Raw genomic sequence first — 52,086 nt, forward strand, 5'->3', positions numbered from 1 at the left:
TGAGGCAGACTAGCTTTCCTTAGCTTCTGTAAAAAATACAACCGTTGATTTGCTTTCTTGATAATCAAAGCAGTATTCAAATTCCATGAAAGGTCATTTGCCAGATTCACAACTTATAAATGTCTAAGTATCTAAGTATCTAACTATCTAACAACTATCTAACTATCTAACTAGCTCAACATCTCTTCCATTTATACATAATGGGGCAGGATGTTTCATCTTCTTTCTAACGTCAATTACAATCTCCTTGGTCTTTTCTACATTTAAAATGAGGTTGTTGTTCTGACACCAAAGCACCAATTGCTCTACCTCCTTCCTACATACAGTATCATTATTATTACTAATGAGACCTACTACTGCTGTGTCATCTGCAAACTTTACAATATGGTGTAACGCTTTCTTGGCCTATTCTGCCAATTAGGCGTTAAGGGTGACAAGCTAGGTAGTGAGCATGGGTTACATTACGAATCCTCACTCAAGGCAGAGCCTTCGCAAAATGGAAGCTTCCCCTTTAAACTGTAGTTGAACTACAACTCACAGGCATATAAGTGTAAAATAGAATAATGGACGCCAGGAGGTTCTTTAAAAAGGTAAAACAGGAGCACAGATTTATTATGCCAGAGGCAAATGACCACAGGTTTACTTACAAATATACGTAGGACACAGCAGGTGGAATCACTTTGGACAATACAAGGCTCACGGTCAGACAGAAGCGACTCCCAAAGGATATTGCATATAGGTGTACATCAATTCCCAGTTTAACCGACGTTGCACAGTGAGGGGATTGGGATCTATCAGGTAGGGTACAGGTAGTCCTTTGCTCACCTAGATGCCTATCAACTGAGTTCCCTGCTCTATAGGCAAACAGGCCTTGTGGGAAGCTACTCCCTACTACAATCCTCGTTGGAGCGACAACTGCTCTTTCTGCTACACCTCTCTGTCTTACTCTCCTAGAGAGACTATAACAGTATCTTACTATCTTAGCTGATCCTCGTTCACGGGGTTACCTGGTCCCCGACTTAAGCACCAAAGGTGTCAGGTCCCTGTGGGGTAAATGCTTTATGGGGCCTATGGTGATCCCAGGCTCAATGGAGATTCACCCAGCAGCAGCACCAGGAGCCAAAGAGGAAGAGGCCACTCCCTGCACAACACTATATAGCAGTTAGGCAGGGGAGTGTCATTACACTCTTTGTCCAATAGGTGAGGGGGTTACACTTTACCAGTTACAAGGGCTTGGCCCAATAACAAGGGAAAAGAGAACTACATACAAAAGGTAGGGATTAACTCTATAGGGATAGGATATCCTATAGGTCCCTACAATGGTTTGAACTATACTGGGCTACACAATCATGTGATAGTAACGTGAATAACACAGACTGAGCACACAGTCCTGAGGAGAGCCTGGGCTCAGTATTAGAACACGATCGGACTGGGCCAGCGGGACACCGGGAAAAAACCCGGAGGGCCCCAGCTCTTTTGGGCCCGGCTGGCCCAGACCTTCCATCCTCAATGTGCGCACACACACTGGCCGGCACAGGCTCTCTCCCTGCACTTCCACCTCACTTGCTGGACCCCGGGCGCGTCAGCCAAATGTATTCGCATGCGCGCACGTGTGGCAAAGGTGGTTTACCAGCAGATTACTTTGCGGCTGTCAGTCAGTCTGACGCTGTATAAGAATTTTTGAATTCTTACTTCTAAATGAAACATATTGTGGTCTATCTGTCAAGAAATCAAGAATCCAGTTACACAAGGAGTTTATACCCGGCAATCCCAGTTTTTCTATCAGCTTCTGTGGGACAACTGTATTAAGTGCTGAATTAAATGAACAACATCTTAACAAACTGTGTATAAAAACGAAGATGTTTTTGGATCAGCGCCTAAAGCAAACGGAGAGAGTAAAAAAAACAAAAAACAAAAACAGGAAATATGGTGAAGTATTTCTGATTCTTTCTGGCGCACCCGGTGTTCGGAAAGGCAAAGCAAGTTCTTATGTGGTTTTCCCTTTAAACCAGACTTTCTTCCGGTGCCATTTATTACTTGAGTTTAAGTGTTTTCCAGCAAACAACCTTCAGCAACTTTGGCTAAAATGCCTACTTACAAGATGGCAGTAGGATTATCATGTGTAGTGATGGGAATCAATGTTTTCCCTTTTTCCCCAAACGGTGCAGTGTCCTCCCCTGGTCAATATTCAGGCTCCGACACAAGGGTGTAAAAATATCATAGTATAACACTGTTTTATTAAAAAGTTTTTAATAAAGTTAAAAATTCTCACTCAAATTTGTTTCCATGAGTTAATAGTCATGTATAAGTGTAAGTCTTTGACATGTGTCACCGGATGTTTCGCAAAGGAGAAGGAGTTGCCGGCGTTTCTTTCCCCTCGTTTTGTTCTGCTCACAGTTTACTATCCTGACATAACTGTCCTTTTTGTCTGGATGAGAAAGAGACAAATGTTATGCAGCTCATATCACAAGTGCTTAGAAACGACAGTTAAACAAGGCAGTTCCATGGAACTAACTCCTATCTCTTCTCATTCCTACAGGTAATTCTGCTATATCCACATACTGCCATATCCATATACTGCAACTGTTTATTCTGGTAATTCTGCTATATCCCTACTTGTATTTGTTAACCCCAATAACTTTTGTCTGTCAGGCCTATTCTACTTTAGTTCTTTGATAAATATCTAAAGCACACATCTGTGTCCCCTCCTCCGTGAACAAGAGATATTTTTATAGCCCCAAACCTGGTTCTGGTGTCTGTAAAACTCTGCCCTTTGCTAGCTATTTAATTGATTAATTAGGCTCTAGTTTTCCCAATCAGCTACATATAAATTCAGACCCAGTATTGGGGATGACACTCGTGTCTGGGGGATGGCACGAGTGCTAAAGTTTCACAAGTGCTTAGAAATGACAGTTAAACAAGGCAGTTGGACAAGGCAAAAGGAACTGGATTCCCCTGCAATCAACAGTGAACCATCTGGGTGAAGAAGAAAACAGATTTGTTTGTACCTGCCAGTTTGTTACTTCTTACTCCAAACATACTTTATCCTGCATTTCTCCTCCTTTCACTCTCATGTTTCATAAAACATTTTTCACTCCCTCCTCCATCAAATCCCAGTTCTATACAAATCTCAGCCTCTCTCCTCTCCTTCCCTCTCCACACATGAAGTATATAAAGTTCTCTGTTTAGCTATTCCACAAAACTCCTCTTTTTCATACAAACCAAGGACTTATAAATCCCACTCTCACTTAGTCTTTCTTTCCTTTCTATTACTGGCAGCTGGGGACATTTCCCCAAACCCTGGCCCTTACCCCATCCCAGTTATATCACGGCCACAAGCTCCTTCTCTCTGGAGCAAATTCCAACAGTACAGAACACTTACTCCTATACCCAAAAACCCAGTTAATCTTTCCTGTGCTCTCTGGAATGTCAGCTCTGTCTGCAACAAACTCACCGCTATACACGACCATTTCATTGCCAATTCCTTTAACTACTCGCACTTACTGACACCTGTCTCTCTCCTACTGACACTGCCTCACCTGCTGCCCTGTCCTATGGGGGCCTACACCTTACTCATACTTACTCATACTTACTCATACTTACTCATACTTACTCATACTTACTCATACTTACTCATACTTACTCATACTTACTCATACTTACTCATACTCCCACACCTGCTAACAGACCTGGAGGTGGGGTGGGTTTGCTTCTCTCTCCCCAGTGTACTTTTAAAGTTCTTCCACCTGTTCCCTCTCTATCATTCTCCTCATTTGAGTCTCACTGCATTAGGCTCTTTTCTCCTGTTTCACTCTGCATTGCTCTTATATATCGACCACCAGGAGCAACTGCACAATTTCTGGACAACTTTGCTGCTTGGCTTCCTTACTTTCTTTCATCTAACATCCCATCCATCATATTAGGTGACTTTAATATACCCGTTAACAACATTAACAACTCTTCTGTCTCTAAACTTCTTTCACTAACCTCCTCCCTAGACTTATCTTTGTGCTCAGACTCCCCCTCTCACTCCAATGGTAATGCTCTGGATCTCATATTTACCAGACTCTGTTCAACCTCCAATTTTACTAACTCCCCATTTCCCCTCTCTGATCACAATATGGTCACATTTCAACTCTCACTAACTCCCTCCTCACCCCCTGCTATTCCCCAAACATGTACTTACCGTGACTTGCAAGCTGTAGTCTCATCTCTCTTCTTCCTTTGACTCTCTTCACTCTAATATCTCAGCCATCTCATGTCCTAATGTGGCTACTACTATAGTCCTCTCACCACTGCCCTAAATGAGCTGCTCCTATAAAAACTAAACGTTCTCGACCCAAACCACTTCAACCTTGACATACTGCTCATACAAAAGTGCTCCAAAGACATTCACGTGCACTTGAGCGTCGCTGGCGCAAATCCCGCTCAGAATCAGACTTTTGGAGCTACAAATCTGCCCTGCGCTCCTTTAACACCAGCCTCTTCCAAGCCAAACAAACTTACTTTACTTCACTCATTAACTCCCTTTCTAAAAAACCAGCACAACTTTTCTCCACCTTTAATCCTCTCCTTTCCCCTTCTCCACCCCCTCCATGCACATCTGTCTCTGCTCAAGATATTGCTGAGCACTTCAAAAACAAAATTGTCACTATCAGAAGGGACATTCCACTACTCAACCCCCCTAGACTTCCACCACCCTCCCTCCACACTCCCCAGTCTCTCCTGTGCTCCTTCACCCCTGTCACTGATGAGGAATCTCAAAGCTTCTGGCCTCTTCTCACCTTACCACCTGCCCGCTTGATCCAATTCTCTCAAAACTTCTCCGCAATACCAATCCTTGTCTAATCAAAGCCTTAACTCACCTATTTAATCTTTTCCTCTAAACTGGACTGTTTCCTTCTCAACTAAAACATGCTCTTGTCACCCCCCATCTGAAAAAACCCTCTCTTGATCCCTCCAATCTTGACAACCTCCGACCTATCTCTCTGCTACCTTTCATCTCTAAACTACTCGAACGCCTAGTCTACAACCAACTTACCTCATTCCTCTCTGACAATAACCTGCTGGACCCCCTACAATCTGGTTTTAAGCCACAACACTCCACGGAAACTGCCCTGACTCGACTGACTAATGACCTCTTAACCGCTAAAGCCAACAATCATTTCTCACTACTAATACTGCTTGATCTCTCAGCCGCATTTGACACTGTAGATCACCCTCTCCTCCTCCGGTCCCTCCAGTCGCTTGGCCTTCGTGACACAGCCCTGTCCTGGTTCTCTTCTTACATCACCAATTGTTCCTTCAGTGTCTCCTACAATGGAGTAGCATCTTCTCCCCTACCTCTTTCTGTTGCAGTTCCTCAAGGCTCTGTCCTGGGACCATTACTATTCTCCCTCTATACTTCCTCCCTTGGCAAATTAATAAATTCGTATGGTTTCCACTACCACCTCTATGCTGACGATACTCAGATCTCTCATCTCCTGATCTCAACCCAGAACTCCTAACTCGCGTCTCCTCCTGCCTGTCCGCTATCTCTACCTGGATGTCGCAACGCTACCTTAAATTAAACCTCTCTAAAACTGAAATGGTTCTCTTTCCTCCAACTAACACCAGTAGCATCCCCGAATTATCCATCATAGTTAACAGGCCCGGTGCCTTGGGGTTATCCTAGATTCTGCCCTGTCATTCACTCCTCATATCCAGTCACTTATTAAATCGTGTCACTTCCACCTAAGGAACATATCCAAAATACGATCATTTATCACCCAAGACGCTGCCAAAATTCTTATTCACTCTCTCATCATATCGCGTCTAGACTACTGTAACTCTCTTTTAATTGGCCTCCCTCTCCAGAGACTGTCAGCTCTCCAGTCCATAATGAACAGTGCTGCGAGGCTCATACACCTCAGCAACCGCTCCTCCTCTGCCTCGCCATTCTGTCAATCCCTGCACTGGCTTCCACTACTCTTCAGAATCAAATTCAAATTAATGACCCTGACATTCAAAGCACTTCATAACTCTGCCCCACCCTACATCTCTGAACTCATCTCTATATACTCACCCACTCGCTTACTACGCTCCTCTACTGACCTGCTACTCAACTCTTCTCTCATTACCTCCTCACATGCTCACATTCAAGACTTTGCAAGGGCTGCACCCCTCCTCTGGAACGCTCTTCCACGGTCTGTCCGACTTTCTCCCAACCTTTCTGCTTTCAAGAAATCTCTGAAAACGCACTTCTTTCGAGAAGCCTACCCTCACTCTGCTTAACTACCAAACGCAACACCACATACAATACCACATTTCTCACCCACTTAATTCCATCTTGCCCACTCCCACACCTTGTGTATTACTCCCTTCCCTTTAGACTGTATGCCTATGCATAGGGCCTTCCTCACCTTTTTGTACCTGTATTGATTGTGATGTTTGTTACTCCATATGTTCTATGTATGTAATTCATGTGATGTAGTTGTATAATCACATTTACTTTACAGTGCTACGCAATATGTTGGCGCTATATAAATACATGTTAATAATAATAATAATAATAATAATCCTCCATATTTCGATTTGGCCGATAGGTAAATTGTAAATCTTGAGAAAGTTGTGCCTTCGTGTGCTTCATTACTAATCTCTCAAAGCCCTTTGTGATACGAGGTGTAAGTGCTATTGGCCGATAGTCATTCAGACATGACACAACTGACTTTTTTAACACTGGGATAATTCTAGTTGTTATAAAACATGCCGGTACCACAGCTAGACCTAAAGATACATTAAAGATGTCAGTAAAGACCTCACTCAACTGTTCAGTACAGGTATGGAGCACCTTACCAGGTATATTATGTCCCTCAGCTGAAAGCTTTCTGGCAACTATCTGGTAAGATGCCGATGCTCCTCTGGGGCCTCTTTACTATTACAGTTTTAAGAGTTTCCTATCGATGAGTATTCTGTGCAGACACAGAGGTTATATTTGCATTTATTACACAGGGTGCTTACAGGATTGGCTGGAGGTTGCACTGCAGAATCAGTATAGTACCCCCTTCCTTCCTTACAATAAGTCTCCTCCTAACAAGCAGCCTGTCCCCAGGGCTCTGACTGGAGTAGTGGTGGGGGAATAAATGTGGTAGACACCAATTGTCACCAAATTTCCATGTATTGCTGCAAGCAAATTAATTTGCGAAACTAATTTGCCAGTGAAAAATCCACTGCGTCAAAAAAATTGGAGCAGGTCATAATTATATGGTACTTGTGTACCTGGCCGGCCGTAGCACACAACAGGCACGCACACAAAAACACGCCACACACATGCGCAAAAAAAATATACGCGCAAAAGGGACGACTACACACGCCGCCCAGAGTGGCGAGCGGGGACTGAACTAGGGGGTAGGAGAGGCAGAGAAGTCATGTGTCTGGTGCTCCCCCCATCTTTGCGCCCTATGCACGTGCCTACTCTGCCTACCCCTAGTTCTGGCGCTGCTTGTTTGATATAGGTTTTCTCTTAGAGATTCCATTCCCATCTGATGGTTTTAGTTTGGAGATCAGTTGCAGTTCAACTACATATACTGATTTTCGATGACTGTATGTTTCCCTTCTTTTATTGCTATGTTGAAGGGCACTTACTGAACAGATTTGAAGTCAGCTTGCTGACTTTTTACCAAGGTTCTTGTGGCTGCTGCCTTTTCCATGGCCCTTAGCTCATGTGTTTGCTGGCCTTTTACCAGGGTTCTTGACCTGTTGGCCTTTTTCCATGACCTTGGCTAAGGTGGCTGCTAGTTTTTTATAGTCCTTGGGGGCTTGTGGTTGCTGTTTTTCATGGGGCTACCAGCCTTTGCTGTCACCTATGGCACATTTGGCTGCTAGCTGTATGATGGCCTGTGATAGGGATGGCTACTGTTCCTTGCTGTGGCCCTTGATGGCATGTCTGTTTCCCTTGTGACATTCCTTGGCAGGACAACAGCCATTGGTTTTGTCTTGTCTACAATCCTCGCATGCATGGTTACACCAGCACTGGGCATGATTGGTTGTTCAACTGAAGAAGCTGCTCGGATGAGTAGTGAAACGTCTTCATTCTTTTATTTTTTTTGCTGGCCCCATTACCCTTCCATATTGAATAGAAAGGATATAAACAGAATATATTTGCTAAACTAGTGTCACGATCGTCGGCCGGAGCAGTTCCAGAAGCTTCGGGCGGCGTGTCCTCCTCTGCCGGCATCGCTCCCAAAATGGCGGCGCCCATGGCCACCACGTGGGTAGCGGCGCTGGCGCAATGGCGCCAGTGCGTCAACGTCGTCGTAAGGACACCAATGACATCACTATGGCGCCAAATTCAAATATAAAAACACTACCAAGACGCCAGAATGGCGCCCAAGTATAGGATTCATTACTGTGTGTTTCCTGGGTTTCCTGTGAACTACTTTTGGCTGTATCTTGTTCCTGATTGTTGCCTGACCCCTTGCCTGGACTTTGGATTTTGCTTGTTATCTGCCTGCCTTTGAACTCTTGCCTGGACTCTGACCTTTGATTAACCCTTTGGACACCGCGACTTTTGATCCCACAGTGGGCTTCCTCCTAGATCCTGACAACCTCCCTGGTGGGAGCATCCCGGCTCCCTGACAACTAGGAGCCAGACCAAAAGATGTCTCTCCTACATCCGCCTCTTTTTTAGAAACTGGAAAGATGGAAGTCCCTTGTACAATAGATTATTTTTTTTATCACTCTAGGTCTTAAGAAAAGGAGATGAATAAGAGATTTAGATGGTGCCACAGAGGGGGGTGATCCAACAACTCAAACAACCCCCAAAAGATGGAATTAAATTAGAATTAAATTAGAAAAGGGAGTAACGACAGCACAAATACTGTAACTGTCCAAGGGATTTAACCAGTGTTTAAAGTCAAGCCAACAAAATACAACAATTCGGGTCATACCCCTTTGGACACCTTAGAAAAGGAATTGGGCATTTTTTAGCTATCCAGGTTTAAATTAAATATTAATCACCTAAAATTTCTATATAACTGTTTAAATTATGCACCAGTGAATAGTAACATAGACACACACCCATCAAGTTCAACCTTAAGTCTATATATAACCTGCCTAACTGCCAGTTGATCCAGAGGAAGGCAAAAACCCCATCTGAAGCCTCTCCAAGTTGCCTCAGAGGGGGAAAAATTCCTTCCTGACTCCAAAATGGGACCAGTCCCTGGATCAACTTGTACTATGAGCTATCTCCCATATCCCTGTATTCCCTCACTTGCTAAACACCATCCTATCATGGCTGGGATAGACCTACAACTGATAATCTCTCACTTTATGTTATTTTCCTTCACAAACCTGTCGTTCAACTAGAGTCGTATACGTCTACTTAATGATTTACCCTGGGAAGATCATTTCATTTGGGCCACTGTCAATGCCCAATCATTATACATAAATATTCAACATAGTTTGATCATTAGGGAGGTTGAACATTATTTAAGTCATGATCCCTTTATGCCTAGAATACAATGTGCTTTTATTTTAGGCTGAATTCAGGATATACTTATAATTATTTTGATTTTCATAATTATTTATATTTACAAATGTGTGGAACAAAAATGGGGGCCAGGTTTGCACCCAGTTATGCCAATTTGTTCCTTGGTTACTGGCAACTTACTGACATCTGCCCCCTAATAAGTGAAGGGTGAACCTGGTCAGGCCCGGACTGACAATCGGTGGATTCGGGCAATTGCCCGACGGGCCGCTTTAAATTTCATTCAAGTGGGCCGCCCGCTCTCTCACTCCTAATCCTAATAAGAAACTGTGCTGCAGCGTCTCTGGCTGTTTCCGGAGCCATGCGACACGCCCCTTCTGCCTGCCTTTCAGCAGCGATATCAATATTCTCAGCTGCCGAGGAAATGAATAGGGAGCCATAGTAACGGCTGGAAAGCGGTGTTGGTAGCGACATCTAGAGGATGTGCAGGAGCATGGATGGGCCGTGCCGGCTCAGACCCACTGCACAGAACAGACGCTCCTCACCTCCCCTCCCCTGCACGATCGCATGAAGAAGATTGTGCGAAGTAAGTACAGTATGTGCGAGCAGCAGGGGTGGGGGAGGATTACAGAGGGGGCCCTGCAATGGAGGGGGGGCCTTGGGGGGATTACAGAGGGGGCCCTTGGGGGCCTAATGTGGCAGCCCTGGTGGGCCCTAAACCCCCCCAGTGCAGCCAGTGTTGGAGCTGGCTGCACTGAAGCCTGTCAGACTGTTTTTACTGAGAAAAGAAAGTATTGCCAATACCTGTATTTGATTTCAACGGGGTGCTCCCACTTTTATTCAAGGTGCTTCCAGACACTTAACAATGGATCAAACGTTTCGGGACCGCATGGCCCTTCCTCAGTGATGATCATCACTGAGGAAGGGCCATGCGGTCCCGAAACGTTTGATCCATTGTTAAGTGTCTGGAAGCACCTTGAATAAAAGTGGGAGCACCCCGTTGAAATCAAATACAGGTATTGGCAATACTTTCTTTTCTGAGATTTATACTGGCGTGTGGCTAGGCCAGGGCCATATATACCTGCATCCCCTGCTACGATTATTTCCTAAGACTGTTTTTACTGACCATGCAAAGTATTTAGCTGATGAGGAGATCCTCTAACCTCCTGCATTTACTTTTCAGTCTGTTTCATGTCAATGTAAATAATAGGGAAAATGCATAAAAATATATGAAGGCCAGTACACTCATGTATTATAAGGGATAATGTACCCCCTACTGTAAATGATAAGGATATTAGACGTCACTGAGGGGTTGTTCTGTGACCATATAAAGGCACAAGGTTGCAGGCTGAGTTATACAGGGAACTCTGAGTATCACTCATGTATTATAAGGGATAATGTACCCCCTACTGTAAATGATAAGGATATTAGGACTCACTGAGGGGTTGTTCTGTGACCATATAAAGACACAAGGCTGCAGGCTGAGTTATACAGGGAACTCTGAGTATCACTCATGTATTATAAGGGATAATGTACCCCCTACTGTAAATTATAAGGATATTAGAAGTCACTGAGGGGTTGTTCTGTGACCATATAAAGGCACAAGGCTGCAGGCTGAGTTATACAGGGAACTCTGAGTATCACTCATGTATTATAAGGGATAATGTACCCCCTACTGTAAATCATAAGGATATTAGAAGTCACTGAGGGGTTGTTCTGTGACCATATAAAGACATAAGGCTGCAGGCTGAGTTATACAAGAACTCTTGAGTATCACTCGTGTATTATAAGGGATAATGTACCCCCTACTGTAAATGATAAGGATATTAGAAGTCACTGAGGGGTTGTTCTGTGACCATATAAAGGCACAAGGCTGCAGGCTGAGTTATACAGGGAACTCTGAGTATCACTCATGTATTATAAGGGATAATGTACCCCCTACTGTAAATGATAAGGATATTAGACGTCACTGAGGGGTTGTTCTGTGACCATATAAAGACACAAGGCTGCAGGCTGAGTTATACAGGGAACTCTGAGTATCACTCATGTATTATAAGGGATAATGTACCCCCTACTGTAAATGATAAGGATATTAGAAGTCACTGAGGGGTTGTTCTGTGACCATATAAAGGCACAAGGCTGCAGGCTGAGTTATACAGGGAACTCTGAGTATCACTCATGTATTATAAGGGATAATGCACCCCCTACTGTAAATTATAAGGATATTCGAAGTCACTGAGGGGTTCCGTGGCCATATAAAGGCACAAGGCTGCAGAATCTTTAACTTATTTTACATTACATAACCTTGTTTAATATCCATCATAACATTATCTTTGAATGCTATTTATAATTTGGCATAAAAGTACTACTATGCCAAATTAGTATTACTTTTCTTGCCCCCATGTTCCTCTATGAGGGGGCTGCTATATTTGTGCAGCAGGAGTCTGTTAGCATTAGAGACTCTAACTGACAGGCTGGGAGATGGGACAGTCCGATTGGCAAAACAGTCAGGTTTAGGAACTTCAAGTAATAATTAATTACAAAAGAAGAACTATCAGCAAAAAACGATCAACTTGACCTATATGTAATTTTTATTGTAGATTAATATTTTGAAATGAAAATTTTTAATGTCAGTATCACTTTAAATGAGAAAGGCAGCTCTTTATGCACATACTTTTTTGCAGTTTTACCCTAATATATAAGTGGATGAGTACAAGACCATTGAGTGTTTACAAGTGGGCTGCTTTTTGCTCCCAGTCCGGCCCTGAACCTGGTCCTATATAAACGCTGCATTGATGACATTATCATTAACTGGAAGGGTACTTTGAGTATATGGTATCGCATTTAAATCAATGGTGGACAGTAAAAAAAAAAAATACAAATATAAATAAAATAGACACAAGAACTTAGATAGAAATCAATAATTCACAGACAAAGAAACAGAACAATAAAGGGATTCTCTTGTATCACATATAATCCTGGAAATATATATATAGATTAATAATATTTATCATTTTACTCTCTGACCCTTATGTACAATTACAGTATGTTTAAATTCCAAAAAAAAGAGTATGAATTCTAACAACAGTTCCCAGGTTAGACTATTTATTCCTCGGGAGTTCCAGCTGTTGATAAGGATCTCTGTGTAACATCAAGTAGTAAAGAAAATGATCAGACAACACAAGTCAGTAATTAAATAATAATAAACTGGGCTCTATATATATATATATATATATATATATATATATATATATATATATATATATATATATATATATATATATATATATATATACAGACATGTCTAGGTGTAAGGACTGTTTGTTATTGGGAGACGCAGCTTTATAACAATAATTACCCCAGACTTGTGTTTCCCAGTTCAGAAGTGGCAGCCAAAGGTTTTCTAGTGATTGTGGGAGTTGTAGTTCAGTATTATATATAATTATATATATATATAGAGAGAGAGACAGTGATGTTTAGGTTCATGTACATGAGTAGACATAGAAGTAAGAAGTAAGTGTATGAGCCCAGCAGGATATAATACCCAGGAACATACAGATATTCAGCATTGCACTATGTGCCGCTTATTTGCACTAAACTCTGGGAGCAGCAAATATCGGGGTCTATGGCTCCTCCCCTTGAGTCAGGAGTCTGGCCCAGCAGTGACAGTTCTGTGTTTGTGCAGCAATGGCTGTTGGTTCTTTCACTTTCCGGGAAATCTGTGAGTTTCAGGAATCAGTAGAAGGGGTTTCAGCCAACTCTGTATTTACTCACCCCTCCCTGTTTCTCTTCCTCTAAATGTTTATGAACCCCCCCCCCAGTCCTGCTTAAAGGGACACTGACCTGCAAATAGAATGGGACAATGTGGCTCCTTATGTAAAGTCATTATATTACCCTTTTCATTGCCAGCTGCCCAACTGTATAGTAAATAAATGTATTTGAAAATCAATTTAAAGCCATTTAAAGGGACAGGCTCCCCCTTTGCATCATATCTGCACCCACAGAATCATTACATGGAATAAAAAAAGATTTATTTGATTAACCCTTAGTACAAAGGTGAGATTTCCCCTCAGGGACAAATTGCAGAGGCGTCAGAAGGGGTTTTGCCTCCTCTGGGTCAGTTGCAGTTGGGCAGGTTTTATACAGACAGAAAAGACTGAACTTGATGGACTTGTGTCTGTTTTCTGTCTCATCTGCTTTGTACAACTGTGGCCCTTTATCTGCCCCTCCCCCTACACTTACCCCTTTATACAGCTTCTGATTGGCTACAGCCTGGAGTATTGGGGGACATTGTGACTGGTGGGGCTGGAACATGGACTTTGTTATTGGAGACCCAGGTTTCACCAGTTGGTATGTGCAGAGCATGACAAGCACCAATATAATTGGGTCTCATTACATATTCACAGCACTCACACTGGAATCATTAAATGAGATGGAGCGACACAGACAACTGGAGCCGGATACAAACAGAGGATACCTGACAGGGAACAGCACAGAATACTGGGTCTGTATCAGCTCCACCAGCCCCTATTTCTCATATAGTCAGAGGAGCTGACACTTTAACAGGGTGACTATGCATCATATATATATATGTTTATAATAGGAGGGTGGAAGTCATTGTTACTTTGTATTCCTTATCTTTCTATTCAGCTCCTCTCCTGTTCATCTCCACTTACTCATTAACCCACTGACTGGTTGTTAGGGTTAACTGTATAACTGCTGAAATTCCAAACTGGAACATAAACCAAAATCATAACAATTCCATAGAAAATGAAGACCAATTGCAAACCAGAATATGACAGTCAGTATCAGACTAATAGTTCATTTACAAGTGATTGGTCCTAGTTAAAGTCTTTGCTGCTGTGTTTAAACATGGGGGGAGGGAGAAGTCCTGACACTACAGATCACAATCAGGATACACAGGGGTCTGAGTCACACACTGGGGCTACAGTAATGCACATACGGGATGGGAGATCATATTGTACAATTCCGTGTGTATCTGGAGATGTGAGGGTGACAGAGCAGAATACAAGCTGATTGGTCGGTGCATGTATGAGGTCACACTGTGACAGATGATAAATTAGAATTAGAGCAGAATTAGTACAATCCATTCCCACCACTGCCTGACATTATATCTGCTCTGTGTGTCTCTCCAAGGCTTCTGGGAGTCCATAGCCTGTGTATATATATTTATTTATTAGTGCAGCGTGGGTAATTATTACAGCATCATTTCTATTGGTATTTATATCCCCCTGATCTGAAGCCTCAGTGAGTGTGTGTATGTGAGTGTATGAGTATGAGTGTGAGTGTGAGCTGAAGCCTCAGTGTGTGTGTCTGTATAAGAGTGAGTGAGTGAGTGTGAGCTGAAGCCTTAGTGAGTGTATGAGTATGAGTGTGAGTATGAGCTGAAGCCTCAGTGTGTGTGTGTGTCTGTATGAGAGTGAGTGAGTGTGAGTGTGAGCTGAAGCCTCAGTGAGTGTGTGAGGGTGTGTGTATGAGTGTATCTGTATGAGTGTGAGTGTATGAGTGTGAGCTGAAGCCTCAGTGAGTGTGAGTGTGAGCTGAAGCCTCAGTGAGTATGAGTGTAAGCTGAAGCCTCAGTGAGTGTGTGTATGTGAGTGTATGAGTGTGAGTGTGAGCTGAAGCCTCAGTGTGAGTATATGGGACAGAAGCTGCAGTTCAGTATCACAGGACAAAGCTCTAATTGATACATTACTAATATAAACTGACTAGTGATGGGCGAATTTGCACCGTTTCGCTTCGCCAAAAATTCACGAAATTCACGAAACGGCGAAAAATTCGCGAAACGGCGCAGGCGTCTCGTTTTTGACACCGGCGCCCGTTTTTGACGCCGGCGCCCGTTTTTGACGCCGGTGTCCGTTTTTTTGGAAAAAACTTTTTTTCGGGCGTTTCGCCAATTAATTCGCTAGTGGCGAATCGCGCAAATTCGCCGTGAATTCGCGCCTGGCGAATAAATTCGCCCATCACTAAAACTGACCTTACACACTGGGTACAAAAAACAACTGAGAAGATAATCATTACAAGATGTAAAGAGGGACCTGCCCAAAAGAGCTTACAATCTTAAAGCTGAAGGGGTATAAAGAAATGCCTTTCACTTGCACTTGTAACTCCACCAGACAAATATCCCGTCAGTTTCTACCAAATTCTTTCTGTGAGCTCACCCCAAATATATGTGTGTGTTTAATGATCCAGATGTGAGTGTGTGACACAAGTTCCTTATTAGCAGACGTGGGGCTGGGCCCTGGGAGCTGATAAACTTTTTTACTTTCACTTGTGATTATTTGCAGGGAGTGAGACACAGACAGACAGACAGCGAAAGACAGACAGAGTGAGAGACAGACAGACAGACGGCGAGAGACAGACAGAGTGAGAGACAGACAGAGACATGAGAGGAGTCTGTGCCTGAGCCGAGAACATGGAATATTGTGTCACTGGGAAAGTGCTGGGATTTCTCTACTTCTTTCTGCTCCTCCTGCTGCAGCAGCAATGTAAGTACTACTCTCCTCTCTCTCATGTACTGGGGTCTCTGCACTTCAAGTTGTACCTGTTCCCTTCTAATCCCATTGTCAGTGTAAATAGCAGCAGACAGAGGATACAGAGATGAAATATAATGTGAGACATGGGCAGGAGACGTGGGGTGAGTCTGTATAATAATCACGGGATATGATGTCAGGGAGCGGCTGCTGAGATTGGGGAAAGTAGATAAACCAGCAGACAAAAGGGGGATCAGGCACTCAGAATCCAGAAGGCCCACTAAAAATAACGTTGAAATAAAATATTTTTTGTAGACTCATTAAAAAAGAACATTATCTCCATTGACCCTACGCGTTTTGTGCATCCGAGGGCACTTAGTCATGGGCTATCTTTACCCCCCTGGAAGTAAGTATTAATTGTAGACATGACCAATAAGAAACAAGATACAAAACATATTCAAATTCAAAGAAAATAAAAGGGGAATGTCTCTTAAAGGGACACAATCTCAAAATGTCTCACCAACAAAGTTCTTTTTCAGTCAAGATTTGGGAGTAAAGCGTTTTTTCTTTTCCAGTGAAATGGAGTCAGTAAGTAAAAGCTCAGGGCAGGGGGTTCTGTTGGGTCAGTGTGAGCTGAGGAACAGGAGGAGACAGGGGGTATCTGTGATGGTTCCCTGTGTCATTATGGGGTGTTTGTACATTGAAGGACAAGGCAGTGCTTAAACAGGAGGATTTATTTGTGAGTATTTAGTCTGTGAGAGGAACCGGATTTATGGAGTTTTGGTGGCACTGAATCTTCTCCAAAACCTCAATTTCTTACCCTTATAAACACCAGTCCCACATCACATCATTTCTGTTTATTCCCCACCCCACATACCAATACCACCGAATCAGTTTTCTCACCATATAATAAACCTTTGCACATTTCCCACACTTTGTGCCCCTCTCTCTTACAACAACCATTTGCATTTGGGAAACAGATCTCTGCTGAACCCTCATAGGCTGCTGCCATGTTGCCCCTAAATCTCACCGCTACATTCCCAAAATGTGAGTTAGAACTTACTGTGGCCCATCACTGCTTCTAAATACCCACTGTACCCAATCAACATACCCCTCTGGAAAAAATACAAAGAAATTCTTGTGACAGATGGGGAAAGGGTATTTTATTGGTCAGAACTGCACACCTTCAACCCCCAACGTCCTATTGGGGATAAAAACCAAATACGTAGAACAAGTAGAATATATATTAAAAGTACAATTTATTATATAATCACTAAAACACTGGCCGGCCAGGAAACACTAAACAGCCTTAAGCCTGTTTCATGAATTTCTCTGCAGATGTCCTTTTCACGGTGATCAAAGATGGCGCACCATCTGTTTCAGTGCGTGCGCTCCACCGCGGAACGCAACCTCCGGTTTCTTTTCACAACCTTCTGCTGCTTCACTGATTTCACTTACTAACGGATCACGAAGAACCGACAACTTGTAACTTTTCACAATTTTTTACACCAAGGAATGATCCCACCTTGATACTGCAACGCGTTTCGCCACACTAAGGCTTTCTCAAGCAGTTAAAGACTTAAAGGTCTGCAGAGAAACAAATTCGTGAAACAGGCTTAAGGCTGCTCAGAGTTCAAATCCGGCTGTACCCTTGAGAAATTCTGGAACTATGTATCTGGTGAGATTATTCCAACTTCTTTTCGGGGGCCTGTGCAGCTGGCAAGGAGTGGGGGACGCCCCAATATACCCCTTTTTATAATCTGCTCTCTAAATTCAGCCATCTACCGGCCGGCCTGTTAGTTATATCTAATTAAATACTCTGCACACTCCACTGCTTCAAAATTCCTCTGAGCCACAACATAAAGACATGACCAATGGAACGTTGTTATTGGACCTTTCCATTTCAACCAACAGGTTCATATAATGTAACTTGTACGTAACCTCCATCCACCTGTTCCAACTGGGGAGACCTGAAGCCAAAATAAGTTGACCCCCCACTTCTCTAGGAGCTGTTTAGAAATAGGAATAAGTTGGACAGTTTGGTGCCATAAAGAGGATCACAGAGGAGCAAGTTGCTGATAATACTGAGCACTCAGTACAGGCAGGTTAAAGGGCATCAAAACCCAAAAACTGAACTGATGTAAACATATTTAGGGTGATTCTCTGCGCATGTTTGCACTTTTTATTAATTATTTTCTTGCACTTAAAACTTCCAATACAACATTTTTTAACTGCCCCTCTTGCTCGCTGACATACCTACATGCAATATGGGGGGCACAATGACCGTCTTTGGGCCAAATTCACTAAGATTCGTAGTTGCGCCAGGCGCAACTTCGCCACGCTTCGCCACACTTCGCCAGGCGTAGTTTCGCCAGCGCTCCGCAAATTCACTAAAATCCGAAGTTGCGCACAGGGGTAGCGTAAGGTTGCGAAGTTGCACTAGCGTTGATTCGCTAAGCGAAGTTACTCTAGCGATGGTTAATTTGCATACGGCGCCAAATTCAAATTTCAACGGAGGAATACGTAGAATCACTACAAATGCCTGGGAAACCTTCAAAACATCAATTTTTTTTGCCCTACACATGTGCCCACTGTATAGTTAAGTTGCCATGAGTTAGGAAATGTAGGGGGGAAGGAGGGGAGCCCCAAAAAATTTTTCGAGCTTTTTCAGCCTATCACCCATAATATAGAAAAAACGCCAGCGTTTTTTGGGACTTAGAAAAAATTTGAACTTTTTTTGAAGCAATCCCTATCTACTCTATTGCGCTTCGCCTGGTCTGAGGTGGTGAAGGAAGTCTAGCGTAAAAGGTAGTGTTCAGTACACTACGCGCGTTAGTGAATTTGCGTAGTTACGTCCGTAGCGAAAATTCGCCAGGCGTAAGGGTGCGAAGTAACACTAGCGAATTTACGCTAGCGTTCGTTAGTGAATTTGCGTAGTTACGAAAATGCCCAATGCTAGCGAATTGACGCTAGCGTTAGGCACTTTGGCGCTTAATGAATTTGCCCCTTTGTGTTTTGTTTGCTCTGGATACCCAGAAAATTCAGTCCGTAGCTGAAGATGAGTGTTCTAGAAGGAAGGGAATTGTAAATAACCAATGAGTTTTGGGAGAAACTGGTCCTGTGTAAAATTTCTATAGTGGAATTGGATTAAGCTATTTATTTAGCTCACTCATTGCCCTACTTACCCAAACAAAACATTACCCTAATTTCCCTGAGACTACACTGCCACTCACTACTGTGGACCATCCTTAAGGAAGTAGCTGGAATATTTAATAACATTGTACTTAAAGAGCTGTTCAGATATTTTGGTTTGAAGCCACTTGTTGTGGTCCAACCTTCAGTCATTATGTTAATAGCCCCCCCACAGAACCACAAAAGCAACTACATCTTCATCCCAAAAAGCTTTGTGTTACATGGGACAGTGAGTTGAGGGACCGTGTCATGTAATGAAGGGACATCCAGTGGTTGGTGGCATCTACTGGTACATTCTAATTCCTTCCTGTGTAGAACCAGCACCAGTGCTTCCCAGAGATCTTGGGCTCCTGTATTCATTCATTGTGATCTCATATTCAACTAATCATATACGTTTGATGTATACTTTAGGTTCCTCCCTGGAGGTAACCGTTCCCTCCTCGCAGTCCTCCCTGATTGGAAGAGATGTCCTACTTCCCTGCACATTCCGAGTGGATAATCCTCCAGTGAAACCCAAGCTCCTTGCTCTCTTGTGGCATTTTGGAGACAAGGAGATTCTGAGATATGACAACAAAGGGAAGGTTTCCAGCCCCCGGTTATCCATAGATGAGATACTTATACTGGAAGGCAATGCCTCATTGTCTCTCTCCAACGTGACCATCTCTGATAGAGGAACCTACAGGTGCTCAGTCATTTACAGCCCAAACACCCAACATAAGGAGATCAGGCTGCACATTCATGGTAGGAACCAAGGAACTGGGAACATCCTCCTACATTCACTCCCTCACAGTTACAGTTTCTTCTACAAGTTGGAAGTTTGGCAGCTGAGTGGAGGCTAACAAGAGATTTCTTTTAGTTCACCCTGTTCTCCTTGATACTAATGGGTTGTGCTTGATGTAGTGTCACAGAAATTACTGCTCTGTAAACCAAGGGCTGCTGGGTAATACTGATTGTACATAGGTGGGAAACTGGATCAGGAACAGAGGGTGGGTGACAATTTGGAAAATACTTGTTCAGCCCAAACTCATCTTCAAGTGACATCTCTAATCAACCTTAAAGGGGATCTACATAGGATACTAATGATTAAGTTACATTTATTATTGTAATGATCTGGTAGATTTGAAATGATAGTGAATTACAATGTAACAAAGGAACAGTGCTGAGTGGGGGACTAGGACCCCCAGGAAATTCTGTTCACAGACACCTCTCATTTTTTAACCTTCTTTCCATACTTCTTCTGTTTTCTCATTTCTCTGCAAATTGTGTATCTGTGTCCTTGTCCCTAGCGGTGCCAGAGGTTGTGGTTGCTAAGAGAACTCTCCTTAAGAACCAGGGAACTTCCCTTCAGTGCTCAGTAACTGATTTCTACCCACAATCCATCACTGTGACTTGGCTCAGGAACGGGAAGCTATTGGCCAACTCAGCTCTGGGGCCCCTTCAGCGGAATGCAGATGGAACATTCCGACAGAACAGCACCCTGACTCTCACCCCCTCCGACACCCTGAATAACCCAGAGATTGTCTGTCAGGTGCAACATGAATCCCTCCTCACCCCCAGGCAAGATGGTTACAAGGTGAAGTATGGAGGTGAGTGCACTTTTATTAATGTTATATAGTGACACATTGGGTCAGTTTGGGTCTCTCTCTCTCTCTTTGGATCAAGTAAAGAACCCCTTCCTATACTGATGGTGAGATCTCCTTTCCTCCCCACCAATGAATCACTCATTGCCCTCTCTTGGTAGGGAATCCCATAACCTGACTGCCCTTACAGTAAAGAACCCCTTCCTATACTGATGGTGAGATCTCCTTTCCTCCCCACCAATGAATCACTCATTCCCCTCTCTTGGTAGAGAATCCCATAACCTGACTGTCCTTACAGTAAAGAACCCCTTCCTATACTGATGGTGAGATCTCCTTTCCTCCCCACCAATGAATCACTCATTCCCCCTCTCTTGGTAGAGAATCCCATAACCTGACTGTCCTTACAGTAAAGAACCCCTTCCTATACTGATGGTGAGATCTCCTTTCCTACCCACCAATGAATCATCGGTTCCCCTTACTTTTATTTTTACTAAAGAGCCCCTCTCTATGCTGATGGTAAAACCTACTTTCCTTCACACCAATGAATCACTTTTTCCCTCTCACTTGGTAGGGAGGTAGACCCTGCTAAAAGTAAAATTGGGCTTTAATGAAAAATGCCTGGTGCACCATTACACCATTACCCACCCCAGCTATTATGCCAAAACCCTTCCCATGACCCACCCAAACTCTGTGTCACTTCTTTGCATCTTTTGGGACTTTTCTTGGTCATGAAGTCATTGATTTGAGTAGCAACTGTCACCTTTTAATGGTGGCACTGACCCAGATTAATTCATTTACATGTATATGGGGAACATACAAGCTCTCTGAGTTAGTCCCTTGACTGGGAATTAACCAGCAAGACCAGATTCCACCATTGCACCACCATGATGTTTAATGATTCTTAATCAGGCTAATGAATCTGACTCAGTACAGGGGAAACCTATTCTAGGATTCTTCTTTTGTACTGTGAATACTATTTCTATTATGCAAAGGAAATCAATTCACATATAGGATCTATTATCAGAACCAGATAACAGATCCCACTGATGTACTTGCTGTATAAGTTTAGTGCTTTGTTACTTATGTGCATATTATACATGTGACACTGAACCTTCCACTTATCTGACCTTCTTATCTTTGCTTTTGCCTCTTTATACGAATGTTATATTTGGGAACCTGAAGAACAGGTTTTAAATGTTGATATAGGGGAAGATATAAATGAGTTTTATTTTATTATAGGTTTATGAGGCTGCAGACAAGTCCCCCCCCCCCCAGTGGAACAGTACAAGAGTACTGTGTATATACAGTATTATGGGTTTGCACCAGTGCATTGAACGAATACACCTCCAAATACACCTCCTACATCAAGTCATAAAAATACACTGTGCTCAATGAAACTTCCCAGTGTGATAATGTAGTGTTGTGTTGGCCAGAAGCAGTGTAGTTGGTCCAGATTGGTTCTGTAACCCATACAAGTACCATGATAAATTTCCTACACTTAATTGTGAGCCGTGTCTCCCCAGTGCCTCCGTCAGTACAAGTCTATTCAGCCAAGATCAATGGACGGCCAGAGAACGTATTGGTGTGTGAAGCGAGTCAGTTCCAACCTGAACCAGTGCAGATAAAATGGATACTGAATGGGAAAATTGCTGAAGATCCAAAGAAAAGCAAAGATGGGGGATTCAAAAAAGGTTCCTATTACTTGATGAACCCAATGAGTGGGAGCCAAGAGGGAAACATCTCCTGTGAGGTGGAACATGAGACTCTGCTACATCCCATCACTGAGACTCTACAGCTGAGACAAGAGGGTGAGTGACCCCCAAACCCAATATACTGTCCCCTCACTGTATCACTGTGTCAGCCTTGTGTTCCTACTGACTGTGCCACCAACCAATATCCATGCCTAGTTCCAATGATTTTGGTTTTTTTTTAATCTACTGCTGCAAATACCTAAATCTCAAAAGTGCTCATATTTTTTGTATTTCATGATTTTCATAAGAAAAGACCCAACAGAAAAAAAAAGGTAGTTCTATACAAGATGAGACATATTATTGCAGTGTGGCAATAAATTTACAGGACAGTAACTCTTGGGTCTGTAGGGCTTTATGAGACCCTATAAGTTCAGAGTTTCCAGTTTTGCAGTTGGTGATAGGAAACTGCAGTGAAACATCTGGCCTGGATCTGAACCAGGGACCTGCAGGTTACATGTAATTATTGATGAACAAATTTATTCTCCAGCCATGGATTTGTGGCAAAATTCAGCATGTGCAAATTTTTGCGTGAAATTGTTACAAAAATTCACTGTGGAAAAATGGAAAAATTTGTGGAAAAATTTGCTGAAAACCCCATAACAAAAAACGCCCATTGACGGTAATGTATTCTGATTTTGGCTTCAGGAGGAGCCGCCAAGTAGTGAGAGGACCAAGGGGAAAGTTCTGAGCAGACTAGGGAACCAAAAGTGGAACAGGGAACTGGAAGTGTAGTCAATGGTCAAGCTGGTAAGTACCAATCAGGCAATACAGTACAAGATCAGGAAACAAAGAGGTAGTCGGGGTCACAGGCTGGGTCAGAACCAACAGTAGTACAGTACAAAATCAGAATCTGAAGAATGGTCAGTAAATGGGCAAAGGTCAGGACAGGAGACAGACCAGGTGAGATCAAGGTCAGGAATAGTTTATAGCTTGAATAGCACCCGGGAAGTAATAAAATAGACCTACATTGGGCAATGAGACAGGGGAAGAGGGTTTTATAGGCAGACTAATGACTTACACTGATCACCTGTGGCCAGATTGGCATTACATTCCTACTTGTAATTACAAAGCAAAGACATAGGAATGAACCATTAAGTAATTCAGACATCACATGAACACCAGGTCCCTGGTTCAACTCCAAGCAGCAAGTTACAAGTAGGTTCTAGTTCATTGTTATTCTTGAGTTTGCAGGTAGACTTTAGTCTGCGGAACTGTTCCTAATCTGGCCCAAAGGCTATGATTATCCAATGAGCCTCCCTATAAAATTGAAGTCTATGGGCATTTTTCACTGCAAAATTCCCAACAAAATTACCAGATGGCGAAAAAACGAATTTTGACTTGAATTGACGCCTGTCAATAAATTTGAAGCTGTAATGAGCCGGACTGTCTCTGTAATAAAGGAAATAAAAACAGTCAGTTTGCTGGACTGCAGTATAAGATTACTGTGTTATACAGTGAATCCGGGTGCTCCAGACCTTGACCATAGGGGAGTATTCCACTGGATAATGTAGAGACAGGCTGCCATCAATCCAGAACCCTAATTAAAATTACAAGTTTTTTATTTTACATTACAGTGATTAGAGAAAATAAAACAAAAATGAGCCAATCAAGATTGGATGGGTGGGTTTTCCATTAGCTGGGTGTGGCTTCCAAAATCAAACCAATCTCAGCTTTTTTAAAACACATAATCCTGTATATATAGGCTCAACATAGTAAATCCAATTAATACAATGTAAACTAATTGTATTAGTAACTACAGTGTACATAGAGACAAATAAGTCATATATATGTATATACAGAACAGGCTTCCTATATATAACAAGAGATATCAAACTCAGAGTTTTATGTGGGTGTCTAGTACCCAGGAGAAAGATCCATCTTCTCTTCTTAAAAGCTCGGATGTTGTGTTCCCTCCTCTTATTTTCTGATCGGCTTTGTCAATACCAGTTATTAGTAAGAAAGTAAGAGTTCTATCACTACATTCAGCAAAATGTCTGGGACTGATGTTAGACAGTTTTCATTGGCAACGTTTAGATCTTGTTCCCTTATTCTTTCTTTTAGTTTACGACTAGTCTGTCCTACATATTCTTCTTACATTTTCATATGTTAATAAGGAGGTTACATTTTAGTGTTACAGTTTATGTACTGAGAAGTTTTATTATTTGTGGTTAAAGTAAAGGTTTGTGTTTTTTTTTTTTACATATTTACAAGTAATACATTTCTTGGCACCACAATTAAACCTGCCTTTTGTGTGTATCCGATTTGTCGTTATCTTTAATAAGAGTGTTATTATAATATGTATATTTCATGTATTAATCATATTCATTTTGTCATTCTGTGAATCATTTGCTCATGTCCAGCTCCATATATGTGCGTGTCTCTTGTATGTTCGACTGTATGTTCTCCTAACCCTGCAGTTTATTTATTTATTTATTTATTATTTAACTTGGAACTTATTGCCTTTATCTGGGGTCAGCACCTCTTTCATGAGAAAAGTCTTACTTTCATTTTCCCTTTCCTGAAACAGAGAATCATGTGTGGGGTCCTTTGTGCTCTTGGTAAGAATAAACATCCCGTGACTGCTGATCTGTGGGAATTCCTGTAGATTATTAGCTCAGTGTGTGTGTGTGTATGTGTTACTGTGTGTGATCCAGGAAAATAGGCTAGAGAGAGTCCAGAGATCATTACTGGTTATTTTACCAACTCTTTCATAAGGTTCCTATTCTATCCCTCAGGGCCCTGATTCTGGGTATAACCCCCATAATGTAAATCTATACATTATCCCCCAATACCCAATAACCAGACGCCATATTGGATTCAGGCCAACCCTGCAGGGAAGTACAGTTCCTATTCTATCCCTCAGGCCTCTGATTTTGGGAATAAACCATAAAAAAAACAACTGATGCAGACTTATAAAGATCCAAACAAGGGTGAGATTAAAAAACATAAATCTGTGTGTTATTCTGTCAACAGAGCAGATTCATTTCCCAAAATTCCATGCAGAATATTTAATATTCACTGGATACAGCCCAGAAGAGTAGTACAATGCATTTGCTTGTGCAGGGGGTGACACAGTCTGTTCCATGATGATATAAGATGTTAGTAGGGTCAAGCAGGACCAGAGTATGAGAATCTCCCAGTGGGCCGCAGGAAAGGAAAGTTCCCATCAGCCTTCCGTATTTCCACTCTAGGCCTATATAACAACAATAACACTTAGTAGTGGTGAGTGAAGTTTTTCACAAGGCATGTATTCACGGTAAATTATGCACTTCCCAATCAAAAAAATGCTTGTGCATAAAAATGTTGATGCCTATTGACTATTAAAATTTTTTTGCCGTTTCATGAATATTTTTGCAGTTTCGCAAAACGGAACAAATTCGCTCGTCACTAACTTTTAGCACTATTCGTTGCACTTATGAGCTCTGGATATCAGGTTCTTTGTATGTTATGATCATTCTAGAATTTACATACACTAGAAAACATACATATAACAACTAAACGTAACACTCTCCCTTCCTGATTCTCTTTCAGACAAAGCAAAATATTCTGCAGGGAACATTGCGGCGGCCATTTTTCTCACCATCTTGCTGACAGTGGCCGGGATCACTGCTGGGCTCTGGTTTCTCATCTACAAGAGAAAATGTAAATATCAGCTTTTTTCCCCTTTTAATTTTATAAAAAACTTATTCCACAATTTACAAAAAAATTATGTCCACAGGAAAAGGAGAAAAAAGGTTATAGGCCAAGTAAGAATATTAAAAACTTCTCCTAATTTACTAAGGCCATGCCAGTATTTGTTTTAGGATGAGCTAACGTCTAGGACAGTAGAAGATCTCTTTTGTATTTAATTTGCTTCCTTGGACATATATAATAATAAGTGGCCACTTTCAGCAATTTCACCAACACTCTCCAATAAAGACACGTACATGACCTGTATGTTGCCACCATATTTAAACTGAGCGTAAGCATAAGTATGTCAACTAAGTTTTGCTAGGAAGAAGTGAAAATTTGGACCTAAGTAAATGTGTCCCATATATCAAAATCTATCATATGATTCCATTTCCTGAAAAAAGTTTGTACTTTAAAAACATCAAATTGTTACTGATTTCTGTTTTTTCAATAACAAACAGATAACTACAGAAGACATGTAATATACAATAAAAAAAAATCTAAATAAAAATAAAAATTGATAGTTCGGATGGCTTTTCTCCATATTTTCACAAAACGCTAAATGGAAAAACATCTTTTTTACTAAAATATTTCATGCTTTGATGTTTTATGGGATTGAATTAATTTCTAGTAGTCTAATTTAAAAGTAATTCAGAAAGAAGTGGAAAACAAATATCATTCATTTAAAAATAAAGAAATGAAAATACTTTTAAGATTATGGCAGATTATCGGCATCAGTTTCTTCAATAGTATCCAAAATTCAGAATGATTTTACTGAAAATAGACCTGGAATTAAATATTTTCACCCATTACAGCATGTGTTATATATTTTCAAGAAAAACAATATTCCTTGTTTTGTTGTCAATAAAGCTTTTGACAACATTTCATGGGACCAATGTTCCCATAATTCCTTTGGCTTGAAGTAAAATATTTATATTCAATAAAGGTCAAATTTCGAATTCATGTGAGGGTTTTTAAACTTTATTAAATTCTAATATACTTGAAATTTGACTGGGGGGTTATTTATAAAAAAAAGAATATCTAAAACTTGGGTGATTTTTACTGACTCGAATTCTAATCAAATTTGACTAAACTCTATCCGAGTTCTTTCTCTGAAAAAAACTCGAATGTCAGGAAGGCTACTAACATGTCCAAATCGGAGTATGATAAATCTTGAAATTTGAATTAGAATTAAAACTGAAATCGAGTTTGGATACTTCACATTTCGAATTTGAGAGTTTTGGCCATAAAAAAATTCAAAACATTTGAATTTGAATTTTCAATTCAACACTTAAATCTGCCCCTTGCCCCTTAATATACAGTCTCATTACAACTCCTATTAAGAGCCCTTACTGTTTTGCAAATACTTCAAAGTATTGTTATTAATAGAGGCCATGTAAAAACACACATTGGTCAATTCACTTGCATCTATAATTAATATTTTCTTCAGTAGAATTCTCATTGGTGAATTTTCTTGCATTTGCCATGAATAATTGAGTTTTTCAGTAACTACTATTCAAAACTAGGGGGCACTGTTGGAAGGTGGTACATCAGGTTTACATCCCCCTTTAAAAGTGCCTTAAATAATTAAAGAAAGAAACCTAAAATAGTTCTTTCTAAAACTAATTTACCAGTCTTTAGAATACAAAATTTGCCATATATTTTGCCACAATGCAGCATTTTTTCCCAGAATTCCTGCACCATTGTGGTCACAAGGGGGTTTGATTTTCAAAAACGAGTAAAACTGCACACGCATTTCAATTGCACAGAAGTCCATCTGGCTTCATTAATGGTGTTGGTGTGCAAGTGATGTGCTTGTGGCCCTATAGTCTACTCTCATATAATTTATTCTGACAACAAAATTAGCTTTAATTAGTTATTCAATATGAAATTATGATTGATATAAATATGTAATGTTTTTTTAATGAAAACCAAGTGAGGATAATTTGTTTTTAACCTTCCAGTCATGTGATTGGGACCAGTGTTCAAGGCATGACCACCCCACAGTTTTTTAAGAATTACTTTTAAGTAGGGCAATTGTAAAAAAGACAAGAAGATCATAGATAAATTATTTACAGTATCTGATTCTATTGATTTATGGCTCTTAAATTCTAAATGGGGCAATGATCATTAAGTTAATTCAGTTCCAGAGTTGCAGTAACATCAGATGCATGGACTTCCCCAGGGGAACTACATGATGGTGCCTGCAAAAAGGTCACATCCAGTTGGACTCACTTCATATCTGATTCACCACTAAAAACTTAATCTAAGCCAATAACTTAAATCTACAGAAGCCATACTGAAACAAAACTTAATTGAGACAAGAATCTGGTGCTGCCCGAAAGAAACCCTTCCCCCTCCATGAGTATCACTTATATCCCTTATTTATAGATCAGATAATTACTGCCCTCCCTGATACAAGAGGAATGCACTCACATAGGGCTGCACCAGCATGATTCTTTTATTCTTCCTTTTTTATTTCCTAAACTGAAGTCATAAACTATTCATGATGTTCTCCAACAACTACAAAAATGCATTTGCCCAAGATTATCCAATGTCCCCGTTTCCATAAGCACCTGGGTACATTAAGACAATGATAGATAATGATTCCTCTCTTTAGATTTCCAGAGATTTCAGGTGAGTCACATACACAGGAGTCAGATGTTGGATGGGGAGAAGGTGACTCTGTACTGTGTGGCCTCTGACTGCCCTAAGGACCCCCAGGTGATATGGACAGTGGAGGAGAATGATGGGAAGAAGATGGAGATAACAGAGGATGAGCCCCAGGCAGAAGGAGAAGGGAATATGTTGCTGGATCAGGAATTCTCTGTAAGAACAGACAGAACAGAGACAGACGGGAGACACAATGTCACCTCCTCCCTCAGCTTCACCCCTGATCTATTAAAGCACAAGAAGTCTGTGTTCTGCAAGTTTGTCTGTGATGGAAGAGCCAAAGAGGAAAGACTACTCTGTTCCTTTCTCTTATGTAAGTAATCATCACATCTTCTTGTTTTGTGGATTTCTCTCCCCTGAGCAGCTGTTTTGGCACAGACAATAGCAAATTTCAAGAAATATTTGCACCTTATAAAATTCATATATAATGCAAGATTGATCCAGGGACTTCTATTTTGGAGTCTTGAAGGATTTTTTTCCTTTTGGAGGGAAATTCAGATAATGTTTTACAGAATTTAATGTGATGGCCATACATAGTAGTATCTACAAATAACCAATTTCTGGATGATCCAATGAAATAATTAAATTGTAAATGGTGAACAAACACAGGTTTTATGATCAGCCAACTAATATTGTCCTGGAAATCAGTCAGTTTGCTTAGAAAATGTTGGTTGAGGAACAAAACCCATTTATTCAGGTACAAAGTTTTAAACTAAATCCTCGGTACAATAGCAGCAGAAACGTAAAAGGCAAAAGTTGCAATCTTGCAGGAAAATTATTAAAGAAATTCTACATATTACTCGTGCAAGTTATGTACACATACAGAAATTGGTACAAAAAAATTTAAAATATCAAGTTGATTAAAGTGGATTATGTTGTTAATTAAACAAACTGATCAGTCACCCGAAAACGACAAAATCCTTTAGAAATAGATTTTTTTAAGCAATAATAAACAATAGCGAAAGAACCATCAAAATTTCAGACAATAGTGAAACTAAATTGAAAGTTAACATGTCTCATACCAAAAGGTTTATTTATTTTTTGCAAACTATTTAATTGAATGATTCCCATTTTCATAACAAAGCTTATACTGTATACAATTATTTTTTTAGCCTAATTATTCCTCCTGGTGTTGATATCCCTAAACTGTTATCTCACATGGCTTTGTATAACTGCAGATAAAAAAATTATCAAATTAACATTTCTTGATTTTTTTTCCCTCTCACTTGAGAATAAAACATTTTCACTTTTTTTTACATTTATTTATTTTGGATCTTTACTATTGTTGACAACATTTTTCCTTACTGAAATTCAACCATAGGCGTCCATTTAATCCCCCCTCCCCCAAACTTGCAACACATTTACCATTGGTTATAACCTGTTGAAAAGGCTTGGGGGGAAATCAATGATGCACTTTGAAAAGTGCTTTACTAATCAGCTCAACAATATTTGCAAAAAATTGAGCAAACTTTGTATGTGGTGAGGATTGGTTGGTATTGGTTGTATTCCACCTTTTAACCGTGTAAGGCCCAAAAGCAGTATTCATGTTATATACCAACTAAGTTTGGCAGTGATCAGTGTTATCAAATACTGATAAATTCTTATTGTTTCCTCAACAAATATTATATATTGAAACAACTCCTGTGCCAACCAGAGCTGCTGTGTTTAAAATGAGGGGTGGTTGTGTCCTAATGGTCCCCGCCAGAAGTACAGTAGGAGGGGGACAGCCAACCACAGCCCTGCAGTCACACAAGCACAGACAGGCTTCAGTTCCCTATCAGGTCCTGCTAGCTGCTGATTGGTTCCTGTCCTACAGTGCAGTGAGCTGAATGTCGCTGGCTCCCCTGCACAGCCTGGGAAAGGAGGCAGCAGCAAGTGGAACAGATGGACGGGACTAGTGGGGATTTTGCAGAAAATTACAATAAAGTAACCAGAGACACAACTTTGTGAGGCACATTCCTGCTGTATCTAAAAGAGTAAAATGCACTGGTACATTCTTGTTTTTTACATAAAATCTCTCCTAATGAATTTTTGAAAACTGTTACATCACCTAAAATAGTAATCAGTAGGAACCTTCAGCCATGTCTTGTGAATAGAAATATAACACTGTCTTGTTTTATGTTCCTGTTACTGACACATATTTCCATGTTATTTCCCAGTAAAGCCCAAGGATTCCATGAAGTTTTCCCTGAGTGAGTCAGGAGAGGTTCTGAGCTGTCTGACCCTGAGGGAGTTTTACCCCAGAGACATCCAGATCAGATGGAGCTGTGGAGTTGGACACTACCAGCAACTGGAGTCCAATGAAACATTTACTCTCAATCCTAATTCCACCTTTAATATTGAGAGTGAGTGTAAGCTCCCAGGACATCTCTTCAAAGATGCAGGATTCAAAGTGCGAGTGACCTGGAACCAATCCAGTGATGGGGAGGAGTCCAGGGAATTCTCTGCAGCAGTTCCAGGTAACAAGACTTCATGTTGAATGTGCTGTTTAACTATATGATGAATATATATTTTCCTAAGTTTTCAAAAGTTCTCTAATTGTTGAAGGTTCTGCTGATTTTTTTTCATCATCATTTTTGTGCTGCATTATATATACATAGTTGACATTTCATTTCAAAGTGTATTAATGGTTCTGTCGTCTACACAAGATCTGTGAGGAGTAACGATGTAGTACTTTACATTTATTTATAGTCACCCTTTAACCTTAACTCTGTTTTATCAAAGGTCTACCCATTACCACCTGCCATCCCTGCATGTTGTTTCTTTAAAGTGATACTTTCATCACATAGTTGACCCCTTTCATTATAATCACCTATTACTTTTAACAAAAGCTATATGTCATGAGTTGTTTTTGGAACACTAGTCTAATATAGTTAAAAAAATAATGTCAGCGCATCTGTTTATTCTGCCTCAGCTCAGCTGTTCCCTCTCTTTACACTGTTGAAACTCAGTCAATTCCTCACACTTACGTATAGACATCCCTAATCAACTGTGCACTGAATGTTAAAGACCCTTTCAGATAAAGAGTGAAACTGAGGGAGGCACATAAGGCTTTCAATTTGCCAAAACTGCCACTGCATCTTTCCATAACTGACGGCACATGTAAGGGGCCAAATATTGCCTCCCTGATGAACGGGAAAGGCTAAATAACGGGGATCACTTGGAAGGGGTTTCCATGTATGGGTCTATCCATGCATTACCAACTTTATTCATGTGTTATGTGTCTGCCATAAAGAAAAAGAGAACTGTTGTTGCAGAGGAGAAAGAAACACAAAAGTATCTGTACAAAGCAGTGACACTTTTATAAACACAATTTAACATTAAAGGGATCCTGTCATCGGAAAACATGTTTTTTTTCAAAACGCATCAGTTAATAGTGCTGCTACAGCAGAATTCTGCATTGCCATCCATTTCTCAAAAGAGCAAACAGATTTTTTTATATTCAATTTTGAAATCTGACATGGGGCTAGACATTTTGTTAATTTCCCAGCTGCCCCCAGTCATGGGACTTGTGCCTGCACTTTAGGAGAGAAATGCTTTTCTGCTGTTTTTCCTTCTCAATGTAACAGAATGTGTCTCAGTGGGACCTGGATTTTACTATTGAGTGTTGTTCTTAGATCTACCAGGCAGCTGTTATCTTGTGTTAGGGAGCTGCTATCTAGTTACCTTCCCATTGTTCTTTTGTTTGTTTGCTGGGGGGAAAAGGGAGGGGGTGATATCACTCCAACTTGCAGTACAGCAGTAAAGAGTGATTGAAGTTTTTCAGAGCACAAGTCACATGACTTGGGGCAGCTGGGAAATTGACAATATGTCTAGCCCCATGTCAGATTTCAAAATTGAATATAAAAAAATCTGTTTGCTCTTTTGAGAAATGGATTTCAGTGCAGAATTCTGCTGGAGCAGCACTTTTAACTGATTAATTTTGAAAAACAATTTTTTCCCCAAGACAGTATCCCTTTAAACAAGAATAAACCCCTCCTCAATCCCACCCCCTGTTTAATTAAAGCCTTAACCCACCTTAATCTTTCTCTCTCAAATTTTACAGAATTCCCCTGGCGCCCACAGATGGGAGAGATAATAAATCCTGATACCCTGATACACAGCAAAGAGGGCAAATTCCAGTGTAAGATCTGGGGGTATTTCCCTGATGCTCTGGAGGTGAAATGGTTAAGGAGAGAAGCAGGAGGGCAGGAATTAGTCTCTGTGTGTCCCAGTGAGAAATACAAGATCCCAGAGATGGAGCAGAAGAGAGAAGCTGATGGGACCTTCTCCTGCACAGTCAGTCTCATTGTCTCTGTGTCAGCAATAACTGATCAGGGGGCGGAATTTATCTGCCGGGTGAGACACCCCAGTCTGGGGGAACCCCTAGAGACAAGCACCGGGACCCTCAGTGTGAGAGGTGAGTGTCAAAGTTAATGAAACAAGAGCAATGGCTGATTTATTTATTCACAGATGAGGCAATAATGATGTTGCCAGTGAATTCAAGGTAATATTGCCAAAACCCAATTTGGGTTAAAAGTCAGAATCTAGTGAGAACTCTATTCTAAGTGAACTGCATTTATGGAAGAAAAATATCCCTGACTGAGTGGCTGCTAGTGATAAAAACAACTGGAATAAAAACACCTTCACACTCTGGGGTGTTACTTACTCCCACACTATCTCACATTGGTGGAGGACACAACTGCTTTTGTAAACTAATCCTGGCCCTGACACTGAGCTCTAGTTTGACACTTGAACACACTAACGTGTTGGTTTACTTAGGGGTTTAAAGCTATTTTTACATCTTGAGTCTTCATCTTGTCTTTCCATTTTCTTAAGATGGAGTCCAAAGACAGAGAACTCCAGTTTTATAGGCTACAGAAATGAAAATTTCCCTATGAGCAAATTCATTAACTCGTAGAGACAGATGACTTCATGGCCATGTCTGGGTTCAGCCATAATAAAACGTTTAAGTGCAGAACTGACTTGACCTTGGTCTGACATTGACAGCTCTGACCCTCAGTGGAAGGTGTCCCTCAGCAAAACCTTTATACCTGCATTCCTACTACTCCAGGCTCCTTCATGTGTGCCAGATACTATAACCAGAATCAGGGATTTTATGAACACCATAGTGCCTAATGTTTTATGTATAACAATAGAAAAAATATATTGTCAAAGTTTTTATAAGCAGTCAAAGTACTGTAGGAAAATAGAGATATATACAAATTTCCCTAGCTTAGTGCTTTATAAAATTGCCAATGAAAGGCTACATTGACGTAATTCTGAATATATACCTTATCTCTCACCATGACAAGAGACATTAAGTTCCCCAGGTACAGGGGTTGGTTTCACTAGAATTGTTGGACCACTCACTCACTGTTTGGGAGAAACAATCCATAAAGGGCACAGTTAGAAAACAAATTATGCAGTTGTACAAAAAAAATCCTCCATTATGACTTTTCAAGCAATTTTCTTTCAAGTTTGTGCATATCTATGAAAAATGACAAATGGCTTAATTTATAATTACTTTAAGTGGCAGGAAACATGGTGGAAAAATGAACGAATCTCAGCTTTCCATGTATTTTCAAGCCATTTTATAAGATTGGCACATTTCCACAGAATAAACCCACATAGTAGAATTCTGAAGACCTACATCTTCTGTGACAACTCAACAGGTTTAAGGTGGTGTGATTGGAATTTTTTAAACAATAATAATTTAAATGTAATTACATTTACATTTCTTACGAAGTTGCATTTGCATCTGAACTTAACTTTTATTTAAAAAGGCCTCTATTGTCAGGCAGATTCTACTACTTTACATAGGACTGTGTATCTTATATGTCACTGTCTCATTCCCAGGGGTCCCAGTTGTAACAAACATTATACAGAAGGACAGACACATCATCATGGACATAGATCAGTTCTACCCACAGAACATTGAGATTACCTGGTACAAAGCTAAGGGGAAGCAGAAGGATTATAAGAAGATCTCTGATGTACAGAATAAACTATTTCCAAACAGTGACGGCTCCTACAGACTCACCAGTGTATGTGAGGGAATGGATCTTGGGGATCATTTGAATCCATTTGATTTGTACTTCACTGCTCAGGTGCAACATGAGACACTAAACCCTCCAATCCAGAGGGATTTCCTACGGGAGAAAGGTAACAGCTGTACTTCATCCTATATATATATATATATATATATATATATATATATATATATATATATATATATATATATATATATATATATATATATATATATATATATATATATATATATATATATATATCTGGGGCTACTTGGAATTTCTGGTACATAGGCAAATATCTGTAACTGTTTTTACAACATGCCCCTGGACTATTTACATTTTTACCCTAATTTAAACCTCAGCAAGGTGACAAACTGGTACAATTAAACTGCATTAAATGTTTTATTGACAACAATGGGAATACATTAGGTTATCTAAACTAGACAGTAGAAAATATACTCTGCTCTGATATAAAGGATAAAATATAAAAGAAAATATAGATCCAGTCATGCTCTGTTAATCCCAAATATCATTCCCACATATACTATAACATGTAACACACAAACATTAAAGGAGCCTCTCAAGCCAAAAGAAGGTGGAATTTCCTAAGATATCACTAAACAAAGAGTTTCAGTCCCTCCAGAGAGGGAATAAATATCAGTTATAGGCTGATGCTGGGATATATTCCATGTTCCTCCTGAATGTCACTTATCAAACATCACAGAATCACTTACCACACATTTGTAGGAAGATGAGCAGTTGTGCAGACTTGTTTGCTTGTGGTTTATATACTTGTATCATTAACCTGTGGGAGACAATCACTAAACAACATTAGTAGGAGCAGGGAATCATAATAGATATAATAACTGGCACATTTCCCTATACTGTACCATCAACTTACTTTGATTCATCTACTGGAGATAGAAAGACAGTCATGACCTGCACCCCAAGTGGTGGCCCCAAACCTATGAGTTTCACACTAGTCAGTTCATCCCTAGTTTACTTGTTATATTGTTGGTAGCAAGTAGACAGGTATGGGATGCCACACTGCTTATACATCAGGGATTGGGAGAGGTTACTTTGCACACCTGGCCTCGGCCATAATGTAAAATCTGCAACTCTCAGGGAACCATGTAATGACCTTGTGACAAATACTGTGAATTAAGTAATGGTTAATGTATAATTAGTTTGGTCACTAGGTGTCAGTGAGTCTTAAGTTAAACTGTGAAGTGTGAGATTGAATAAAAGAGAAGAGGAACAGGAATGTGTGGCCAGTTTGGCAGTGATAGAGCGAGGGACAGTCTGTGTCAGGGAAAGGTGAGGAGAAAGATTGTGCCGCAACGTATCTGTTATAAACAAGTCTTCATCTGTTTATGAGAAAGTCTTCCATACATCGTGTTGTAAGGTTACAATTCAGCACTTAACCAAGTTCTAGAATGGAATATGGCTACACACCCTGGGATGGTTATAATACATACAATCACATTTATTGAACAAGAAATTACATCACAGTAAATGAAAAGCAAAAAATCTGTTTTAAAAGAGTCCCTGATCAGACTAAAGGGCACATTTACTAAGCTCGAGTGAAGGTTTCGAATGAAAAAAACGTTGAATTTCGAAGTTTTTTTTTGGGTACTTCGACCATCGAATTGGCTGCTTCGACCTTCGACTTCGATTCAAACGATCGACTATTCGACCATTCGATAGTCGTACTGTCTCTTTAAAAAAACTGCGACTACCTACTTCGCCACTTTAAACCTACCGAGCACCAATGTTAGCCTATGGGACCTTCCCCATAAGTTTTGCAAGCTATTTCTGATCGAAGGAAAATCATTTCGATCGATGGATTAAAATCCTTCGAATCATTCGATTTGAAGGATTTAATCGTTCGATCGATTTTTCCTTCGACCGATCGATCGAAGTTTTTTTGAAGTTGAATTTGCGGTAAATCCTTTGAATTCGATATTCGAAGTCGAAGGATTTTACTTCGACCCTTAGTAAATGTGCCCCTTAGAATTGGCATCAATCACTTCTATTCAGAAGGGCAGATTATATTCTCACTTACTAACAGTTTAAACAGCAGCCGGAGGGAGGAGAACAGGGAGGCAAATATTGTTTTACTTTCTACCTGTATCAGTGTGGGATATAGAGAAATATAAATAATGTTATTACATTCTCCCCACAGGGGTCTATTATCTACTATCAGAGGGGCAGAAACTGTACCCATTGCCTAAATGTTAAGATCCAAATAAACCTGCATCTGCTGAGGCATCTACATACACAGGTGAGTCCCATCATTGTTAATAAGAAGTAAGTTCCAGTTCCTATATATAGCAGAGATAGTGATTTAATGACTGGTATATAAATACAGAGTTTATATTTACACTTAACTACCTGTGACTCTCATAACAATAACTGAGGAGCAGAAAACAAAAAAAGCAATAGATGTAACTGCACTAATTCTGTGATGTTTTATCATCATTATTAAATGGCTGATAAACACATGGAAGACTTTAACCTGCAGTTTTTATTATAACCAACCAACCCGGCAATGGTGTCGATCAGTAGTGTATAAATACACATCAAGCAGACATTCTAGTGATCACACACAATACACAACACAACTTTTGTGTTTGAATTATAAATAGGCATGTAAAACTTGTGCCTCTCTTTGTAACTGTGTCGCCCATTGGGCTTATAAAGCTCTTACATATACATTTTATAGCCCAATATTATATATTCCTTCTAGTTTAGTTACGTCTTTCAGAGCCTTGTAGTTCAAACTTGGTAGATTTCATCCAACTCATGTCACTGATTCAACTGAGTCGCAGTGTGGGAAGCCGTTGTTTCCCTTCAGAGTGGCAGCCATTTATACCTTGTTCAGCTTTGGGTCAGAAGGAATTCTGTTTTTACCTCAAGGAGACATATTTGAATTACAATTTCTTGGATCACTTCTACAATAAAGATCAAGGAATTAAAGATCATCTTAAGGTTGTGTTCTTGTGAGTATATTTGTCTACTGCTAAATGTAAGTTCAATCCAATCTCTACCACGACTTACTGGAGACAGAATAATAAAAACAGAGCCTTGCACCCTGTGCTAGTAAAGATTGTATTTCACTTGTGTACCGCTATAGTAAACTGACTTGTGCTAGTTTAGCTACTTTCCTTGGTGGGCTGAGACCACCGATGAGCTCTCTTTCTCAGGGGTAAGTCCTCGCAACACGGTGTGGAGGCAGGGTGTAGTGTAACTGTAACTAGGTGCGATAGCACAATGATGGGCGCCAGTAGTTCTTTAACAGTTGAACAAAGAACAGTATTTATTGAACAATAGCACATAGATCATTTAGCACATTGATCCACAATGGAGTATAGAACCTACACAGCAGCATAAAGGAAGCATATACTCACAGCACGTATAGGCTGATTCCCCACAGGCTAGGGAATATACAGCAGAGAGTAAGTTGACAGCATGTGATGGGTATTGCCCAGTTTTCAGGATATCTTCCAGTGACAGACTAGGGGAACTCCTGACATCCCTATCTCAACACTTGGTTCCTTACTCTGGGTCAGTAATACCCTGGGATCTTAATCCCTCTAATCTCCTCGACGGAGCCTTGAGCTGCTCAACTAAATAACCTCTCTATCACTCCTAGAGCGATCTATAAACGAGTATAGCTGTCTAATTACTAGGGCCAAGGCGCCTAGGGTCAGCACTACCCATTCCCTTCCAGCCTGCTTGGTTGGGCTAAAGTAATGGACCCAGAGCACATGGTTCCTAAACCTTTTATACTCTGGCACAGTGCCATCTGGTGTACACTGTGTGAACTGCAGGGGTTACATAAGCACAAGGTCCCCATAAGGACCCACTGAGGTGTCCATATTACTAGGGATGTGCCTGTCTGTAATGTGTAAGGGTGTCTAAGATTTTCACATCGCTACACTTGGAAGTAAAGTTGAGACTTGTTTCTTGTTGTACAACAAGTCTACTCATAGGATTGAATTGAGCATTGCCTGCTTATGCTTTGCTAATGTCGGACTGTTAAAAAAAAAAAAATACTCATGTCTGTTGACAGCTGTTGCTAAACCTGCTATTCAAACTTGTTCTAAACTGAACTTTGGATAACTGGATTTTCGAATCTACAGATACTAATGTAAATACTATACCTGTCATAAATGTGTGAATTTCATCTATCTATAAAAGTTGAAATTGTCTTGAATTGATGAACTAAAGTCTTGGTTTAAGGATTGCAGCTCTATTATTGAGAGGATCAAGTTACAATCTTATACTGGACTCTCTTTGCCTGCATGGTGGCAATCATTTTCATCACACCCAGCTTTCTCTGTTTAAGTCTAATCAGTGGTAGATGAACATGATGTCTGAATATTCCAGTAATGCTAATATTCAAGAAATGGCACCTGCAAAAGAGTTGGATCAAATGTCTCTTATGCCAAAGTGTGCAACCAAACCTTCCCAAATGGTCATAGAAAACGATGAGTCTGAAAAGGAACTTCTTTTATGAAAGCTGGATGATATTTGGAAGAAGAATGTTCATTGTATGTCGCTTTTTAATGCTGATTCTGATCATTCCATTGAGCTGAATGATGTACTGAAATGTTTAAGAAATGCTTTTGACTGGTTTCAAACATTATCTGAGAGATACCTTGCATTATTAAACAGATCAGGTATTGAAGGTTAATCTGAGGAGGAGAAAAGATTTTATCTCATTAAAGGAAAACTATACCCCCAAAATGAATACTTAAGCAACAGATAGTTTATATCAAATTGAATGACATATTAAAGAATCTTACCAAACTGGAATATATATTTACATAAATATTGCCCTTTTACATCTCTTGCCTTGAACCACCATTTCGTGACTCTATCTGTGCTGCCTCAGAGATCACCTGACCAGAAATACTACAACACTAACTGTAACAGGAAGAGATCACCTAACCAGAAATACTGCAGCTCTAACTGTAACAGGAAGAGATCACCTGACCAGAGATACTGCAGCTCTAACTGTAACAGGAAGAGATCACCTGACCAGAAATACTGCAGCTCTAACTGTAACAGGAAGAGATCACCTGACCAGAAATACTGCAGCTCTAACTGTAACAGAAAGATCACCTGACCAGAAATACTGCAGCTCTAACTGTAACAGGAAGAGATCAGCTGACCAGAAATATTGCAGATCTAACTGTAACAGGAAGAGATCACCTGACCAGAAATACTGCAGCTCTAACTGTAACAGGAAGAGATCACCTGACCAGAAATACTGCAGCTCTAACTGTAACAGGAAGAGATCACCTGACCAGAAATACTGCAGCTCTAACTGTAACAGGAAGAGATCACCTGACCAGAAATACTGCAGATCTAACTGTAACAGGAAGAGATCACCTGACCAGAAATACTGCAGCTCTAACTGTAACAGGAAGAGATCACCTGACCAGAAATACTGCAGCTCTAACTGTAACAGGAAGAGATCACCTGACCAGAAATACTGCAGCTCTAACTGTAACAGGAAGAGATCAGCTGACCAGAAATACTGCAGCTCTAACTGTAACAGGAAGAGATCGCCTGACCAGAAATACTACAACACTAACTGTAACAGGAAGAAGGGAGGAAGCAAAAGGCAGAACTCTGTCTGTTAATTGGCTCATGTGACCTTACATATGGTTTGTATGTGAGCACAGTGAATCTTATGATCTCAGGGGGTGGCCCTTATTTTTTAAAATGCCAATTTTCTATTTATGATTACCCAATGGCACATACTACTAAAAAAGTATATTATTATGATAATGGTTCATTTACATGAAGCAGGGTTTTACATATGATCTGTTTTACTCAGTATCTTTTAATAGAGACCTACATTGTTTGGGGGGTATAGTTTTCCTTTAAAGAGCAAAGGTGTAACACTGTGCTTGATACAATAATAAAGATTGAGTTTAGGATTGCAGATTTACATGAAGTCAGATCACATAGGAGTGTATCTTCAAAACACACATCCAGGTCATCCAAATCTTCCAGATCTGCCTGTTCACATTATTCCACAGTCAGTGAAAGGCTTATTCAAACACGTGCAGATGCAGAAGTGGCAAAATTATTATTAAAGTTCTCTGTAAAAGAGGCTATGCTTAAATTAAAGCAGCTCAAACACAGATGCGGCACAAATGTAGGCAGAACAAGCACAGATGCGGGCAAAACAAGCTCAAAGACAAGCACAGATCCAAACAGAACTTGCATTTAAACAAGATGAAGCAGAAATTCGTCAGCAGGAAAGAGATGAGGCAGCAGCTTTAGTAAGGCTGAGAGTATATGAAGAGGCTGTAGAAGGGCAAAGTGGAGAGGAACCAAAAAGTATTGTTGCTTCACTGGCCTCAGAGGATCCACTGAAGAGAACTAGAGACTTCCTTGTGAGTCTGAGCAGTAGACAAGGAAACGCCTCAGAGGAGAATGAGTTTACACATAAAGTTAGGGTGCAGTCCCAATAGGAAATATACATTTTGTCCAGTAACAAAGATCAAATTATTGTGGATACAACTATTAATGCAAGAAGCCTTTACAGAGCTCACCCCACGCAGCTACAGATGGGTGCACTACAACAGGCTGGCATCACGAGTTTGGATACAACACATGACACAAAGGCCTTTTCCCCCCCTCCAGGGGGACAGAAGCAATGGGGACTGGTGATGGGAAATTTTAAAAATTATTGGAACTCCAGCGCATCCCCAGTGTTCTTGAACCAATGTGGGTGTGGTTGGACAGCATGCCGCCCCCCTAAAATCCTAGACCCGGGCCTAGGTGGCCTTTCCACAAATCCGGGCCTATGTACAACTTCCATATCCCACCTGTAATAAAAAATCATATTTTTACTATGTAACAAGTGGATTCATGTCCCGCTAAATATGCAAGGTGGGGGGTCATCACTTTAAAATTCTTGATTTCTCCTATGGAAACCCTTTCTTGTTAATAACACAGAAAACATCAAACTTCTGGAATCTGATCTGCTGTAATTCATTTGGAAAGGAACATTTTCACAGTTAATTTAAATGTATTTATTCACCAATGCAATTCTGTTAAACCCTGCCATGGGTAACTGTTTGTCATCAATGTGGTGTTGTACTACAATAAAACTTGCTGTAAGATTAGGGACATAATGCCAGAGATTATTCAGGGAAATGTCCCACAATGTGATCTTTGCCCTGAGACTAGAAGGTGACAAAACACCCCTAGGACCCGCAGTAAATGATGCCACCCCCTGGGTGATCAAAATTTGCACCGTTTCGCTTCGCCGTAAAATTAGCGAATTTTGCGCGCAATTCACGAAACGGTGAAAAATTCGCGAAACGGCACCGGCGTCTCGTTTTTTGACATCAGCGCCTGTTTTTTTGATGCTGGCGCCCGTTTTTGCTGGCGAATTTTCGTGGGCGTTTCGCGAATTTATTTGCTGGTGGCGAATCACGCAAATTTGCCGCAAATTCACGCCTGGCGAATAAATTCTCCCATCACTACTCAGAGCAAGTCACAATGTACAGAAGCGACTGTATCAGAATTTTTTGTCAAAGGACATTTTACATTTGCAATTTATAATCAATTCAAAAAATACATCAGGTTTGATGGTTTATTTCCCATGTAACCTCCTCCTTTTCTATTTCCTTTATAGGAGAAACCCCAACACCCCCAGTGATGGGTAACAGAATGTAGGAAATGCCCCTGGGGAAGGAAAGAGCAATGGAAAGAAAGACTGATATTTATTCCCTAAGAACAATCCCCAGTGACACAGCAGTTGGTTTAGGACACAAAGTGTTGGACTCGTGGGTTTGGTTGGTACCAGGGTGGGTTCCATCTCTTGCTCATTATACACAGTAGAGTAACTGGTACTGTTGAAGTCCATAACATAAGCCAGCCTGTGTCTCTATGGAAGAGATAGTGTAGATTGTAAGCTCTGCTGGAGCATGCCCCCCACCTTGCATCATACAAGCTCCCACACTAACTCTATTCTCTGAGTTCCTTAAATATTACTTTCCAAGGGGGAATCATCTCATTATCCTACACACAACTCTCCCCTGACTCATGTACTTATAATATAATATACTCATGTACTTATAATATAATATACTCATGTACTTATAATATAATATACTCATGTACTTATAATATAATATACTCATGTACTTATAATATAATATACTCATGTACTAATAATGTATATAATACGTTGCCTTGTTTTTAGCTAAACACAATATCCACTACAGTCAAATAATATTTATTTAATGCCCATGTGTCAGAGGGGGGCACAGGAGTTTGTATTGTACCCCATCATATTTCCCACATTATGTCATGTACCAACATAAAACCTTCTACATATGAAAATATATCACACAGTTTCCATGGAGAAACAAGTAACAAGAACAATGTGAAATGCAATAAAAAGGCTAAAGTCCAATAAAACCTCTCAGGGATCAATGTTTTTATCTAGTGTAGAACTCGGAATCAGTGTTTGAATAGTTTCACTTGGTCAGATATTTGTTACTGGTACAAACAGACAGACAACAACTATACGGAAATGAAAAGGCAAAAAAAACAAAAGGCTAAAAATTCAACAGAATCCAAAAAAGGATCATAATCAAATTAATGAAAATATTCTGATTAAATCCCAGGAGAGTTGGGGCAGACAGGAGACTCGTGAAGGCCGGGGGTATTCTACAGAGAGTTACAGAACATAAATAATCAATATAAAGAATAACATTTATCTGATGATACAATATAACACTGCTGGTTGTTTTTACAATGGAAACTGAAACTGTAGGGGGCGACATTTCATTTCTATTCATGCATGGGGGGTCACTGACCCCAACACATGCTCTGTAAGGCTACAAATGTATTGTTACTTTTTATTACTCATCTTTCTGTTCAGGCCCCTCCTATTCATATTCCAGTCTCTTATTCAAATCAATGCATGGTTGCTAGGGGAATTAGGACCCTAGCAACCAGACTGCTGAAATTGCAAACTGGAGAGCTGCTGAATAAAAAGCTAAATAACTCAAAAACCACAAATAATAAAAAACAAAAACCAGTTGCAAATATCGCTCTCTACATCGTATTAAAGGTGAAAAACCATTTTAAAGTGGACAAATAGAATTGCAGAAAATCCCCCTCATCACGTCAGTAATGATGCAGCAGATACAGCACCTGGGCTAAAATGACTCTTTACCTTAGAATGGCCCCTTTATTGGAGCTCCCCATTGGTTCTCTCTGCTCTGTGTCCCTCACAAATGAGTGGTGGGTGTGTCCTAACCTTGGTTAAAACACCAATAGGATGTGACCAGCCAATCACAGTTCTGCCTTCAGAATGGGAAAGACAGACTTCAGTCTATGTGAGTTATTAGAGGTAATTAATGGTGGGGTCAGTGTGGGCTGATTCATATGGCAGCACCAGTCTGGGGAGACTTTATGGATATGTACAGTACGTGCTTCTCACCTACTCCCTGTTATTAAAGGGACAGTATCCTCCTTGTGCAACATGAGTGCAATGAATAGGCTTGTGCTGATCATTAAAGGGACAGTAACCCCCTTGTGCAACATGAGTGCAATGAATAGGCTTGTGCTAATCATTAAAGGGACAGTATTCCCATTGTGCAACATGAGTGCAATGAATAGGCTTGTGCTGATCATTAAAGGGACAGTATCCCCCCTGTGCAACATGAGTGCAATGAATAGACTTGTGCTGATCATTAAAGTGACAGTATCCCCCCCTTGTGCAACATGAGTGCAATGAATAGACTTGTGCTGATCATTAAAGGGACAGTATCCCCCTTGTGCAACATGAGTGCAATGAATAGGCTTGTGCTGATCATTAAAGGGACAGTATCCCCCCCTTGTGCAACATGAGTGCAATGAATAGGCTTGTGCTGATCATTAAAGGGACAGTATCCCCCTTGTGCAACATGAGTGCAATGAATAGGCTTGTGCTAATCATTAAAGGGACAGTATTCCCATTGTGCAACATGAGTGCAATGAATAGACTTGTGCTGATCATTAAAGGAACAGTATCCTCCTTGTGCAACTTGAGTGCAATGAATAGGCTTGTGCTGATCATTAAAGGGACAGTATCCCCCTTGTGCAACATGAGTGCAATTCAGACTTTTCAGGCCCAACATATATACTGACAGAAAACACATGAACCATAGAAACTGGCAAAAGAGCAGCATCTAAAAAGGAAACATCAACTGGCTCCAACTCAGTGGCGTAACTACTCACCGGCAGGCCCTGGTATAGGATAAGCACCTGGGCCCCCCTGTCGGAGCCCACCCCTATGAATCGCTTGCGCTGTAAAATCTCCCCCTGCCCAAGCACCCACGATATCCATTATTGTGGCTCCGGTGGGCCCCAAGAGGGTGCGGTCCCAGGTGCCATCGCACCACCTGCACCCCTGGTAGTTACGCCACTGCTCCAACTAATGGGCAAAGTGTAGCGTTTTTATCACACGGGGATCCCCAAAATCAAATACTGATGTGTTAGAAGTATTTACTTCTGTAGGTGGTAACAAAAGGGACCATATTACCATTTTTCTCAAACAATTTCTGCTTAAGTAATTTCTCCTAGCTATTGGGGAAGTGTCAAATGAAGTGAATGATTCCATGGTGACAGGAGCAGAGAGATGATGTCTCTTTGTCTATTTAATATTATCTCACTTGATTTTTCCTGGAGGGACAGTTCAAACAAGTGCTAAACGATGTTGGATCAATATAACTTGAGTGTCTTCATGTTGAAATTGAAAAGACTCCCAAAGATCTGATAGAAAAGACACTGGGGCACATTTGCCCATGGGAAGTTACCAATAGTAACCAATCAGTGATTAGCTTTGTGAAACCAACTTCAGGAAGAACAATGCATGTGACAATTTGATTGGTTGACAAGGAAGAAAGGCAGTCCTTTAGGTTTAAATGTTACCTTGTGGAGGGAAGGAGGCGTGAATTACTGTTGCCAACTATTCAAAGGAAAAGAAAAAGATAGTAAGAGCCCCCTTACTCTCAAATTAATTAAGTAGCTTATTTAAATTATATAGTGAACCAATTGTTAATAATTATAAGTGCTTATAAAGTGCTTGTGCTAATAAACAAGATTTGCTTAGTTTGATTAAAGCTTAAAATAAATAACACAACAACAAGTTCAGAGAAGCATAAGGTTGCTTTTTCTGTGTATTAGAAAGTGGCCAGTGCCAACTTGTTAATTTATGTACTTATTCTATAAGCCATAGATTCAGAATTCCAATAAATTAAAAAGTGATAGTGCTTAACCATTACTCAGTTGCCGACTGAGTGTGGTTTGAAATAATTAATTTATGTAAGTGCTAGTGCATTATAAAATCACAAGGTAATTCGTTAAAAATTTCGTTTTACAAAAAGAGGAACCAGGACCAACATTCAAAGAAATTTGAGTAGGAAAAGGAAAATAGTGTAGAGGTGGAGAAGTCCCAAAGAAACTGCTGCCTGTTATTTTCTAAGCCCTGGGACTCCACACGGGGAGAAAGTAGTACACTGGGGGCTGTGGTCTCGTATATTACGTGCCCTATCTCTTAAAGAGCTAAAATCTAAAAAACCACAAATCCACCAGTGCCATATGAACAACAGAGAATGAAGAAATTGAATGCGGTTCCCTGGCCCAGACTATGTATACCCAAATTCAGTTAAAAAAGAGATTGTTTTTAAAAAAAGGTTTTTTGATCGAAATGGTAGTTAGAATCTAAGCAACCATAAAATAAAATAAGGTATTATAGTGAAGAGAGGCTCTGCCAACGCGTTTCGCTAAAAAGCTTTGTCAAGGCAAATGTTGTTCACTCCTACTTGCACGTTTTTAAGGACTTCCTTGTTTAGAGATCTCGCGAGAATTCGCGCAGCGTTATGACGTCTGTGCGTGTTTTCGCCTGCGTTAAGAAATCTCGCGTGAATATACGCAGCGTGTTTACGCCTGCGCGTTTACGCCTGCGCAGCGTTATGACGTCTATGCGTGTTTACGTCTGCGTCAATTGGCGTTCTCTCGTGTGTTTTGTGTTCTCACGAGATTTACACATTAACAAAGATTTGGAGGCGTGTCTCAGTCAACGCCCACACTAGATTGACACCCTATGTCCTCCACATTAACCCCATGTATTAGACTGCACCCAATTCAAGGTGAACATGTCTAAATGGGGAAACGTGTTACACACATGTAAAAAGGGGGAGATAACACCCAAGGGAATATGAATTTATGAAAAAGCATGGAAAAGTATATTTTCATTAATTCCTATTGGGGAAACAGTGTTTAATTTAAAGATCCAATGACTTTCACGTTTCAACAATTCCTGCTCCAAATTGCCCCCTCTAATGCCCAAGTTGATTTTCTCAATGGCCCAAAATTTTAAATTAGCTGGATTTGTGTAATGAAACTGTTTAAAATGACATGCTACGGTTGACAATGATTTTTCTGTTTTGTTTGCTTTGTCAGCATTCCTAATTGAACTACAATGCTGCTGTATTCGACATTTTAACATTTGAGTCGTCATTCCCACGTATCTTTTGTTACAGGGGCATTCCAAGCAGTAAATTACTCCTGTGGTTTTGCAATTGATATAGTTGTTGATGTAATGAACTTGGTCAAATCGATCGGTAAAGGTGGTGTTTTTGAGCATTTTGTCACACATATTGCAATTTCCACTGGGGAAACATCCCTTTACATTGATGATTTTGCGTGGGTTTTGGTAATGACTTTTAGAGAGCATGTCTTTTAGATTGGGGCTACGCCTGTAACATACTGAAACTTTATCCTGTAGAACGGGGTTGAGGGTTTCATCTTCTTTGAGAATGGTCCAATGTTTATTAATGATATTGTTAATCAAATTGCTGTTGGTATTGTATGTGGTAATGAATCTAACTGCCTCATTGGTTTGAGATTTAGTCGTGATATTTAATAATTGTGATCTATCTGTATCAAGTGCTCTATGATAGGCTTTCTTGATAAGTTTTCCTGAGTAGCCTCTTGATCGTAACCTTTGTTTTAATTGTCCAGCTTGTTCTTTGAATAGTTCCATAGAGGAGCAATTACGTTTCATTCTCAGGAATTCACCAATGGGTAATGATTTCTTAACTTGTTGAGGATGATCACTTAAGTAGCATAAAAGAGAATTCGTAGCAGTTTCTTTCCTGTAATTAGTAGTGTAAAGTTTCCCTTGTTGTTTCATGATCAATAGGTCTAAGTAAGAAATAGTAGTTTCCGAAATATTGACAGTTAATTTAATGTTGAGGGTATTGTTATTGAGTATGTCCACAAATTCTAGTGCTTCGCTTCTGGTGCCTGACCATAGTATTAAAATATCGTCAATGTAGCGGATCCATTTAACTACTTTGGTTGTATGTGATAGTAATGTTGGATCATTGACGATGGTCTCTTCCCAGAACCCAAGGAAGAGATTGGCATAAGATGAAGCACATGAAGTGCCCATCGCGGTCCCCTGTGTTTGCAAATAGAATTTGCCGTGAAAAGTAAAATAATTGAAATGTAGGATAAATTTCATTAGATTCATTATAAAAATATTAGTTTCTTCGGATTCACTAGTTTGTGTCCCGAGAAAGTACTAAAGAGCTCTTAGACCCAAGTTATGTTCTATAGAAGTATAAAGAGATTCTACATCTAATGTCATTAGTAGTAATTTGATTGGTTGCCGTGGGTTACTGCCCATGGGAAGATTTGCCCCGTGTTGACCCAAACTGAGTACAACAGAAGCCAAAGACTACGCACAACATAGCACTTCATGGCTGTCATCTCTTCACTAAGATCACAAGGACCATCAAGAACTGTGAATGTTTCACCTTTGGTCAATTTTATGAAAGATAAAAAAGGGATCATGTCACTTGGGCTCCATTTACCCTCTAAGGTCTGTAGGATTTATTGTCAAATGTGGGTGTACTGTAATAATAATATTATGTTTTTTTTTATTCACTTCCCATTGTAGGTCAAGTTTGCTTGTTCCCATGTGCCATAATTCCTGTTGCTGATTCCAATTCCTGCTTCCATGGTCTTATCCTTTGTGTTGGTTTCTGGTTCTGATCCTGACTTGTTCCTGACTGACAGTTTGTGTCAAGATTCTGCTGTTGTTAATTGGTACTGACCTGTCTGACTCCTTACTGGCAGTATATGTTTGGCTCCATCACTTGCCCCTGTGGGAATTGCTGGATTCTCATCATTATGTAAAGACCTAGTGGCACCTGAGTAGCTGAGGACTGAGGCTAAAGTTGGGCAGAAGATCAAGCCCAGATTTGTAGAGAGGCCACAAAGGCCCAGGCGTAGGGTGGCATGTTTTTAGGGGTAACATGCCACCCAGCTACAACCTAATAATCATTGGGGACAAATACTCCTGTGCATTTGTGAGCTCTCCTGTGTGTGTGTGGGGGGGGGGGGGGTGAGCTCATGATAGTGCCAGGCACTAGGACCCAGCATAGGGACACCAAAGCCTGAAATTCGGGCCTGCAGAAGATAACACCCAGACTAATCCAGTCACTCCCCTGAGGTTTGGTTCTGCCCTGCATGACATTACAACGGGCCATGGATGCCAAGGAGCCTCAGCACTTTCTGTTGCAGCAGAAAAACTATTTTTTCTGCAGCATTTGCACAAACAAGAAGACAAACACATTGTTTCAGTGCTAGCATTGCCTATCTGTTTGTGTGGATGCCAAGCAACATGTTCCTACTGATTTGCCTACAGTGCCACCACCACACCATCACCAGGTCCTGCCGATTTCCCTGCTCTTCAAGCTCCACAACCTAAACTACCATTTTTCTAGGGATAGAAGGGAGTTTTTTTTGCATTCCAAGAGAGTTGTAACTCTTCATTTGTGGTTATTGTTCTTTTTATTATGAAGAAGCTAAAATTACATTTGTGATCACTATCTCACAGGGGAATCCCAAAATGTGGCCTTTGAACCTGTCCTCCTCTAACCCCACAAGAATCACCTTAGAAGCATTTTTTTAAATTCCGCTCATCATTTTGAATGGGTCTACAAACTCGAAAAACTTAAATTGAAAAAATTGCTTACATTTTTTAACGACAACTCCCATTGACTTCTACATGAGCTTGCAATATACAGGTATATATATATATATATTCAGGGTTGGACTGGGGGGCACAGGCCCACAGGGGCTGCTATCTCAGATCCCCTCTCTGGCCCCCCATCTCTGCCGGAACCCACCTTCAGAATCCGCTGGCACGTTGGCACCTTCTGCCACTGGTCTGGAGAGGGAGGTCCATGGCAGAAACAGCAGATTTGGACAGTGAGTGGGACTGGGCCGGCAGGGTCCACGAGAGCCAGGGACCACCAGGTTTTTTTCCGGTGTCCCATCTTCCCAGTCCAACCCTATATATATATATATATATTTATATATACAAAATACAAATGGAGCGCACACCTTGAGCCGGAAACAATATATATATATTTATATATATATAATTATTTATTCAGATCAAGACCGAAACGTCGATCCACTATGAGTTTAATCTTTTCATAAATAGTGACTTTTTCAAATAAATCCGGTGTGCGCTGCTTACAAACGTGGATCGGATGCATATGAAGCATTGCTGTAGCACCCGGTTCTGATTGCTTGAATATATAAATTTATATACATACATATACACTATGGGGCCGATTCACCAAGGGTCAAATATCGAGGGTTAATTAACCCTCGATATTCGACTGGGAATTAAAATCCTTCGACTTCGAATATCGAAGTCGAAGGATTTTAGCGCAAATACTTCGATCGAAAGATCGAAGGATTATTCCTTCGATCGAACGATTCGAAGGATTTAAATCCAACGATCGAAGGAATATCCTTCGATCAAAAAAACTTTGGAAAGCCTATGGGGACCTTCCCCATAGGCTAACATTGAGTTCGGTAGCTTTTAGATGGCGAACTAAGGGGTCGAAGTTTTTTCTTAAAGAGACAGTACTTCGACTATCGAATGGTCGAATAATCGAACGATTTTTAGTTCAAATCCTTCGAATCGAAGTCGCAGTCGAAGGTCGAAGTAGCCCATTCAATGGTCGAAGTAGCCCACAAAACACTTCGAAATTCGAAGTTTTTTTACTTCGAATCCTTCACTCAAAGTTAGTGAATCGGCCCCACAGTGTAATACAGGTTAATACTTTCGTTGTGTTCATGTGTGTCAGGATCAGAGAGGTTAAAAAGGGAAAACCTTGGGTTTAGACAGATCTGATTTGTGGTTTCAGACACTTCCCCAGAAATAAAGACTTTCGGATGACTTTCTATTTTCTATTTGTGATGGTTTTTCTAGTATTGAAGTGTAACACCTATTTGGGCCACTCTGGGTTAATTCACCAGCTAGAACACTAGAGCATGGGTTATACGCGACTTACACCCAGGGCAGGGCCTTGGCTAAGTGGAAGTGTTCCCTCTATGGTGTAGTGCAACTACATCCCCCCCAGGCTACTGTGCACACAAAAACAACTTGGGCGCCAGGAGGTTCTTAACAATCAGGAACGGTTTATTGTGCCATAAAGGGCAAATGAGCACAGGTTTCAGTAGTCACGCAGGAGTTGAGGAAAACAGCATATTGAGAGGTCACACAGAACAAGACAGACTCACACAGAGATACACAGGCAATTGCAGTACAACCTTTCCCTCCTGGAAGTTGTCAGGAAGCAGCTTGTACCCTACAGTCCCTCTTCACTGAGGTCCCTGACTGGAGGCAACACACAGAGCCTCTGGGAAGCTCCTCCCTTACTGCAAATCCTTGTTGGAGCTTCAGCTGCTCTTTCTCTCTCACCTCTCTGCCTTTCTCTCCTAGAGAGACTATGACAAGTCTGCCCTAGTGTAACTATTCCTCATTCACGGGGTTACCTGCTCCCCGACTTGGTCACATGACTTCTTCTGGCCTATTGCACTCAGTCCCCCTGAGCACATCCAGCTGGAATCACATCCAGAGGCAAAAGAGGCCACTCCCTGCACTCACTATATAGGAGTGAGTCAGAGCAGTGTCATCAAATCTCTCAGCCTATCACTGTAAAGGTTATTTTGTAACAGGGATTCTACCCAATAACCCAAGGAAATGGGGAAAAGATTAACTCTATAGGGCCTGTATCCCTATAGGGCCCTACAGAAGTGTAAAGTTTCATGTTCTTATGTGTTTGTGAAGCAGCTGTGGGAGGGGGGGTCAGCGACCCTGTAACTGATCCATGAGTTGATCCATGTGTT

At 40.7% G+C, this 52,086-nt stretch overlaps 1 protein-coding gene across 2 annotated transcripts; it reads left to right on the forward strand.

Annotated features, from left to right (window-relative positions):
• Positions 1-9,891: 9,891 nt before the first annotated feature.
• On the forward strand, positions 9,892-42,952 carry LOC108703903. Of its 2 annotated transcripts, none has more exons than XM_041575912.1 (11): positions 9,892-10,052; positions 19,564-19,893; positions 20,439-20,738; positions 22,256-22,540; positions 26,015-26,125; positions 28,773-29,138; positions 30,985-31,284; positions 32,871-33,224; positions 34,664-34,969; positions 37,025-37,123; positions 42,506-42,952. In XM_041575912.1, exons 1-10 carry the CDS (start codon positions 10,034-10,036, stop codon positions 37,078-37,080), a joined length of 2,427 nt encoding a protein of 808 aa, XP_041431846.1. In that variant the 5' UTR covers positions 9,892-10,033; the 3' UTR covers positions 37,081-37,123; positions 42,506-42,952. The 2 variants fall into 2 exon arrangements, with proteins under 2 accessions (XP_041431846.1, XP_018095693.1); XM_018240204.2 differs by lacking the exon at positions 9,892-10,052 and adding an exon at positions 15,801-15,975.
• The last annotated feature ends 9,134 nt before the right edge of the window (positions 42,953-52,086 follow it).

This window comes from Xenopus laevis, chromosome 9_10L (assembly GCF_017654675.1).
Source record: "Xenopus laevis strain J_2021 chromosome 9_10L, Xenopus_laevis_v10.1, whole genome shotgun sequence".
Lineage (NCBI taxonomy): Eukaryota > Metazoa > Chordata > Amphibia > Anura > Pipidae > Xenopus > Xenopus laevis.

What these genes read in the sequence shown, in the direction of transcription:
- LOC108703903 (XM_018240204.2), top strand. Translation starts at nt 15,903, where the DNA reads ATGGAATATTGTGTCACTGGGAAAGTGCTGGGATTTCTCTACTTCTTT. An exon ending in ATTCTCTGCAGCAGTTCCAG is followed by an intron (nt 31,285 to 32,870) that starts GTAACAAGACTT and finishes CAAATTTTACAG; the next exon opens with AATTCCCCTGGCGCCCACAG. An exon ending in GGATTTCCTACGGGAGAAAG is followed by an intron (nt 34,970 to 37,024) that starts GTAACAGCTGTA and finishes TTCTCCCCACAG; the next exon opens with GGGTCTATTATCTACTATCA.